At 39.8% G+C, this 72,089-nt stretch overlaps 1 long non-coding RNA gene across 1 annotated transcript; it reads left to right on the top strand.

Moving 5' to 3' along the window:
* Positions 1 to 24,175: 24,175 nt before the first annotated feature.
* On the top strand, positions 24,176 to 51,464 carry LOC140714481 (uncharacterized). Its single transcript, XR_012095880.1, has 3 exons — positions 24,176 to 24,264; positions 44,647 to 44,688; positions 51,306 to 51,464. It is a non-coding gene; the product is annotated as an uncharacterized lncRNA (long non-coding RNA).
* Positions 51,465 to 72,089: the final 20,625 nt, after the last annotated feature.

Raw genomic sequence — 72,089 nt, 5'->3', positions numbered from 1 at the left:
ATCATTTTCAACTTTACAAGAGAGGCTGGTCTTAAAATACTTTATTGGTTCTTTGGTGCTTTGGGATATCCTGAAGTAATGAAAGGTGTTGCAGAAACTAACACCCTAAATCCTTTCAATATTATGAATACTTTTATTTAATGCCACTATTTAATCTTCTGTACATTGCTGAAGAAAGCCCTAATTTCTTTAGGCTCTCATTGGAACACAGTACTCCTATTCTTCATCATTCGATATTTTATTATTCTGTAAAATAATAATTGTCTTCTTAAATATTTGTACTTCTGTGCAACATTATTTCCCTTAGTTTCCCTTTCTGATGTAGCAATAAAGTACATTAATCAGATTGGATTCTGAAAAATATTGCAATTACACAAGATTATCTTAAAAGATTATCAAAATTATAAAAATCTTGAAATGTTTGTATTTGCATTTTTCTTCCAAATATTTCTTCTCTCTCTGGATTCATATTCAGACAAATTGTGGAGATAGCTTCTTGGTCTGAGTTCTATATGAGAGTAAGTTTTTATACATCTTTATGGAGAAGAACCTTGGAATTTTATGTGGAAAGCTACAAAGAATAGTTAACATTCATGGGGTTTATAAATCATATTAGAATACCAGAAAACAGCAGGCAGAGTGGTGTACTTCTCTTGCCACACATCTATAAATACTGGTTTTCAAAGAACATTATGTTATAGGATCTGTTTTTGTTTAACCCTTCTGGGGGCCAAAATTCCAGTTGTGGCAAAAAAGAAGCAAGCATAACTATATCCGACTTGTATTTCTCACAAAAAAAATGCAGACAGGAATTTTAGTCCATTGTTCTTTTATTCTGACCTGTCTTTGATGGAATATGTCTCCTGTCCTAAATCGTACATTTTGTGACCAGGAAAGCAATTTATTTCATATTATTCTTCACAGACTGTACTCCAAACATGCTAAATAAGAAGACATTGAATCTTTATGACAGATTGTCCATTCTTAAGTGTTTAAAGCATTATTAATATTTTAAAAATATATCCTTTGACTATTACTTCTTCATGTTCTGAATCGGTCAATTCTCTTTCTTAATCAAAGCCAAAATTCAAATATTCCTGATCTGCAACCCTGTTAAATCACCAAGATTCCCAGAAAGTATTATCCTATTCTCCTTCCTCTGCTTTAGATATGATTTCAGAGGTTTTGGGTAGTTGTTTGTAATTTCTGGTGCTCTGCTTTAAATTCCTCAATTAAATTAACTTTCCCTATTTTTGAAAGGTGCCCCAAAACCTTCCTCTATGAGACTGTGTTTGTGCTCATGAAGCTTACTCCCTTGTTACTATCTAATTGCTATCCTATAAGTGTAGGAACTGGGACAGAGATGAAGATAAAGATTTATATAAATGAAATACCCAAGACAGTTAAAACGTAGATAAATCATTCAGTAAGGATCTTTGGTGCTGAAATGTTAAACGCCAACAAATGCCTTTGAGAATTGTGCTTTCAAAATAAATTTATGAGAGATATTTAACATTTATATTTAGTTTATTACATGAAACATGCATAATCCCTATCCATGATGTGTCTCTAAAGGAATATTAATATGCAAATAGGACTTTTCATTTATATTACAATGAAACACCTGCATCCCTTTAAAACTGGAAATTAAACCAAGTGTCAGAGAAAAATGTGATGGCCTAGAAATTGATTGCTGTCTAACTACATATTCATGACTTTTAAATTGGCAGCTTCTTTTTGTCTGAAAATGACTATTCAATGCAGGAACAAGCACAAGCAGAGTCTGGTGCTTGTCCCATGATCTTTACAGGGCAGGTAACCAACAGAAAATAATCTAAACATATTACCTGACATATTGAACATTCAGTATACAGCTTCTAGGAAAAGATCTCAGTACTTTTAAACTATTTTTAGAGAATTTTGGAAGTATTTTATGTAATTTATTAAGTAGTTCTTCAACCTGATGTGCCAAATTAGACAATAGGTAAGATGTTCCTCTGGCAGGAATCTAAATTGACAAGCAAGATTTTTGTCATTCTCATCTTCCCGAGCTTGAGCTAAGCAATGGAAAGCCTTTTGAATAAATTATCTTTTTCTTTGTCTATTTCAATCTTCACCCAACATCGACACAGTGGCCACTTTATTAGGTACACCTGTACACCCGCTCCTCAATGCAAATATTTAATTAACATATCAATTGAAGCAACTAAGTGCATAAAAGCATGCTGGCATGGTCAAGAGGTTCAGTTGTTGTTCAGAACAAACATCAGAATGGGGAAGAAATGTAATCTAAGTGGCTTTGACCATGGAATGTTCGTTGGTGCAGACGGAGTGGTTTGAATTTCTCAGAAACTTCTGATCTCCTGGGATTTTAACACATAAGAGGCTTTAGAGTTTACCGAGTTGGTATGAAAACAAAAAAGCACTGAGTAAGCAGCAGATCGGTGGGTGAAAATGTCTTGTTAATGAGAGAGATCATAAGAGAATGGCCAGACTATTTCAAGCTGACAGGAAGGCAACGGGAACTCAAATAATCATGTGTTTCATCAGTGGTGAGCAGAAGAGCATCTCTGAATGCACAACGCATTGAACCTTGAAGTGGATGGGCTACAGCAGCAGAAGATCATGAACATACACTCAGTGGCCACCTTACTAGATACAGGAAGTACCTAATATTTTGGCTACTGAATGTATTCCATATTGTTTATTCTCGATGTAAAGGAATGAAAGCAATTCCACTTTTATTGTCTATGCTTGGCTCTTCTTGAAGCTCTTTTCACAACGTTGTCCACTGCATTTCACTCCTATAAGTTCTTCATTAACATCTTCCAAACCCATACTTTTCTCCATTGAATGAATGGAATCACCATGGTCTCCAAGTCCATTTTGCAGTAATGAACTGTCTAAATTTGGATATATAGAATCAGAATCAGAATCAGGTTTAATATCACTGGCATGTGTCCTGAAATTTGTTAACTTAGCGGCAGCAGTTCAATACAATACATGATAATATCGAAAAAAATCAATCAATCAATCAATTATAGTAAGTATATTAATATATATGAAATAGATTAAAAACAGTGCAAAAAACAGAAATAATATTTTAAAAAGTGAGGTAGTGTTCAGGGGTTCAACATCCATTTAGGAATCGGATGGCAGAGGGAAGAAGCTGTTTCTGAATCATTGAGTGTGTGCCTTCAGGCTTCTACATCTCCTTCCTGATGGTAACAATGAGAAGGGGGTATGTCCTGGGTGATGGAAGTCCTTAATAATGAATGCCACCTTTCTGAGGCACCAGTGCTTGAAGATGTCTTGGATACTATGGAGGCCAGTACCCACGACGGAACTGACTAATTTTACAACTTTCTGATGCTACTTTCGATCCTGTGCAGTAGCTAACCCGACCGTCCCTCCCCCCCAGCCAGACAGTGGTGCAGCCAGTCAGAATGCTTTCCGCGGTACATCTGTAGAATTTTTTGAGTGTTTTAGGTGACAAACCAAACCTCCTCAAACTCCTAATGAAACATAGCCGCTATCTTGCTGCCTTTATAGCTGCATCAATATGTTGGAACCAGGTTATATCCTGAGATATTGACACCCAGGAACTTGAAATAGCTCACTCTCAACTTCTGATCCCTCTATGAGGATTGGTTTATGTTCCCTCTTCTTATCCTTCCTGGAGTCCACAATTAGCTCTTTGGTCTTACTGATTTTGAGCGCAAGGTTGTTGCTGCAACACCATTCAACTAGCTGGTATATCTCACCCCTGTATGCCCTTTTGTCACCATCTGAAATGCTGCCAACAATGGTTGTATCATCAGCAAGTTTATAGATGCTTTTTGAGGTTATGCCTGGCCACACAGTCATGGGTGTAGAGAGAGTAGAGCAGTGGGCTAAGCACACATCCCTGTGGAGCGCTAGTGTTAATTGTCAGCGAGGTGGAGATGTGATTTTCAATCTGCACAGGTTGTAGTCTTCAAGTTAGGAAGTCGAGGATCCAGTTGCAGAGGGAGGTACAGAGGCCCAGGTTCTGTAGCTTTTCAATCAGGACCGTAGGAATATTGGTGTTAAATGCTGAGCTAGAGTCAATAATAATTGAGCTATAATTGTTACCTTTAAGCACTGGTATAATTGTTGTCTTTTTGAAGCAGTTGGGAACTTCTGACTGTGGCAGTGAGAGATTGAAAATGTCTTTGAATACTCCTGCCAGTTGGTTGGTACAGGTTTTCAAAGCCTTACCAGATAGTCAATTGGGGCCTGATGCCTTGCGAGAGTTCACCCTCCTGAAAGACAGCCTGATGTCGGCCTCTGTGACAGAGATCACATGGTCACCGGGTGTAACTGTAGTTATATTCTCCCTTTCAAAAAGGGCATGAAAGGCATTGAGCACATTTGGCAGTGAAACATCACTGCCATTTATGATACTGGGTTTCGCTTTGTCAGAAGTAATGTCCTGCAAACCCTGCCAGTGTTGATGTGCATCTGATGTCCTCTCGAACCTCTCTCAGATATAAATTTATCTATTTCTCTTCGCTAAGGGACAATGCCCAAATTGATTTTCTAACCACATTACAGGACACCTTCCCCACACCAACTACCATACCACCACTATTTTCACAGGGATAGTTGGAGATAAATGATAAATGCTCGCTTTGCCAGTGACATTCTTGAATGAAGGAGTGAATTTAAAAAGACCATTGATGAGTTATGTGTAGGAAGCATACATGATTTTATGTTAGAGGTTAAGGTGATAACCTGAGAGTCAGTCATCATTCACTGACTTAACTATATTACATAGAACATAGAAATTTACAGCACATTACAGGCCCTTCGGCTCACAATGTTGTGGTCTTGTAACCTACACTAGAGACTGCCTAGAATTTCCCTAGTGCATAGCCCTCTATTTTTCTAAGCTCTATGTACCTACCTACGAGGCTCTTAAAAGACCCTGTTGTATCCGCTTCCACCGCCGCCGCCAGCTGTGCATTCCGTGCACCCACTACTCTCTGTGTGAAAAACTTACCCCGAAATCCCTTTGGTACCTATTTCCAAGCACCTTAAAACTATGCCCCCTCATGTTAGCCCTGGGAAAAAGCCTCTGACTATCCACACAATCAATGCTCCTCATCACCTTATACACCTCTATCAGGTCACCTCTCGTCCTTCGTCGCTCCAAGGAGAGAAGGTCAAGTACACTCAACCTGCTCTCATAAAGTACGCCCTCCAATCCAGGCAACATCCTTGTAAATCTCCTCTGCACTCTCTCTATAGTATCCACATCCTTCTATAGTGAGGTGACCAAAACTGAGCACAGTACTCCAAGTGGGGTCTGACCAAAGTCTTATATAGCTGTAACATTACCTCACAGCTCTTGAATTCAATTTCACGGATGATGAATTCCAACACAACATACACCTTCTTAACAACACTGTCAACCTGTGCAGCGGCTTTGAGTGTCCTATTGACACTCTCAGATCCTCCATACTGCCAAGAGTCTTATCATTTATGTTATATTCTGTCTTTAAATTGGACCTACCAAAATGAACCACTTCACACTCATTTGGATTGAAGTCCATCTGCCACTTCTCAGCCCAGTTCTGCATCCTATCGCTGTCCTGCTATAACCTCTGACAAGCCTCCAGACTATTCACAACACCCCCAACCATTGTGTCATCAGCAAATTTACCAACCCACCTTTCTACTTCTTCATCCAGGTCATTTATAAACATCACAAAGATGAGGGGTCCCAGAACAAATCCCTACAGAACACTACTGGTCACCGACCTCCATGCAGAATACGAACCATCTACAACTACCCTTTGCCTTCTGTGGGCAAGTCAATTCTGTATCCACAAAGCAAGATCTCCTTGGATCCCATGCCTTCTTACTTTCTGAAGGAGCCTTGCATGGGGTACCTTATCAAATGCCTTACTGAAATCTATATACACTTCATCCACTGCTCTATCTTCATCAATGCCTTGTGAAGCATGATCTGCCCTTGACAAAGTTATGCTGACTATCTCTAATCAGATTACGTCTCTCCAGATGCTCATAAATCCTGCCTCTAAGGATCTTTTCCTACAACTTGCCCACCACTGAAGTCAGACTCACTGGTCTATAATTTCCTGTGTTATCTTTACTCCCTTTCTTGAACAAGGGAACAATGTTTTCAACCCTCCCATCCCTATTGATGATCATCATCACAAGAGGCCCAGAAATTTCCTCCCTAGCTTCCCACAGTAACCTGGGGTATATCTCATCTGGTCCCGGTGACTTATCTAACTTAATGCTTTTCAAAAGCTCCACCACATCCTCTTTCTTAATGTCTATATGCTCCAGCATTTCAGTCCACTGTAAGTCATTCCCACAATTTCCAAGGTCTTTTCTTCTAGTGAATACTGAAGCAAAGTATTCAGTAAGTACCTCTGCTACCTCCTCCGACTCCATGCACACTTTTCCACTATCACACCTGATTTGACCTATTCTGCCATGCATTTCTCTGCGAACATTTGCTCCCAATTTATGCTCATAAATTCCTGCCTAATAGCATCATATTTCTCCCTATCCCAATTAAATGTTTTCCTAAATTGATGCATTTTGTTATGTTTGTACTGACCGAGACAAAATTTCATTCATTCATATATAACTGTATGTTAACTATAACAATATGTAACTATGTGGTTTTGTGTAGGTCTTGTAGCTTTAGTTTTTGGTTTGCTGGGTGGTAGAGTTGGTCTCCTGACTTGGTGTGTCTGGGTAGTCTTGTTTTGTCTGGTGGATTTGGAGCTCCTTTCCGGAGAAAGTGCTAAGATGGTAGTGTGATATTAATATGCAGACTCTGGATTTGGGGATTGCCAAACATTATGTGGATTTTCTGGTGTAGTCTGTTTTATCGTGTGCTTTTGTGATATCATTCTGGGGAAACGTTGTTTCATTTTTTAACTGCATTGCAGTTGTGGTTTCTAAATGACAATAAACCAAAATTCAATTCAATTCAATTCATTTCATAAACCTCCATATAATAACCTTTTGGCCTTCACTCCAAAGAACACGTTCTTGGCAACATTCTTGTTCATTCAATAGCATAGTCGTTGTTCAGGTTTCCAGAACTGCACACAATATTCCTGATGTAGTCTTTCCAAGTCCTATAATCACAATGCTTGTACTCTATCTTCATACACCATATGTCAACACCAATACACCATTCATCTTCTTCACCATATATGGAAACCATTATAAATTGAGACCAGTAAACTGACACCATGAATTCAATTTGCATTTAATATCAATTAAGCTAATAGGAATAAATCTAATAAATTTCCAGTGGTGAGTTATGATGATCAGCTCAAGTTTCAGGGATAATAATTAAAAGAAGTGACCACAGCAGAGAGATACTTCAGCAGCCATTTTTCCATAAGGAACATTAAGAATACGTTGTTTCATTATCACACTTTATTAATTATAGAGAGTAATTTTTAAATATATTCTCCCATTAATTTCACCTGATTTTCTAATGTAGTCACAAATATTCATCTGAAATGGTGAAGAAATGCTCATCCCGGGAAAAGTGTTACATTTGCAGCAAGTACAGGGAAAGGATTCTTGCAAGGTTGGTTCTGAGAGAATCTGTGTCCTTTCTGACAAGCAAAGAGGGAATATCAGAACAAATCAGTCCATGACACTCTTCAAACGCTTGGATATCCTGTGAACAGTGGAATCAGCAGTAGGTCTCAGCGTGGGAATGTGACAAAGGCAGACATTAAAGAAGGGGAAGAAAATTAAAAACAAACAAAAAATGTGACTGGTTACTAAGTAGATCTCTGGTCACAGTAGGTTAGTAATGATTGCTGGTATGTGGTAATGACTTTTATAGAGAAAACAGTATACCCTGTAAAGGATAAGACTTGAAACATTAAATCCTTTTGAGAACAGAGCTGTCTTTGGTATATCTATGTAATCTGCCTTGCCTCCAGTTTTATTTCCTAACCAACATGTGGACACCAACCACAACAGCTGTGAACAGCTGGCCTCTATCAGGAGATTTTAGAGCTTCATGAATAGTCAAAGATCTGCTGAGAATTAGATGAGGTGACTGATACAGGCAGATGATCAAAAGGTAACCTTTGTGACAGGTCAGACTGCGTGCTTTTCAAGAATGATATAGGGATTCACTAAAAACAAAGGACAAGCACATACCTTACAGTTGAAAAAGCTTATTTACAGTGAAGCTTGTATCACAACAAACCCTTTGCCTTCATTTACAGAATGCCACAATTTATACTTTGATGCAGGTAATTCCCCAATTCCTGACAAAGTAGCTATTTTTATATGAGCCTGGACTGTAAAATGCTGAGAGCAAGAGGGCATCACAGTCCAATTACTGCCTGAGATATTTTGAAGAGGGTAAATGAATGCAAAACTAGAATCGGAACTAATTTAACACATTCCATCCACTAAGCCCAATTGTTCTGTTTCACAATACTCATCATTAACACAAACTGTATGGGAACTAGAACTGATTTTGGGAGCTCCCTGGTACTTAATACTCAAAACCACAACCCATAGTGCAATTACCAATGAATCAGAACAATGTATCAAAATAATTTTTCTCAAAGTTTAGAATAAAATGTACTTTCAAGATTCTTGCATCATTCAGGATATAATAATCTCTATTAACCCATGGTTATGAATGCACTAGTAGGAGATCAGTTCATCCGATTCTGATTGGTTAAGACTTTAAGGTGAACAGTATTTATTCTTTACAATTGTTTGGGTTTCACTGTTACATGTCAAAAACTGTAACAGTGAGGCTCAAACAATTTATTAGTATTCAGTATTGGTTACCTTACAATAGGAAAGATGTTGTTAAACTGCCAAGAGTGCCAAAAAGACTTACAAGGATGCTAACAGGACTTGAAGAACTGAGTTAAAGAGAGAGGTTGAACAGGCTAGTACTTTATTCCTAAGAGCATAGGACACTGAGGCTGATCTTGTAGAGGTGTATAAAACCATGAAAACAGAGATGGTGAATGCACACGGTCTTTTTCCCAGAATTAGAATATCAAGAACCACAGGGCATAGGCTTAAGGTGAGAGCAGAAAGACTTAGGAGTAACTTGAAGGACAACTTTTTGCACTGGGGTGGTGCCTATGTGTGTTCAGCTGCCAGGGAAAGAAGCTGAGGTAATTAGAGTAACAACTTTTAAGACAGTTGGACAGGTACATGGATTGGAAAGGTTTCAAAGGTTATGGGCCAGATGCTGTCAAATGGAACTACCGTAACTTGGATGGGGCATCCCGGATGGCATGGACCAGTTGGATTGAAGGGTCCCTTACTGTGATGTAGAACTCTGTGACTCCACCATTTTGTTCAAACTACAGGATTTGAATTACTGTAGAATATGTTTTCTGTGGCATATTATATAGCTTTTAAGATTAGATTTGAGAAATGTGGGTGATTAAAATGTATAATTATAGGTAGAACCCTATAACTGCATACATCATATTTGTTGCCCTTCGTTCAATACCCATGATGCTTGTTTTTATTGAGGAGAAATGGACTGAATTTGATTTGTTTGAAGAGATGTTTGCAGCTTCATCTATGTCATATATGTATTTTTCAATCATCTCTAATAAAGACTGTGTGTTGCTAAGTTTCTGGCTATTGATAACCAGTTACTTAAAGGCATTTCTATATCACGTAAGGTTCATGCTCTATTTTCATGCAGTACCTGCCATACAATAATGACCCTTTTCATGACGTGAAATCAAATGGTGGCATCAAAACAAAAGAGCTGGTCAGTGAGTTCAGGAAGGGGAAACTTTTACAAAGTCTATTTACATCGGCAGTGCTGAGGTTGAGTGGGTTGAGCACTTTAAGTTGCCAATACTGAACATCACCAAAAGCCTGTCCTGGTCCACATCACAACAAGAAAACTCACCAGCACCTCTACTTCCTTAGGAGGCTAAATAAATGTGGCACATCCCCTTTGATCCTCACCAATCTTTATCAATGCACCACAGAAAGCATTTTACTTAGGTGCATCATGGTTTGGTATGGCAACTGCTTTGCCTGTGACTGCAAGAAACTCATTAGATCACAGAAACCAGTCTCCACTCCACGGACTCTATACTTTTTACTTGCTAGGTAAAGCAGCCAACATAATCAAAGATTCTATCCATTCGGGCATTCTCTCTTTTTGAGCAAAGATATATAAACCTGAAAGCACATACCACTAGGACAGCTTCTATTAGATAGTCCCCTAGTATGATCAGATGGACTCTTGATCTCACAGTCTAGCTCGTTATGACCTTGCACTTTATTGTTTAGCTGCACTGTACTTTCTCTGGAACTGTAACCCCTTATTCTGCTCACTATTATTGTTTTACCTTGTACAACCTCAATGCACTGTTGCTATCAATTGAATGCTATGAAAAACCTGTTTTTCACTGTACTGCAGTACATGTGACAAAAGTAAGCCTATTTACCAACTTAAATATGATTCAGTGTAGAATGGAAGAACTGCCAGCTACAGTGTTATTTTGGATTGAATGTCAAATCTCAGTAGGAACACTGACTAATAGACTGTCTTATCTAACAGGCATACAGTAGACACAATGGCCGCTCTATAAGATACACCTTATACCTTATCATTAATGCAAATCAGCCAACAACATAGCAGCAAGTTGATGTTTCAATTATTTCACAAGCGAGTAAAAGTAGTTCCAAACATTGTCAGGTAGGCTGATTTTATTATGAACTTTAAGAAGAATTGCAGTGCCATTCATATTTGAGTGCAACATTTCATTGACTTTTGCTTAATGGGCATGTCGTTCATGAAATCAACATCTCCATTGTACATTCTCAATATCATGCTTTTTCCTGAGGGCAAGGAGACAGAAGGGCTGGCCAGCACATTAGATAATATAACAAAATCGGATTGGGATAATCTGGAGGCATAATCATGGAGAACCGTGGTGCCCTTGATTTCCATTTATGGTACGGTGCCTATGGGATAGATAGGTTTCAGATGCCCTGGCAGTAGATTGCAGACATCTATGAATGATAATGTTCCAGCAATGTAACTTTTTTTTAAATTACGCTGACTTTTCCTCACCAATTTATGAAAATGGAAAGAACCAGAATAACATCATATATTTCAGCAGCAAACTGAAAGGAAAGGAATAAAGGAAAGTAGAAGGCACATGATAAATAAATATATTATTTATATTGAGAGATACAGCACAATAGCGGGCCCTGCCAATCCAATGAGCCCATGTTGCCCAATTACACCCATGTGACCAATTAATTTACTGATCTGTATGTCTTTGGAATGTCAGAGAAAATGGGAACACTCGGAGTTAATCCACATAGTCATGGGGAGGATGTACAATCTCCTTACAGGTGGCTGTGGAACTGAGATGGGTCACCGGCAATGTAATAGTGTTACACTTTTCTTTTGTATTAATTTATGTAGAAGCATGGAGATTCACAAATTTTCAGATTAAGTCTTTGTCAGTGTCTATGCATTACAGGAGGGAATAGAGCATGCTAGGGAAAAATGGGAATCAATGCCATATTATGCAGAGCTACATACAAAAAACACTGGAGGAACTCAAATGTCTGGCAGCATCTATGGAAATGAATGGATAGTTGACGGTTCAGGCCAAGACCCTTCATCAGGACCTTTATCAGGCATATTGATAGATAGATAGATACTTTATTCATCCCCATGGGGAAATTCAACATTTTTTTTCCAATGTCCCATACACTTGTTGTAGCAAAACTAATTACATACAATACTTAACTCAGTAAAAATATGATATGCATCTAAATCACTCTCTCCAAAAGCATTAATAATAGCTTTTAAAAAGTTCTTAAGTAGTTTACTTAAATACATTAAATACAATCAACCCCGGCATATTAACATATCTTACTCCTGGCGGTTGAATTGTAAAGCCTAATGGCATTGGGGAGTATTGATCTCTTCATCCTGTCTGAGGAGCATTGCATCGATAGCAGCCTGTCGCTGAAACTGCTTCTCTGTCTCTGGATGGTGCTATGTAGAGGGTGTTCAGGGTTTTCCATAATTGACCGTAGCCTACTCAGCGCCCTTCGCTCAGCTACCGATGTTATACTCTCCAGTACTTTGCCCACGACAGAGCCCACCTTCCTTACCAGCTTATTAAGACGTGAGGCGTCCCTCTTCTCAATGCTGCCTCCCCAACACGCCACCACAAAGAAGAGGGCGCTCTCCACAACTGACCTATAGAACATCTTCAGCATCTCACTGCAGACATTGAATGACGCCAACCTTCTAAGGAAGTACAGTCGATAGCATCTTCCACTCCCACCTTCTCCTTATACGCAAACTGAAGAGGATCCCGGGGGTGCCTGGTTTGTGGCCTCAGATTCTGTATTATCAGCCGCTCCATGGTCTTCATCACGTGCGACGTCAAGGCAACAGGTCTGAAGTCATTCAACTCCTTTGGTTGTGGTTTCTTCGGTACCGGGACAATACAGGATGTTTTCCACTGTCTGGGTACTCTTCTCTGCTCCAGGCTCATGTTGAAGACTTTGTGCAGAGTTTTTATATCATTGATCATATCTGCAGGCATCAGCATCTCATTAAACAATCACTGGGAAGTTATTCGTAGAACTTTGCGGCCTACCAATCAGTAGGGATTGCATGAACAAGGTTATTACTGCTCTCAATATTAAAGCATCACTATCATTACAATAATATATGTCCAATGTGATACCCAGCTCTTCAGAAAAGCAATGGGACTTCACCTGCACCATTTTCAGTGTGTTCATTTTGCATCTATTAGCAATACAAATTATGACAATAGACAATAGACAATGGGTGCAGAAGTAGACCATTCGGCCCTTCGAGCCTGCACCGCCATTTTGAGATCATGGCTGATCAACTACTATCAATACCCGGTTCCTGCCTTGTCCCCATATCCCTTGATTCCCCTATCCATAAGATACCTATCTAGCTCCTTCTTGAAAGCATCCAGAGAATTGGCCTCCACTACCTTCTGAGGCAGTGCATTCCAGACCCCCACAACTCTCTGGGAGAAGAAGTTTTTCCTTAACTCTGTCCTAAATGTCCTACCCCTTATTCTCAAACCATGCCCTCTGGTACTGGACTCTCCCAGCATCTGGAACATATTTCCTGCCTCTATCTTGTCCAATCCCTTAATAATCTTATATGTTTCAATCAGATCCCCTCTCAATCTCCTTAATTCCAGCGTGTACAAGCCCAGTCTCTCTAACCTCTCTGCGTAAGGCAGTCCAGACATCCCAGGAATTAACCTCATGAATCTACGCTGCACTTCCTCTACAGCCAGGATGTCCTTCCTTAACCCTGGAGACCAAAACTGTACACAATACTCCAGGTGTGGTCTCACCAGAGCTCTGTAAATGACATCTACAAAAAGCCAGAACAAGGGTTTCAAGCAGCAGAGAACTCCACCATCTGCAAAACAATAACCTAGAAAATGCTTGTGCCTTTCAAAGCCTGTTTAACTTCCATCTTCTACAGCAGATGAGAGCCTACCACTGGGCAATTCAGTATTAGTAAATTAGTTTATTATTGTCACATGTACTGAAGTATAGGGAAGACTGTTTTGCATGCTATCCATTCACATCATTTCATGACATGAGCACATTGAGGTAGTAGAAGAGAAAACAATAGCAGAATAAAGTATTAGAATTACAGCAAATGTGTGGTGCAGGTATGCAATAAAGTGCAAGGCCATTATGAGGTCGATTGTGAGGTAAAGAATCCACCATATTGTAATAGAGGAGCATTCAGTAGTCTTATAAGACTGTCCTCGAACCTGTGGAATGTGTTTTCAGGCTTCCGTATCTTCTGCCCAATGGGAGGGAGGAGAGGAGAGGATCTCTAGAGTGGATAGAGCCTTTGATAATATTGGTTGCCTTACCGAGGCAACAAGTACTGAGCAAGCCTTGCATACTCTGTACATGCAAGGGAAGTCAGTTGTCCATGGTGTGAGTGGCGAGAGCCTGAGGTGAAAGGGCAGGTCAGTGGTGGGGTTTGGCCAAGTTGCCTCTTGAGGAGATCCCCATGGGTGGGATCAGCAGAATGTTTAGATTGGTGATTGGATGGTTAATTTGAGTTTTAAGGGTGTAAGACTGTTTGTCAGAGAGTAAGTTTAGAAGTTAAAGTGGTACGGTTGTTGCTGAGATGATGAGTTAACTTATTGGTGCATAAACCTTAGAATTAAGTTAACTCAATGTACTCAGATGAGTTTTGATCCCTTTAGTAAAATATATAATGAAACTGGCCTTGTGTTAAATCTATGAAAGATAAAATCCTTTTCCAAATTGCCCCTGCAACACACAACAAAACTTCCCTTGAATCTACATCCATGACAAGACCCTATACCATGGGGATTTCTCTCTTTATCTTTGGAACCACCTCCCAGCGAGGGCAGATGTCAATGAAATCCATCACTGCATTCGGTATGCCATATCAGCCTTCTTATCTCCTGAGGTGATTGGTAACTGACCTTCAAAATCTGTAGACGTATTTCTTTTTGTTGGGGTTAATTCTTACCATTAGTAAGTTTGAGTTTACAATGGGTCCTTGATGCCAAACACAAGTCAAATCTGGCATGGATGGAAAGCATAGTTGCTGTTACCTCACCTCTGGACCAAGGCTGTGATGACATCTAGAGTCAAGTGGTGTTGGAAAAGTACAAAGTGGATATCAGTGACAAATTAAGTGCTGCCTGACCTCACTGTCAATGACAGCTTCCATTATTTTGCCAGTGAGCAAAATTGGGCAGATTGGCCAGTGTTTAGGGAGATAAGATTTGTCTGCTGTTTGTGGACAGAATGCATATGAACAATTTTCCACTTAGTTCTGTGGGTGTATTGCAAATGTTCTGTAACACCTTAGCCGGAGGTGCAGTTAATTCTGGAATGTAAGCCCTCCATACTATAACTGGGATGTTGTTTGGCTCCATAACCTGCTGTGTCAAGTTACCTCAGCTGTTTCTTGATATCATACGAAACAAACTGAGCACACTAAGGACTTGCTTCTGTGATGGCAGTGATCTCAAGCCAGAGTGCATCATTTTCTTGGCACTTCTGGATGAATGTGTTGGCACTCACATATTGGAATCTGCCATTGCAACATTTTCAAGTGGTAATATTTGTTAATTACAGGTACCAGTCCATTTGGACATTTGTCAACTGAAGACTGGGGAAAATTAGGCAGAAGACATTTTTATGTCTCTCCCACTTCATTTCCATTCCTCTTGAAAATTCCATCTAAGACCAAATATCCCAAACCCCAGTGATGGAAAGTCTGGAACTCAAAGAAAAATCGGCAATTGCCTGACTTTGTCACTTCCCCTCTTGCCTTGATCTTAAAGAATAACTGCTTGATGGGAGCACAGGGGTGGAATACCTTCCTGCATTGTTGCCTTCCAAATTACAAATCAGTTAGTCAAGCATGAATCAGTAACGTGATTGACCGCTAGGACAATATTGCTGTTTACTAACTGTGTAAATATATTTCAATAGAAAAGAACGACATTGAAATTCAGATGTGGTGAGAGGGTTGCGGTAGATAGTGATAGTAGTGAGTTGCAAGCCATCATGTCAACTTTTACTCTTTTCCATAGATGCTGCCTGGCCTGCTGAGTTCCTCCAGCATTTTGTGTGTGTTACAAACCATCAATTCAATTGTAGAATGTAGTTGCAAACCAGTTTCATGGATCCTTATTGGAAAATATATAGCCGCTAATCTATTCACTGGCTACATTCGGGATTATGGGGAAGCGGTGAGGGGCATTTGGAGTATGACAGCTTTAGGTGGGCTAAGAGTACTGTGCTCTGATGGTTGTGGAGAGAGCCATTGGCTCTTTGTTGAGGAATGCACCATTGCGCTTTGATGTGAATGTGGAGGGGCGGGAGGTGATACCCCCACAAGTCTCCAAAGATTGCAATATAGGTGAAGGATTTACCTGATATGGTTCCTAGTCTAGTGGTATGTTAGGTTGGGGAACATCAACAGTCTTCACATGTGAAACAGTGTTGTCCATGATTCCTTTCATTGTTATAAATGGAGCATACGACATGAAGTAACATTCTACCCTGCATCTCGAGGGGCTCAAGAAAGTGTCACAGCAACAAGTGTGTCGTTACAATTTCTCGAGCGATGGAAATAATTTCAAGGGTTGCTTTAACACATCACTCCAGCAAAGAAAATTTGATTTTCATTTGTGTAACTTCATGCCATGGAATTTCTAGACAATACCCTGGTGACCTTACGTTACAGCAGGAGTTCTTCTGCATATTCAGCTCGATCAATGAAGTGAGTATCTCATTTGTTAATAAAAGGGACTCTAAAGTAAACCATCCATGAAATACTTCACAACCTCTGATGATCAGTAATGCAGAAAGCTCTGCTTTCACAAGGATAAGCCATCGTTCAGTCTAACACAGCTGGAGAAGATAAAGTTGTCACTCCTGTTTATCTTACAAACCACACTAGTTTATATGCGCTGCCTATAGCAAGAATCTTAATTAATCCAAAGTGAAACTCCAGGAACTATTGACCACCCAAAATAACCTGGACCACACTAGGAAGAACTTACAAAGTTCTTGTCACACATCTTTGGGCTGCCTTGAGGGGCTGTGTAAATAAAATGTTACCTTCAATATTGCCATATAGGAAAACATGGGGCCAATGTCACCTTTAGTAACTCCAGCAAACTCCATTATCAACATTGGAGTTTCCCAGATTCTTATTTTTGCAGAATAGTATGGAGAGTTTTATTCTTTTCTGAATTCCACCAGCTGTGTTCCCTATGCTAGTTCTTTGGTGTCAAGGGTAATTCCATGTCAATTCTGTGTGTTTTATAGGGGATAAGTTCCATTCAGACATTCTGGGGCAGGGCATATGGAACTTGATGGGTCTGGTGATTGGATTTTTTAGTCTTTTGACCATTGTTTCCTTATTGGAGGATTTGGTGCTTGCTACCCTTCTAAATTTCCCTCTCACAGGTTGAGTGTTCTTGGATCAGGGATTCCCAGAAATCAGTGTGCATGTTTTTTGTCAAGGAGGTTATGAGATAGTTTTTGAAATAGTTTATCATCCCTCCAGGAAAAAGCTTGTAGATGATCTGGCTTGCTGATTGTGAGCAGAGCCTCCATGCTGGGAATGCCAGTCTAGCAGTAGCTTTATAGAGTTCTGCATGGGCACCTTTAGCAGAACTCGCTGGGAGGGGGTTCCAGAGATATAGGAAGAAATCTTCATGGACTAGGATCTTGTTTTGATTTTGATTCAGCGGAAGCTATGTAAGTGCGGAAGGGGCAGGTTGGTAAACGACCTTCACTCTCCATAGATTTATTTTAAGAACCATCTTACTGAAGGGGTCAAAACTCATCCGAGTACTGGAATTATCTTATTTCTGAAGTCAAAGCAATGAAAACCTCTAATAAGTTAACTTCATGGGAGAATTGTTGGCAGGAAGATAAAGTATTGAAACAAGGAAGTTTGAAAGTGATATTTCATAGTCAACTCAGAAAATGCAATTGAAAGCTATCATGAAGCTAAAACAGTTCAGATTCAGTACTCAATGTTGTCCAAGAATTTTTCTGGGAATTTTTACAGAGTGAAGATTATGTCCATTGTGACTTTTGATGAGGAGAATCCATAATGCAATTCTGGAGGAGTCCATTGACCACTGAAAGGAGGCAATTGAAACATTCCCTGTGATATTTTTGTAAGCTATAATGGATTGTTAATACTAGGGATTGGTCCTTCTCATGATGCTGAGCATGACTGTTCCTTCAATAGCTGGATTCTTATCCAGAATTCCCCGACATAATACTAGTCTGGGTTTGATAGATTTGGTCAATGAAGAGCATTGGTCAAATTAAAGTGAGAGATACCAGTGAAACTAAACATCTCAGCAGATAAAAATACCAAAAGTAAGAGAGGCAATTACCTCTCTGCTTGCAATCTTACATTTTAGCCCTTTGGTTGGGAGGGTGGGATGACGGGAGGTGGTAGTATCACGTAGTGTCTCCAGTTTCGAAAACCAGTGGTCTTGCTTGCAAAATTTCTTCCGTGCTGTGGGATTTCCCATAAGAACAAAGTGAAAATTATTTGGGTTTGTTCTTATGAATACTATACCCAGCATTCCAGGAACACTTAGTAGCAATTGCACTGAACCTAGAGTCACTGCCTATGTGTAACGTAATTATTCTAATCCTAATCTATCTGTAAATGAAGACAATCTTCCATTATGGATTACTTGAAGAATATATGCTCAGTGGGCACTTTATTAGGTACAGGAGGTCTGCTGCTGTAGCTCATCCACTTCAAGGTTCAAGGTGTTGTGCATTCAGAGATGCTCTTCTGCACACCACTGTTGTAATGCATGGTTATTGGAGATACTCCGCCTTCCTGTCAGCTTGAACCAGCCTGGCCATTCTCCTCTGACCTCTCTCATTTAACACATTTTCACCCACAGAACTGCTGCTCACTGCTGTTGTAGACGTTGATGTGCCTGAAGTTTCCAGGAGATCAGCAGTTTCTGAGATACTCAAACCACCCCATCTGACACCAACAATCATTTCACAGTCAAAATCACTTAGATCCCATTTTCTTCCCATTCTGATGTTTGGTCTGACCAACAACTGAACCTCTTGACCATGTCTGCATGATTATATGCGTTAAATTGCTGCCACGTGTTTGGCTGATTAGATATTTACATTAACGAGCAGCTGTACAAGTGCATCTAATAAAGCAGCCACTGAGTGTAAATGATCAATTCTTAGAATTGAGGCACAAATTTAATTTTGAGCATGTTCAGGGAAATGAAACAATTTCTCTAAATATCTTGAATCCACATCAGTTGGACTGATTAGAAGGACGTTCCACACCCAAGTACCTAAAGTAAAGTCTGTACTTAGATAGGAAGCAAAAGCATAAAGAGAAAGATGGAAATCTTGGTCATATTTATTTGTGAAATATATTTTAAATAGGAATGTATTCACTTTATGAATCTTAGCAATTTGCAGTGTGTTAGATCTTTATACCTTTAATAAAGGTAAACCAGATTAATGACCCATGGCCAAATGGAATACCTTTAAAATGGGATTTTATTGTAATGTGATGCCAAGATCTTGCTTATTTGTCTGAGTTGAAAACTCTCTCTGCACTACATTCGTCCTGCAGCCCTTGTACTTGGTGACTTTAGTTAATATTTTGCTTTTGTAAGAGAATCGTTTTTATTATATCTCATAGGTATAACAATGGGTTTCCTGCTGTCTCCAGTTTATAAGGACAAGCACACAGTGTATTATTAAATGCTTTCAATTTCTGACTCCTTTGACATTCAGGATGACAGAAATCACACAGGAAAATGAAGCCGGTTTCCTCTATTATGTTGCCCTTATTGGAAGTCCTTTTGAAAGGAAATAAAACTTAAGTAACAACAAACTGACAAATATTAAACGTGACTTGGCTATAATTCTAGCCTCTGGAGTAGCATAGAGAGGCATTTTCTCTGTGCACCACATGTATTACCAAGAGAATGTTATTGACTGAGTATCTAATAGGCAATATTTACAATATTAATGCATTGACATTCTGAAGGAAATTGCTATGAATTTTTTGAATAAAAAAAGATGAAATCAATGAAGTTCAAATCAATTTGCACAAAACTGCTCCTTAGTTAGGGGATCTTGTTTTCTTCAAGGTTTCAGTCGACTGATTTATATACAACGTTTGGTGGTAACTGAGGAGAGATCTTATTGAGGGTTATAAGATTATGAGAAGCATAGATAGAGAAGACACAATACTTTTTCTCCAAAGTTGAAATGTCAAATACTAGAGGGCATGCACTTAAGGTGAGAGAGGGTAAGTTCAAAGAAGATGTGAGGGGCAAGTTTTTTACGGAGTGATGGGTTTCTGGAACACACTGCCTGGGGTGGTGGTAGAGGCAGATATATTAAAGATTTTTAAGAGGCATTTAGACAGGAACATGAATTTGAGGGAATGGAAGGATATGGACATTGTGTAGACAGAAGGGGTATATTGAATTAGTCATTTAATTAGTAATTCAATTGTTGGGCTGAAGGGCTTGTTCCTGTGCTGTTCTGTTCTATGATCTATATTCTATTTTCTATTTAGTCAAGACACCCAGACGCTCTCGTGTCACAGATTGTTTTGGCTAGAGGCATAATAAAGGTCTCTTTTTGGTGTTTCAAGAAATGTGCCTACTGGACCTTTACAGCATTTCCATTGTGTACTTAAGGCACTCTTATAACCTTTGTCTGTTAGATTTTCTGTTTTGTGCCAAGTTATTTGCAGCACTCTGCTACAGATTTGTGGTAATAATTGACTTGAGTCAGGCTAAAAACAATTTACTTAGGAGCCTAACATCTGTCAGGAAGTATTCAACCCAAAACTCAAGGGTGGTTTCAAACATTTCCCCACTAAACTCTCACCTTTCCTAAACAAAAAACCTAATGAAATTCATAATTTGGAACAAGTATTGTACAAGTTTATCATTCTTTTAGTATTATGTATTTGAAAATGCATTTTGAAGAACACCATTCAGAATAGAGTAATTGGTTTTATTGACACCTTTTTATCATAATTAATTCTCTCCTTCACCGGCAAAGAGTGGAGTGGGTACCTTCTACAAAATGCTCTGCAGTTACTTGCCTGGGGACTTTGGCAACACCTCCCAATCTCTCTAATAAACCAGAACAGCGTTTTCAAGCATCTGGGAGCACTACTATTCGTAAGCACCTCTCCACCATCCTGAAATGGAAATCTATATAATTTTAACAGGATTTAAATCCCGCAACTCCATATCAAACAACTTTTAGTGGGAGCATCTTCACCAGAAGAGTTGCAGCAATTTGAGAAGATGTTTCACCATTGCCTTCTCAAGGGCAATAAGGAATGGGCAACAAAGCTTGACTTTGATAGTGTTACCCGGTCCCAGAGAATAAATAAATATTATAAAACATATTTTTATTTTAGAACGTCAATTTCTTTAACTTCTGGTATTCCCTTCCTTTTCTTCCCCCTTCCCACTCTTCCCTCAAGTCCTCCTCCTGTTTCCCCACCTTCATTCCTTTATTCCATGTCTTCAGATTTCTTCTACTTTAGTCTTGTAGCTCTTCCACCTATCACCTCCCCTCTTCCCACCTACCTTCCCTTTACCTGGTCTCACCTATCACCTGTTAGCTTGTACTCTTCTTCCTTCCCTACCTACTTATTCTGGCTTCTGCCCCATTCCTTTCCAGTCCTGATGAAAAGCCTCAGCCAAAAGCATAATCTGTTTATGTCCCTCTGTAGATGATCCCCGGCTTGCTGAGTTCCTCCTGGATTTTGTGTGTGCTGCTCAAGTTTGCCAGCATTTGAGGAATCTCCTGTATAAATACTTTTTAAACTAATTTCTCCCTTCAAAATGATCTGATGACCTCTGTCTGTGCCACCACCTCCTGATAAGCTTTTTATTCTGTTTACATGGGTGAAAGGAATATCTAGTTTGACCTCTGGACTGAGATGCATAGTAATGTAGACTTGTCCTTTCTGGATTTCTTATCGGGACTTTGCTTCTCGGGGCACTTGGAAAAGAAATGCAGCTTAGTGAATTTAATGCCACACCTACAAATTCATCAGAAAGCAGTGGAGTTCTACTAGATATTTGTCCAGGGATCTCCATTCCTCATATTTAATATTAAACCTTAAAAACATATTCTCATATGACATTTCAATAGTAATGTGTCAAAAAAGATTTGGCCCTGAGAATTACATTGCGCAAAAATGTGGTAATAATAAGCGGAAAAGGCTGAGGACTCGAACATCAGTGCAAGTTAAAGTGCATGAAGCAAGATTATTTTTAACCTCTTGCTGGAAGCATTTCCGCATTATGAGACTTCAGTTACTGCCATGGAGTCATAGCGTGAAGCCATGTTCACCTACCGAGTCCCTGCCAACTATCAAGAAACCATTCACACTAATCCTATTTTATTCTCCCCACATTCCCATTAATCTCTCTGGATTCTAATACTCTCCTACACACTATGAGCAGTTTGTAGCAGCAAATCAGCTGACGGAACCCGATCAATTTTGGGATGTGGGAGGAAAGCAGAGCACATGAAGAAACCCAGGTGGTCCCGGGGAGAACTTTCAATCTCTACATGACAGAACCTGAGGTCAGCATCAAACCCAAGACACTATAGCTGGGAGGCAGCAGTTCTGTGAGTCAAGTTACAATGCTGCTCTGTTTTCTCAATATCCTAATTAATTAATAATGGATAAAACTGATGAGCAGAGAACAAATACGAGGATGTACTACTAGTGTAGCAGAGGCTTCTCTTCTGCATTCTGTTCAAAGAAATAGTAAATGAGTTCATACAGAAGTCAGTCTTTCTTACATGTTGCAAACAGGAAACCTTTCCTTTCAGTATCTTGAGGGGAAACTTCTTCACTCAGAGGGTTGTGAGAATGTAGAATGAACTGCCAGCACAAATGGGGCATGCAAGCTGGATTTCAATGTTTAAGAGAAGTTTGGATAGGTATGTGGATAGGAAGAGTATGGAGGGTTATGGTCCGGGTGCAGGTCGATGGAAGTAGGCAGTTTAAATGGTTCAGCATGGACTAGATGGGCCAAAGGCCTCATTCCTCTGCTGTACTCTTCTATGACTCTGTGAGTATCAGCACACACTGGTATTGTAACCATAATTATGTGAAAGACATGAAAAGAGTGAAAAAAAAGAGATAAAAATTGTCTGATATCATAGGATAATTTTAAGACCTTGGTTGTTTGTCATCAACAAAACAAGTTAGAAAAATATCATTTTAGTATAATAGTTGGATAATAAATTTTTGTGTAATCCTTGTAATAATGACAGAGAGGACCTGACTAACTCTTCAGGAAGTAACAAGGTAGACATAACAAAGGTCAGCGTTATTTTCCACTTGGATTGTAAAATCATCTACAGCAATGAAAAAAACAGAACAAGATCCAGTTAAGAAGAGTTAAGTTTCAGGTTTGATGGGGGAGTGAGATGGAATCAGAAGAGCAACATTTCAGAATGAGGCTTCAGCTTAATCAAACTGGCAAGTGAAAAGGCCTTTTCATGAACTAGTCTCGTGATTGTATCTAGAAACAACAATAGTTTAGATTTATAGAACATATTTAATGCAAAAAAATCTTCCAAGGAGCTTAACAAGATGTTTTGTCAATAGAAAAGTGATATTATCTGTATTTTGAATGGAACTTGACAAATGTTTATTTAATATTCCAATTAATTATTAATTGATATCATATTTGTGAGGAAAATTGAAAACATTCGGCCAGAATGTGATGCCATCTATGTGCCAATCCTGCTCACCACTAGGTTGCGGAATGACATAGGACTTGCCTTTCGCAGATCTGCAAATGTGAATTTGCTACGAGAATTGTCTCAGTTCAACAGGGTCTGCATCTTGTAAATCATATCCAACATCACTGGCATTTGCCTTTCATAAACTAGTACATACTAACACAGAAAAGGAACATAGTGCTGTGCAGCTGAGTTCAACACCTTAAAGCAGGGCCTTCCAACCTTTTTTATGCCATGGACCTCTACCATTAACCAAGGGGCCTGCGGACCCCAAGTTGGGAAACCCAGACTTAAAGAGATCTGCAAGATATGTAGCCACCATTGCTGTAACTTGTAAAAGTTATTCTTGCTGAGAAAACAGCAAACAGAGAGGCAGAAGTGCAGAGGGAGTATATTTACAAGTCTAACAATAAGGATTTCAAAGTAACTATGGAAGGATCAACTGCTGGCATAAGGTCCTTTGTGCCAGAAGCATAAAGGGCACCTTGGCAGGGGCCTGGCAGGAGGAGAAACTTTATGATAGTCAAGAGCAAAATCTCAAGAAGTAAGGGCAGTAAAAGAAGAAATATTATGATCTCATGACATATTTCTGTTAGAAAAATGACTCCCTTAGCATGATGTGTTGTCTACACATACGCATTGCTCTCTCTCACTGCAAAGTAAATACACCAATTAAAGCCATCTCCTGCATATGTGCTTTTATTTCATTGATATGTAGTTGCACAGACACAACAAATTGGCGACGAGTACAAGCCTGATTGTCGGAGAGTATCAGCATCTACACCAACAGTTAAGGGATGAAACTGCAAGATGAAAGAATCAAACAGTACAGAGAAGGCCATCACGGACGCTAACAAAGGATGCGTGAGTAAAAATGCATAGTACACAATGAAAGACGCAACTAGTAAAGTTAAAGTGAAAATAATGTGGTGATAACTTCATTTAGGAAACTTGACGAATTCGATAGCTCTAATAAAGGTTGGGAGTCGTATATTGAGAGGATTGAACTGTATTGTGAAGCAAACGATGTGGATGAGCCTAAGAAAGCCCCTAGACTTCTTAGCATAGTGGGTTCTAGGATGTATAATGTCTTACACAACATGGTAACCCCTGAAAAGCCACCAAGCAAGAATTTTACAAAATCATGTGAATTCTAAATCACTGTAAATAGCTGAGAGATTTAGATTTTACAAAAGAAACCAGTCAAAGGATGAAAGCAGTTCTGAGTATATTGAAGAACAGTGCAAACTTTCCTAGTACTGTGACTTTATAGATGGACCTTCTAATGCATTAAGGGATAGGCATGTATGTGGCATGCATAGTCAAAGCACTCAGAAGAGTCTACTATCAGAAAGAGACCTAACCTTAGAATTGGTGTTGACCATTGTAATATTGTTAGAGACTACAGCAAAGGATACAGCAGAACTACAGAAAAATAAATTAGAATGTGAGATCCACAAAATGTCCCTGAATGATAAAAAAAAGTCAAAAATGTTATCGATGTGGGAAATATTCCCATTATGCAAATGACTGTGGTTCAACAAAAAAGTTTGCAATAAGTGTCACAGGCAAGGTCACATAGAGAGAGTGTGCAAGGTAGACGAAAAGCACAACCAAGTGAAAAGTTTCAAACACAGAAAGAAGCAAGTGCATAAAGCGACTGAATGGGAAACTGTATTGGACAATACAGACTCTGGCAAAGGTGAGCTGTCATGCCTAGAACTATTATACTATTATACTGAAGCAGATCACAAAATCATATGGATCACCATATGAGTGTCTGGTGTAAAACTGAAAATGGAGCTGGATACAGGGTCAGCTTTGTCCATAATTCTAGAGACTGACTACAACAGACTGTTTTCTAAGCCGCCATTAGAGAAGACCTCAGTGATGCCAAAGACCTACAGAGGTGAAAAAGTGTCTGCCAAAGGGAAATTGAAAGTGAATGTGATGTATAGAGGCCAAACACAGCAGTTAGAGCTTTATTGTATTGAAAAGTGGAGGGCCAGCACTTTTCGGAGGTGAATGGTTGAGAAATATCCAACTAGAATGGCACACAGACAAAGCTCTCAATGTGACATCAACAGGCAATTGCAGCCCAAATGGCAGCACTAACCAGAGACTGGTACATCTGCGAAATGCTAATGAGAAGTTGTTTGAGAAGGGGATTGGTAAACTCAAAGGCATGAGCCAGATTTGAACTGGATGAAGCAGCAACAGCAAGATTCCATATAGCGTGTCCAGTGCTTCACACACTACGACCTAAAGTGGATACTAAACCTCAGAACTTGGAAGCATTTGGAATTCCCTCCAAGGTTCAGTGGAACAATTGGGCCAAACCCATTGTCCTGGTCAGAGCTGTTCGCGCGTAGGGATGTCAAAGTGAGCATCAACTCGGTGCTGCATACTATGCATAAACTAAAGTGGGAGGAAGTGGAATGCATGGATATATTTCTTTTAGAGCAATGACTCCCTTTGGCACTAAGTACGATCTGTTGTCTACACATGTACATTGCTCTCTCCCTCTCGCTGCAATGTGAATACATCAGTTAAAGCCATCTCTCGTGTGCATACTTTTATTTAATTGCTAAGTAGTTCCGCAGACACAACAAGGGTAAGAATTCCGTGCTCTTTAATTACTACTGACATATCAGCTGTCATTATTTCTGCCTATGGCCAACACACTCTTTCCAACATTCACTAATCACGATCATAATGATAATGATCATAGGAAATAGTATTTTCCATGGAAAGGAAACATAAAAAAGGGAATACAGAATTGAACATCTCAGTGCTGGAGAGGTCAGTTTTAACAGACTGAGGTATTAATTCTCTGAACTGCATTAATAGCAGCTACTTTAAGAGAAATCAATGAAAATTTTTAAAAAAGCAGCAGAATCTAAAATGCCATCAGGTTGGAGACTACCTAGACAGAATAAGAGGTGTTGTTCCTCCATCCTGAGAACGTTGCATCGTGGCAAGAGGAGGCCATGGAGCGACACGTTGGAATGGGAATGCAGATAGGAATTAAAAATGGCTGGCCACTGGTAAATTCCACTTTCGATGGATGGTGCGGAGGTACTCAACAAAGTTGGCCCCCAACTTATGTCAGGTGCCACCAAAGTAGAGAAGTTTAAGTCAAGATCTCCAGATACAATACACGTCCCCAACAGATTTGCAGGTGAAGTGTTGCCTCACCTGGAAGGAAGGGTTGGGCCCTGAGTGGAGGTAAGGGAGGCTGTGTGCCAGGAAGGAGATTAGTGGGGAGGGACAAATGACCAAGGGAATCATGGAGAGAGTGATCCCTGTGGAACGCAGAGTGGGGAGGTGAAAAGTAAAGATGCATTTAGTGGCTGAATCCTGTTGGAGATGGCAGAAGTTGTAGAGAATAATGTATAGGACGTGGAGGCTCATGGGGTGGTAGATTAGGACTAAAGGAGCACTTTTCCCTGTTAAGGTGACAGAAAGGTGGTTGATCGTGGATGTCCGGGAAATGGAGGAGATGCAGGTATGGCCACTATCAATGGTGGAGCAAATGAATCCCTCATTCTTTGAAGGAAAAGGACAGTTCTGAGGTTCTGATAAGGAATGCCTTAACCTGAGAACAGGTGCTATGGAGACAAAGCAGCTAAGAAAAGGGAATAGCATTTTTACAGGAGACAGTGTGGGAAGAGATATAATCAAGAATTATATTTCTTCCTGTCATAGGAATCAGTAGGTTTATAAAAGAAGTTGGTAAACAGTTTGTCTCCAGAGATGGAGACAGAGAGATCGAGAAAGAGGAGGAGTGTGTCAGAAATGGACCAAGTGAATTTAAGGGCAGGATGGAAGTTGGAAGCAAAGATGATAACATTGACAAGCTCAGCATGGGTGCATGAAACAGCACCAATGCAGTTATCAATGTAGCTCTGGAAGAGCGGGAGAGCAATACTGGGGAAGGCTTGGAACATGGATTATTCTACGTAGCCAATGAAAGGGCAGGCATAGCAGGGGCCCATTCCTAAAATAAGACTTCAGATTAGCTTTATTTCTCAAATGCACATCAAAACAGGCAACGAAGTACGTTTTTGTGTCAAATCAAATCAGTGTAGATTGTGTGGGAGGCAGTCCGTGCTGAATCAGTATAGTATGCGCACATCTTACTAAGCCTAACTGTACACCTTTGGAATGTGGGAGGAAATCAGAGCACCCAGAGGAAACCCATACGGTCACAGGGAGAATGTACAAACTCCTTACAGACAGCGGCAGGAATCAAACACTGATCAGTGATCGTTGGCCCTGTAAAGCCATCGTGCTTACTGCTATGTTACTGCGCTATTCCAGATAACACAGAAAAAATGCCTTCAGGGTCTCAGCCCAAAACATCCATTATTTATTCCTCTCCATAGATGCTGCCTGATCTGCTGAGTTCCTTCAACATTTTGTGTGTGTTACTCACGATTTCCAGAAGCTCTTGTGCTTACACTTCCTATATCTGCACATTTGATAACCACTACAATGTAGGTTCTTAAATAATGCAACTGTTAAACTGTTAAGAACTGTTAACATTGGATGTTATTGCTGCCCAGATATTTCTTGAAAGAGGAATTCAAGTGCTTTTGAGTCCTTCTCTCTCCTGATGGTTTTAAGTGTGTATTGGCTCCAAACACGGCACTTTCTGGTGAAGAGTTTCGGCCCAAAATGTTGGCTGTTTACTCTTTTTCATAGATGCAGCCTGGCCTGCTGAGCTCCTCCAGCAGTTTGTTTGTGCGTTGTTTGTATTGGCCCCTTTTGCTTTCTGTGGAAATGAATGCAGCGTCAATGTCAGGTCAACAATCTTTAAATGTATTTTGATGTCTGAGTATGTTCTCCTCTGAATGTGTATAAAAGTAAATACATGTAATTGTGGTCCTGATTGGACTCGATATTGTTTGGGAGTTCAAAAGAGGTGAGGTAACGTTTCAGCTCTATAAATCCATAGTTAGACCACACTTGGAATATTGTCTTCGGTTCTGGTCACCTTATTATAGGAAGGATGTGTAAGCTTTATGGATAGTGCGGAGGAGATTTACCAGTATGCTGCCTGGACTAGAGAACAAGTCTAATGGGGATAGGTTGAGTGAACTAGGGCTTTTCTTTTTGGAGCAGAGGAGGATGAGAGGTGGCTTGATAGAGGTGTACAAGATGATAAGAGGCATACATTGAGTGGACAGCAGAGACTTCTTCCCATGGTGAAATTGGCTAATATGAGGGAGCATAATTTTAAAGTGTTTGGAGGAAAACATAGCGTGAATATCTGAGGTAAAATTTTTACACAGAGAGTGGTCGGTGTATGGAACGCCCTGCCAGTGGTGGTGTAGATGCAGTTACATTAGGGGAACTTAAGAAAATCTTAGGTAAGTTCAAAGATGATAGTAAAATGGGGACCTATGTAGGAGGGAAGGGTTAGATTGATCTTAGAGCAGGTTTAAAGGTCAGCACAATTTGTGAGCTGAAAGACCTGCACTGTGCTGTAGTGGTCTATATTCTATGTTGTATGGACAAAAAAATTGTGTAATGTAACAATTGTCAGACTGGAAAATTTCAGTTGCATCAATAGGTCGGAGACTCATTATGTAAATAGTTCCTGCGCTGCCTTGTAAGTAACTTCCTATTTCTCTGGAGGATACGTATACATTAAGTTTTAATGTAGCCATGAAGCAATTACAAGGGTGCATGACAAAATATTAATAGGTCAAATTAAGGGAAAGCTAAGATATTTAACAGTAAGTGGAACTTAAAGGGTCCAATTGGAGGTCAACCCAGTAGCTTGTGAGCAGAGCCAGAATGGATATGTACCATTATAAGCTGTTATACGTTTCGAAAGTTCTTGCACCATGTTTTATTGGGCTATTTAACCAGTGGGAATTTTCACCAAGTGTGCGCTTTATTGCTGTGTTCAATAGAATGACCAGTGACAAAGTGCAAGTGTGAAATCACCAGCAGGTCTTCTGCATTTTTGCAAAACTTCCAAGATTCCTGATACCTCATGAAGTAAGTGCCAAGCATTCGGTAAGGCACTACAGGAATTTCCTAGCAAGTTCTTCCAGTTAATTCTTCAGGATTTCCTCTATTAGTTGGCTCCCTTTTTAACCTACTTTTCAGATCTCACTTAGTGCAAAGAGTTGCTGAGTTAAGTTGTACCTGAGCAGATAGCTTCAGATTTTGGGTTACAACAGCATGATCCCTCAAAGCAGCATTGAGCACAAAGAATGAAATCTGGCCAGATTTTTCCAGCAGTTTATCTGTAATTCAGAAATACATAGACCACATTTCAGTTTATAAACAACGTGAAAAATGATAAGCCATGACAATTTCTTGACACGGTGCAGATCTACAAATGTCAATCTAAGTGGGTTAAATGTCAGTAGTTATCAGATTAACATTCAGGAGGCCTGTCTGCATTCCTCAGCCTGAAATGTGCAGACTTTGTTACGGAGCTGTCGGAAATCAAAAAAGGCAAAGGAATAGTAGAAGACAGAGTACAGACAGTGAAATAATATTATTGCATGTATTACAGCAAAACTATGGGGAGACCATTGTTACTTCCTTCAATAAGCAAAGAAATCTGTACTTGACTTAATACAAGTTTCCTATTGAAATGTTATACAGTGTAGACAGATACTAAGCAATTTCTCATTCATTGGTCTATATTAAAATACTACTGTCCTTAATAAACGTCATTTCTTTATTTCCAAAGAGTATCAGTTCTGTTTACATTGGCTGCATTTCTCAAAACACATTAAAAAAAACAATGCCAATTTCCTTCCGCTGATGTAGTCATTTTGCAGAATAAAATGTAAAGATATTTGACAATTTTGTTAAAAAAGAACATTTATAGTATAATAATAGAAATGATTTATAAGGTAACAATTCCTTTCTTGGCTATTTTTGGCAGTGATGTATTGCAGTCATAACTTTAATTGAATCCCATGGAGGCGGGGTGGGGGGGGGGGGGGGGAAGCAATGGCCGCGAAATAATTTACTGCAGAAAGACTGGTGTCAAATAAATCTACATAAGCCTGTATGTTCTATGCATGTACATTGTGCTTTAAATCAATGTTGGAAAGCAAAATACTCACAGTTTAAAACTGCAGGATTCTGAGAATGCTGAAAATCTAATAAAAGGTCAACGACCTTAGTTGCTAAATCTGATTTTTCTCTCTGCTTTCGCTGCCTGAACCATTGAATGTTTTTGCACACAGATCTAATTATGATAGTTCAAACTTCCTATATAGGTGCTTCTGAAATGTCTTCCCACTTCTTGAACCCATCACTTTGCTTCTACCATTGTTAACAAAGCCCTTGAATGCATCTCATCTATTCTCATGCCTCTGCTACCGGTCCCTCATATCTGGATTGATAAGAACAAGGACAAAGCTCTCCTGGTCCTCCCCCACCCCCCACCTTATTACTCTCTGCATTTTACAGATCATTCTGTCACCTCTAAAGACATTTTAACTCCAGACATGGTCTGCCCATTTCCCTTCCAGTCCTGATGGAAGGTCTTGGCCAGAAACGTTGTCTATTGATTCCCCTCCATAGACGCTGCCTGACTGGCTGAGTTCCTTCAGCATTTGTATACATAGCTCAAGGTTTCCTGCATCTCCAGAATCTCTTGTGTCCAGACATGTCTTGCTCTCTGTTCCCATTCCAGCAGGGATCGTTCACTTTTCGGCTCCCAGGTCCACCCTTCTGTTCCCGCCAACTTGCGTGTGCCTGTTTCTCTGTCTATTGCCTAGTCACAATGGCCTTTGTCAAGCCTGTGTATTCTTCCCACTCAGCTTTCATCTTTTTACTGTACCAGACTATTCTGTTGGCCCATTTGCAGAAGGCACAAAGATACTCCTCATTCAGTGGTTTCAGGCCATATAAAATGTTCAGGAGAGATTGCAACTGGCCAGAGATTTAAATGTGATAAATCCATCAAAACTTTCAGAACAATGACATTTATTGGCTCAGGATATAGATGATGTGTTCTGCCAATTGATACCAGGTGCCAAACACTTCCCAGTGCAAAGATATGTAGGGAATCTGCCTGCTTGGTGTGAAGCATTGTTCAATCTGGTGCCCAATATGATCCTGCTTGTTGAAGCACCTGCTAACAATTCTGTTTTGCAGATCTTCCATTTTCTCATATTTCTTACAATATCAAGTTTTGTCAGCCCTTGGACCAATCCCGTCAGTCACTTATTTCCCCGCTTATTTCCCTGTATCCGTGTATTCAATCACATCACCACTGTTCGCTCTGAGCTGCATGGGTGCACAGCCACACAGTGATTGAAAAACTAAAATTAAAATTCCAGCCCGTGCACCTAGCCTTTGTTGCCAAGCAGCTGGCATTTTCTTTTATGCAATGTTAATATAGTTCTGAAATTAACATTATATAAATATTAGGAGATGGTCACTGTGCTCTCCACCACACTGCTGTGCTCCGTGCCCGCTAATATGATGAACTGATAAGCAAGGCTTTGGGCCCACTCTGGGCTGCTCCATGGTTCGGATCTGAGGACTCAGTTTGGTTCGGAATGTTGTTGTTCACTTCGATTGTTTGCATGGTTTGTTCCCCCCCCCCCCCCCTTTCTCTTATGCATTGGGTGTTGGCTTATTGTTTTTAATTGGGTTCTTTTGGGTTTCTTGCTTTGTGGCTGCCTGTAAGCAAAAAAAATCTCAATGTTGGGTAATTTAGACACTTGTTTGATAATAAATGTAGCTTGAATCTTTGAAATCATGTTAATATAATTTTGAAATCTGTGTTAATATAATCGTGAAATACCCTGGAATTAATAATGATAATAATCCATAAATTTTCTAAATAATAAACATACCGCAACCTTTACTTTGAAACATTTTAGAGCTTCAATGGATTTACATTGTCAATGATTCAAATTACAACTCTGTCACAAATTGCAACAATAAACACTGAATGGAAGTCGGTAGATCATGATTAATAAATTGCAAGTATTGTGCAGTTTTAAGGCCATGTTAAAATACTTGCTCAGAGCAATGGTTGGTCCAAAGAGCTGTAAGAAAAACTAGAGGGAACGATGCCCATCGCCCAGACTCCGTTATTCATCCACCTATACTAGGGGTAATTTATGGTAGTCATTTAAGCTAACATTCAGCATATCCTCAGGATGTGGAAGGAAACATAAGCTCCTTGGGAACATGCATGCAGTTACAGCAGAACATGTAAACACTACACAGACAGCATCAAGATCAGGATTAAACTTGGATCACCGGTGCTGTGAAACCACTGTACTATGTACTGTGGCACTGTATATAAGTTAAGCTAAGTTTATATTAACTTCTGTTCATCTTGTTTGTACTGTACTCTGCTGCTGCTGCAAAAAATCTAACTTTCATGTCACTTATACTCTGTGTATGTATGCTGTTGAAATTGGGCCAGTGTCTTGCATAGTTTTTTACAAAGTAACAGAAGCAGGATCAGTAAAAATGATTCTAAAATTTCATTTTCCAGTCAGTTTAATAAATGCATTAAAAGCATTTCTACTGTAATACTGGCAGATCTTGAGTGGATGTGATTCTGTCACTTTATCAGTATGTAGGAATCTGCCAAATACCCCAGGTTTTGAGAGTGTTGAATGAAGCAGTAGAGAAAAGGCCCCTTGGCACACCTTGTCTGTTTTGACTTTTTGAAAGAGCTATCTAATCAGTTCCATTTTACTGTTCTTCTCCCAAAGCCATATTCCTTCTTTTCCTTCAAATATTTACATGATTCCCTCCTAAAAGTTATTTTGGGTTCTCTTCCATCATGCCTTTAGGGAGAACATTGGATAACAACTAGCTGATTAAACATTGGTGCCTTGTGTCATATTTGGTTCTTTGCTAAAACTCTTAAGTCGACATCCTCTGATTAATGACGCTGCTGCCAGCAGAAAGCTTCTCATTACTTATTCTTTCAAACCTGGTGATGATTTTGAAAGTTTTTTGAAAAATCCTCTTAGCCTTCTGTGCTCTACAGGAAACCAGCTCTGTTCCTTCCATCTCTCCACAAAACTGTAACGTCTCACCTTGGCACCAATCTTTTGAAGAACGTGACATCCTTCCTAAAATGCAGTAGTTCCTAGAATTGAACAGAATCATCCATCATTGGCCTAACTGTGGTTTTATAAAGGACTAGCTGAAATTCTTTTCTTCGGTAGGTTATACCTCTGGTATTGGAGATTAGAATCTTTATGCTGCTTCAACAGCCTGTTCAATATGTAGTACACATTCCTCAGTTTATAAAATATAGAATACTATAGCACACTGCAGACCCTTTGGCCCATGATGTTGAGCAGATCCTATGTCCTATTCAAAATCAATCTAACCATTCCCCCTACATACCACTCCATTTTCCTATCATACATGTATGTGCTTATCTAAGAGTTTTATTACATGTTGCTAATGTATCTGCTTTTACCACCACCCTTGGCAGGGCATTCCATGCACCCACCATTCTCTGTAAAAAAAACTTACCTCTACCATTTCCCTTATGCTTTTCTCTAATCACCTTAAAATTATATCCTTTGGTATTAGTCACTTTTGTCTTGTGAAAAAATCTCTGGCTATCCACTTGATCCATGCCTCATCATCTTGTATACCTCTGTTACATAGAAACATAGAAAATAGGTGCAGGAGTAGGCCATTCGGTCCTTCGAGCCTGCACCGCCATTCAGTATGATCATGGCTGATCATCCAACTCAGAACCCTATACCTGCTTTCTCTCCATACCCCCTGATCCCTTTAGCCACAAGGGCCATATCTAACTTCCTCTTAAATATAGCCAATGAAGTGGCCTCAACTGTTTCCTGTGGCAGAGAATTCCACAGATTCACCACTCTCTGTGTGAAGAAGGTTTTCCTCATCTCAGTCCTAAAAGGCTTCCCCTTTATCCTTAAACTGTGACCCCTCGTTCTGGACTTTCCCAACATCGGAAACAATCTTCCTGCATCTAGCCTGTCCAATCCCTTTAGAATTTTATACGTTTCAATAAGATCCCCCCTTAATCTTCCAAATTCCAGTGAGTATAAGCCTAGTCGATCCAGTCTTTCTTCATATGAAAGTCCTGTCAACCCAGGAATCAATCTGGTGAACCTTCTCTGTACTCCCTCTATGGCAAGAATGTCTTTCCTTAGATTAGGGGACCAAAACTGCACACAATATTCTAGGTGCGGTCTCACCAAGGCCTTGTACAACTGCAGTAGAACCTCCCTGCTCCTGTACTCAAATCCTTTTGCTAAATCACCTTTGTTAAATCACCTCTCATCTCCTTCACTCCAAAGAGAAAGGTCCAAGCTCACTCATCCTATCCTCATAAAGACATGGTCTCTAATCAAGGCAGCATCCTGGTAAATCTCCTCTGCACCCTCTCTAAAACTTCCTATAATGAGGTGACCAGAACTGAAGATAATATTCCAATGGTGATCTAACCAGGGCTTTATCGAACTGTAACATTACCTCATCACTCAATCTCCATTGTTTCAATAAGCCTGCTTCAAAACTGTGCAGTTTTTCACTTTTCCTTCTTTTAATCCCCCTCCAATCTCAGATTCAGAATCAGAATTAGGTTTGTTATAATTGATACACAGTATGTCATGAACTTTGTTGCTTTGCAGTAGCATACAATGCAATGTACAAAAATTGTTATAAGTTTAAAAAGAAATAAATAAGGCAAAAGAGGTATTACGAGGCAGTGTTCATGGACCATTCAGAAATTTGATGGTGGAGGGGAAGAAGCTGTTCCTAAAATGTTCGGTGTGGGTCTTCAGGTTCGTGTACCTCCTCTCTGATGGTAGTAATGAGAGAAACGCTGCCTTCTTGAGGCACCGCCTCTTGAAGATGTTCTCAATGATGGTGGGGGGTGGGGGGGATTGTGCCCATGTTAGAGCTGGCTGAGTCAACATCATTCTGCAATCTATGTTACTTTAGACTTTCTCTCATCATTCTCTCATCAATCACGTGTCTCCACATATTTCTCTAGATCCTGCTGAAATAAATTATTACTCACATTGTTTACTAGATTTCCCAGGTTTGTATTACAGTATCTGCAGATATGTTGTATCTTTGCATACGCAAGTCTAATGCACTCCTATATTTTTCAAGTTTCAAAGTAAAACTCCCTTTCTCATTTTAAAATCTGTAACCCTAGGCATTAAATAATTGTTCATCCCATCTGTGGAATTACAATGAAACGAAGTTTTGCAACGGTTTATGAGATGTTTCAGTCACTAGCAAATCATTTTTGCGAGTTATTCCAGAGAGGGTCACAAGTTGAAATTCTTTTTAAAGATATTTCTTTTGATAACAATATAAAAAGATACAAGGACAGCAGGCGGTCGTGAAGTCTTTCATGTTCCTTGTCTTTTGCTTGTTTTTCCATCTTAATATGGTAGTGCAGCAGGTCACTAGATTGTCTCGTTCTCTGAAAAATAACAAAGATGACCCACCTCATATAGAGGAAGCTCTAGGTTTTTCAACCAACTGTAAAAACACTTCCAGTGGCACACAACTCTCCCTAACTTACTCCTATTTAATAAAAAATCACCCTATGGGATTAATTTGTTGATATTGAAGTACTAGAGATTTATTAAATCTACATTTATAGGGACACAGAAAAAAACAAGGACAACATGCAAAGCACGCAAAAATGTTTTACTTGATGAAATTGAGGGCATGGGAGTAGATTTGTATTGTAGTTTGCTCAGAGAAAAAAAAGGCTCAAAATGTAGCTTCCAAACAAACTTAGGGATCCATGCAGAGCTCGGTAAAGCATAGCAGTTAGGTAAGAAACGGAATGAACAATCTGTCTAATGAAATGTTGTGTTTTTATAACTGGACAGTTTTATAGCAGGAGCTTTTCCTAGAATAGTCAAAGGGTGGTTAGACCACATCTGCAGCATTGCATTGAGTTTTGAATACAACTTCTTAGAAAAGATATATTGGTTTTAGAAGTATTCAAAAATGTGACAAAATCAAAGGCAGACCATTCAGGAGGGATCTATGAAGTTTTTCCTTATACAAGTATGATAAAATTATTGAACTCTTTCTCAAAAAATGCTAGATGTTCAAGATCAATTATTAATTGAAATAATTTGAAATAATCATTTTTTGATAAATAGGGTTATATCCAACAAAACCCTTTTCCTTAACTATATGTTCCTCCATAGAGATGTCTCACTATTTGCCAGCTGCTTTTTCCTCTTGCTGTGCCTGGTCTTTAGATTCTGGCTTCCCTTCCAATCAGTTACCCTCTGTTCTACATTCCTTGAGACAATATCTGACTGGATCCATGGTACTCTCTGAAACTCAATCTCTAGAACTGTTGACCTCTAGATTTCTCCACATTTTTCTAGAACCTTTCTTATAGAATCATAGAGCATGGAAATAGGTCTTTTATCCCACCAAGTCCACACTGACAAGTAAAAACCCAATTACATCCATTCTATTTTATTCCTCATCAATTCCTTCTGGATTTTTCCACTCAGCTACACAACAGGAACAATTTACAGGGGTTTACAGCCTACTAACCTGCACATTTTTGTCATTTTGATCTGTGTGCAAGACAAGCTTTTCACAGTACTCCAGTATTTGTGACAATCCTGAAACAACTTACCGATTTACCAACGTGGTCGGGACCTAGACCACCTGGAAGAAATCTCTGTGATCACAGGGGGAACGTGTAAACTCCACACAAGTCAAGATTGAAGATGGAGACATGAGCCAGCGTCTCTACTGCCTGTATCATTATACCACTTGGAATGTTTCAATCATTTCTATTTCTTCCAAAGCCTTGAGATTTTCTTCTCCATTTTCACTCTCCTTAATAACTGTATAGATGTTTAGTGCTGTCAGCACTGAAAAGACCAGAAAATATTTTAATCTATTAATTTTAATGCTCATCCACAGTGTGTTTCTTGTTACCATTGCAAAACAATAGTTACTGAATCATGCTCTGTTTAAAGTTCAAAGTACATTTATTATCAAAGTATGTTTATATTATACAGCCTTAAGATTCATCTCCTTCACTCAGCCAAGAAACAAAGAAGCCCAAAAGATATAAAGTGATGATTAAACACTCCAATGTGCAGAGAAAAGAGAAAAAACAAAATAAATCATTACAAACAATAACGGCAAGCAAATAGCATTTTGAACTGAGGTCCACAAAGAGAGTCTGAGACTCTTAGTTCAACACAGAGCTGAGTAAACTTCGTGGAGCAGTGAGCCGCACCAACCCTTCCCTCATCTAGGCCCTGACACCTTGATCTTTTCAATCTCGCCAGGAGCCTAAATTGTCGTTCAAACATCAGGTTAAGTTCTTTCGATACGCTCTGGGGACCGGATCCCACTGTCTCGATTCCGCCAGTACCTGACCTTTCCAGTTCAGCCCAGCACCTAAATCGTCATCCAAAAATCAGATTTAGTCACTTTGATACATTCTGGGACTTGCACCCCACTGCCTCAATTTGACCTGATGCTTAACGTGATCAACCTCAGGTCTTCTTTGCTCTCGGCAACAGGCCCTCTGCTTCGCCTTTCCTCAGTTCTGCCCCATTAAGTTGTCTCCAAGTTCAAAGGGAAGTTAGAGATCATTACATTCACCAGAAAAAGAATAATTAACAAAGTATTTAGTTGTTTTCCTTGTTTCATCTGCCACCAGCCAGAAGTCGCTGAGATTCACCAGTGCCATCTTGAACTGGAAGACATGATGAGCATAAATTGGATAAATAGAAGATTAAGTAACACCAAAAACACTAAAAGAAACCTTCTTAATCTGTTATTAATCAGCATGTGGAAGCTGTAAAAGGTCATCGAGTCTATTCCACCATTTAATACTTTACTGTTGATCTAAATGATTGAATTGGTATCCTTAACATTATTAGCATTACATTCTAAACAAATGACCCAGCTATTCCAGTGTAATCTTTAAATGGTAAGTTTTCAAATAATTGGTTTCCTTTTCTTATTGTCTTATCATTTTGGGGACTTAAATGGCCAGGCCTATTTTGTTCAGTTTCTCAAACCTAAATAATAACATGCACAGTCTGTATTGATACAGCAATTACCACTGTTGCCTCATAGTCGTGGGATCAAGGATCAAATATGACCAAGTGTACTGAGTGCGTGAAGTTTGCGTGTACTTCTGTGATCATGTGGATGAGCTCTGATGTCCCATGTATCAAAAAGTTGTGCTGGCATGTTGATCATCGTAAATTATCCCATACTCAAGGCTAATAGCCAAAAGAATCAAAGGGGAATTGATGGGCAAGTATGAGGGGGAATGTTTTATTTAATTTAAATTTTATTTTACTTAGAGATACAACATAGTAACAGATCCTACTGGCCCAAAGATGCTATGCCATCCAATTACTTTCATGTGTCCAATTAACCTACTAAACTATATGACTTTGGAACATGGGAGGAAGCTGGAATACCTGGGGGAAACCAACATAGTAATGGGGAAAATGTACTCCTAACGAACTTTGGTGGAAATTGTATCCAGGTTGTTGGCGATGTAATTGCTAACCGCTGCATTATGGTATCAGAAGCAGGGGAGTCAGGATTCCAGGAAATAAGGAAAGCGGGATAGAACCAATGGGACTACTCTCTTGGAAATTGTAATGGGATGATGACCACTTTCCACAGAATATTGTAATGTAAAAAAACTCAATATTCCTCCAATAATTATATATTACAATTTCTTGCAGAAGATCTAGTGCCTGTGAGTTTGAGAAACTGGGGCAAGGACTGAAGGCCCAAGGGAGTCTGTCGTGGGGTTGGGGACAGAGTCCTTCATGTATGAGGAGTTGGGTGGGTGGGGAAGGGACTTGTTTTGCTGTTGTTGTCTTGTCTTGTTTGCTGTCACTGATTTTGTTGTTCACTGTTGTGGTTTGTGATGTGTTGTGCTGTTATATTGAACATTTTGGGCTTGCTTTGTAGGTGCTGGAATCTGTGGTGACACTTGCCAATAGCCCCCAGCACATCTTTGGTTGTGTTGGCTGTTAATGCGAACAATTCATTTCACTGTATGCCTCAATGTTCATGTGATCAATAAATCTGAATCTGAATGCAAGTATTGCTGCTAGACACACCCTCAACTAAACAATTCTCACTTTATATTGTGCTGTTTTGTTTTGTGGCTGCGACAAGAAGATGAATCTCAGGGTTGTATGTTGTATACATACTTTGACAATAAATGTACTTGAACTTTAATGTACCTTGCTTTCTCCTCTGTAGAATTGGAAGCAACTGCGCAAATTTTGGTAACATTTGTACTGACTTGGTCCGGAAATATAATTTTAAAAGCAGCTGTTATTTTATGAAGCTCTTTAAACATTGTGTCTAATTAAATAGACGACTCCTATGCTAAAACCAGCTTAGAATGACTCATATAGCACTCCAATGTATCCTTTGGTTCTGACATGAGAAATACTACCCTTGAAATTATTCCAAAATAGGTTAACAGCATTGCTGAAGTACTAAAGGAAGGAAAGTATTTTCAATTGCCCTTAGTTTTATACAGAACTACTTTCTCATATTAAAAATTCTACATGATTGACATTGTACTTAAGCCAAACTCTGTTGCATTCTACAAGACCCAATCTCACTGCAGGTTCTTTGACACATAATTGTCTTGGAATTCATCTGGTTATTATTTGGTTGCCATATATATCCTTTAACTTTTGATCAAGACATATAAAAGTTAAATGACTGCCAGGTTGTAGTATGTGCACCTTGGGTATTTCACCAACCTTTCAACAGCCAAACTGTACGAGGGTAACCCAAACAATGTATTTGATAAAATATGCTACACATTAAGTTGACCAGTGGGAATAAAAGGTAAAAATTGCTCTTGGGGAATCACTCACATTCAATCTGTTGTTCACTGTAACCTTGAATGGCCCGAGTGACTCATGTATATTTGATTTAAAATGTTAAGGGTTAGCATGGCCGGATGGCTTGTTTTTAACACAGTTGCAGACTATTATGAACAACTGCAGACAAACATAGAGGAATTAATATCAGTGAATGCATGGTCTTTTTGCGCTGTGTGCACAGATAGATAATGCACACTCTATTGATTTAAAAGCACCTCATTTGAACGTCATCTCTCATCATAAATTCACAGGATGTTTGATTGAATGTTGTAATTGACATTGAGTTTTGATTTATATGTTCAAATACCAAAGCCATTTTATTAGGTACCTCGTTAGTGCATGTTTGTGGTCTTCTGCTGCTGTAGTCCATCCACTTCAAGGTTTGACTTGCTGTGCATTCACAGATGCTCTTCTGCACACACTGTTGTAACACGTGGCTACTTGAGTTACTGTCACCCTCCCGTCAGCTTGAACAAGTCTGGCTATTCTTCTCAGTCCTCTCTTTTTAACAAGGCATTTTACCCACAGAACCACCGCTCACTAAATGTTTGTTGTTTCTTGCACCATTCTCTGTAAATCTGAGAGACTGTTTCCATGAAAGTCCCAGAGAATCGGCAGTTTCTGAGAAACTCAAACTACGGTGTCAGGCACCAACAATCATTCCACAGTCAAAGTCACTTACCGAACAACAGTGGAATTTCTCAATTTTATGCATTGAGATGCTGCCACACGATTGGCCGATTAGATATTTGCATTAACAAACAGGTATACAGGTGTACCAAATAAAGTAGCTGTTGAGTGGAGATTTCACTACAGTAGAGATTGGGAGAATCTTCACCAATCTCAACTCATCCTGTTGGTTTTGAAATGCTGGCAAAGTGATCAATGATCAATTAAAGGTACATTCTTCTGAATCTCCCTTCCAGATTTCAAAGAACAGTAAAGGAGAGGAAGAATTATGTTATTGTGGAGACTTTAAGCATTTTTTGAGCAAGGAAGAATTGTGATGAAGGAATGTGCATTGTACATAGGCGAGTGCATCTACTTAATAGTTGAGAATGGGAAGTGATTTAGTGCATTGGGATTTTGTGCTTGGAATGTATCTAACTGCTGGGTTTGGAAAAGCGTCATGTCAGTGTACTTTGTGTGTCATGTTTTTGCAAAATGTCAGGTTTATATTTTGTGCAAAGCTTTGGAGGAGGAGACGAGGGCTCACTGTACAGTGAGTAAAACCACTCCTTTGTTCATATCCAAGGGGATCAGGAAGAGCTCATTATTATTATTAGAAACATCTGTAGCAGTAGGTTTTGTACAAGAAACCCAGCAAAGTCAGGAATAAGATCTGAGCTTCTTGAACAGAAATGAGAACCACAGATGGATCAGCTGTGTCTGGTTGTGATGGGATAGAGAGATAGTGAATTATTCAAAATCCTTTTAAATAGTTCTCTTTATTTGGGTAATGTTCCCCTCATTCACAGAACTATCATTAGGATTACCTCCAAAACCAACATCCTCAGTCTCCCTAATCTTGCAAATTATGACTTGTCCAATTATTTTCCCTTGCCAACATTCTTGCTTCACCAATCTAATCCCACATTTCCTGTAGTTTAAATCTTATAATTTTCTGATGTAGTTTCTTAAAGGAGGTAAAGAGGTTTCTGGATGGAATTCCAAAACCCAGGATGTAGGCTGCTGATGGCACCTACATAGTTGTTCCTTTCAGCTGGGACGAGGAAGATGTTTAAATCTGTAGGTCTATCCCTTCACTCGGTGAGATTGCGATCATATGTGACCAAATTCTATTTACTCATCTTTTCACCCACTGCTCTCGAGCTTCTTTATCAAAAATAAAGATAATTCTCATCATAAAATGAGATTAATATTTATTTGTCATATTAATTGACCTCATTACTTTCTTAATCTTGAAACTTTGATGAATTAGCATATAAGATCTAGCAGGCAATTGAGCAATTGGAAGATAAGAGCCTGAACTAAAATGCAAATGGAAATGTAAACAAAGCTAAGTTTTATATTTCAGATTAATTTTGTGGGAATATGTTCAATGTCGTAACTTACTCTTAAGTTTTCCCATGTACAGTGCTCAGGATTCACTTGAGAGCATCCAAATTGCCTCATGTGAATTTGAAATTTGAAATCCACTTCTGGCCATTGTTTATTCTCAGAAGTAAATAATAAAACTAATAACAGGAGCAGCTGTTATGCATTCCAAGAGCGGTAACATCATGTATCCGTGTTTTTGAGCAGTCAGTATCGGGGTGAGGGACAGGGAGGAGACGGTGTTTGAAGTTTTGAAGGGTTGGGATGGAAAGGAGCAACAACCTAGAGATGACCTCTGGCCCAGATAATGGACAGTGACAATGAGAAATTGCCATCCTAGAGCAGATCAGGATACTGTAGATCTTGCAAAGTTAGTCCTCCAAATGTTACCAATTCATGATTGTATGCTTGGAATGTCTATAGAGGCTGTAGGCTAGATATAAAAATTTACTGATTGGGGTAGACAGATTGGCTGAAGGTGGTAGGAATAGTCTGTGGATGTAAACAGTTACAAATCAAGGCAGGAACAGACTTCGTACTCCTACTTGCATATTCAGGTAATTTCAAAAACATTTATAATTTACTAGTACAAAATTAAAATTTCTGAAGCTGTGTCAGGCACCTTCACATTGTCCACCACAAGGAAACGGGATTTTTCTGGTGGCCACACATTTTAATTCTACTTTCCATTTGCATTCTGACATGTTGGACAGTGGCCTCCACTGTGGTCATGATGAGGGCGCTCTCAGGTTGGAGGAGCAATATCTCATGTTCTGCTTGGGGTGCTTCCAGCCTTATGGCATGAACATTGATTTCTCTAACTTCCGCTAATTTCTCCCTCCTCCCCCTTCGGCCTTTCTCCATTCCCCATTCTGCCTCTCCTTTTACTTCTTCTTCTCCTCTTCCTCTGGTGTCCTTCCTCATCCATTTTCTCCCATATTATACTGCCTTTTCCTATCAGATTCTGCTTTATTCAATCCTTTAACTCTTCCACCTATCAGCACCTAGCTTCTCAATTCAGTACCCCTCCCCTCCCTTACCCACCCACCTTCTCCCTCACCTTCACTTGCCAGCTTATACCCCTTACCCCCCCCCCCCCCCCCCACACCACTGTACTCTGGCTTCTTCACCCTTTCATTTGAGACCTCATGAAGTGACTTGGACTGAAACATCGACTGTTCATTCCTCTCCATAGATGCTGCCTGACCTGCTGAGTTCCCCCAGCATTTTCTATGTGTTGCTTTGGAAATTGCTGGGCTATGTAACAGCTGAGACAGCGTCTGTGCAGAGGGAAATAGGGATAACATTGTTGGTGAATGACTTAACAGACAGAACAATGAAAGGTCCAGGTGAAAGGTTATTGAAACACTATTTTTTCCTTTTATCTTGAGTAATGTTTTTAGCACTTCACCTTTTATCTCTGTTTTGCAGCATCTGCAGTATTTTATTTTCAGACTATGGATTACATGTTCAGAGATAACATCCAGCAAGTCTAGCTTGTGATGACACCAGGACTTAACCTGAGAATAGCCACCACACTATGCAACAGGGTTCCCTTAATAAATCCTGGCAACATGATGGAAAAATCAAGAAAATGCAGATGCTGAAAATCTGAAATAAAAACAAAATGTACTGGAAAAGGTCTGTTTCTATGCTGTATCACTCTGCATAATATTACTATGTTGAATTAATATTACACAATAACAGTATAGAAATAGGCCTTTTGGTTCAGTGTCCATGTTGACCATCGGCTATGCATTACAACAATCCTACATTTTTATTACTCATGTCCAGAACTCTCCCCATATTCTCCCCAGACACTCAAGGAAATTTACCTTGACCAATTAACCAACCACCCCACACATCTTTGGGATATGGAAAGAAAGCAGAGCAGCCGGAGGAAGTCTATATGATTATAGGGAGAGTGTGCAAACTCCACACAGACAGGACTCGAGATCAGGAGCAAAACTGGCAGCAGCTCTTCTATCTGTACCTCAGTGCCACCTTACCGCAGAGCACTGTTCTGCCAGCATGATGGACATGCTACGTTGGCACCAGAATGGGTGACAATACCTGTGGGATATCCCCAGCACATCCCTTGGTATGTTGGTTGTTAACGCAATTGAGACATTTCACAATATGTTTCAATTTCCATGTCATAAATAAATCTGAATCACTGATATAATCAGAAAAAAAGTTATCTGAAGTTATTGAGTGTGATAAGGAGACACAAGGACAACTACATGCCCACAGAGAAGATAATGTTCTTCAACATGATTCCTGCTTACAGATGCAAAGTCGTGTTGCTGTGGCTCCCTTGGGAACACATCTGGTGAGTTCATAATCCCAGTCTGTTTTTGTTGCCATCCATTTATGTAAGTGAAATGCATTGTGTTCATTCTAGATTCTACTGCCATACTTCAAGTTGGTCAGACCTGTAACTATTTCAGCTTCTTACCTCACAAGGGGAAAATTGATCCATTTATTTTCTATTAAACAATTGCGCTTCAGTGGATGATATTACTTGCAGGAATCCTGTCCTACCGACTTCATTTTTTCATCTACTGTTATCATTAGCGAACCATTCCCATGTAATTGGATGACCACATGTTCTACATAGTTGCTGTGTTCTTGGGCGCTTCCTCACAGACCAGAACAAAGAAAAAGTCTGCAGGAAGTCTGGTCTGCAAAGGGTATCCTTTCAGTTTAAACATAAATATATCTTGTTCTTCGCGCAGAGCAGGAGTAAGCCAACCGAGAAACTAGACAAATGATTGGCGTGAAAAAGAGCTCCTGAATTTAAATCCATTTAGATGTACCTCATGACCTTAACCTCCATCGTACTTATCAATTCCTTTGAAATAATATCCACATTTCATATAAAATTTATGTTGATTATTAAAACACACACCCTTAGATTGGGATCAAATGTTAATAGTTGGAGCTCTTCACAATCTCAAATTTAGCAAGCATGACAATTAAATTTGCTATCTTTCACATGGGCCAGTACATGTAACTATGACATCGTGGCTATCACGGAGACTGGGCTGTCACAAAGGCAGGAATGTCTGCTGAATGTTCTAGGGACAGGAAGAGAGGTGAAAGAGGTGTGGGAGTGGCATTGCTAATCCAGGAAGAGAAGACATAGCAGAGGGATCGTCGACTGAGTCAGTGTGGGTGGAAATCAGAAACATAAAGGGAGTGATCACTCTATTGGGAGTATTCTATAGGCCCCCTCCCCTCTCTGATAGCAAAAGACAACCAGGAACAGATAAGGAGGCAGTTTTTGGAAAGGTGCAAAAATAACAGGGTTGTTGTCATTGGTGACTTCAACTTCCCTAATACTGATTGGCATCTCCTTAGTTCAAATGCTTAAGATGAGGTGGAATTTATTAAGTGTGTCCAGGAAGGATTCCTGACACAATATGTAGACAGGTTGACCAGAAGAGAGACCATACTGGATCGGGTGTCAGATAATGAACCAGGTCAGGTATCAGATCTCCTGGTGGGTGACCTCAACTCCCTGACTTTACTGTTGCCCTGGAGAAGGACAGGAGCAGAAAGTATGGGAAAGGATTTAACTGGGGGAGGGGAAATCATAGTGCTACTAGGCAGGACTTGGGAGCATATATTGGGAACAGATGTGCCCAGGGAAATGCACAAAAGAAATGTGGGGGTTGGTGAGGGAGCACTTGCATGGGGTTCTGGATAGGTTTGTCTCACTGAGGCACAGAAAGGATTGTAGAGTGAAGGAACCATAATTGACAAGAGATATGAAGCATCTTGTCAAGAGGAAGAAAGAAGCTTACTTAAGGAAGCAAGGAACAGGCAGGGCTCTAGACAGTTAAAGGTAGCCAGGAAGGAATGGTCTTAGGAGAGCTGAAAGGGGGAATGAGAAGACTTTGGCGAGTAGGATTAAGGAAAACCACAAGGAGTTGTACATGTATGTTAAGAACTGGAGGATGACTAGAGTGAGGGTGGGACCAATCAATGATAGAAGAAACATATGCTTGGAGGATGAGGTAGGAGAGGTGCTTAATGAGTACTTTGCTTCAGTATTCACCAGTAAGAGTGAACTTGGTGTTTATGAGGACAACATAAAACAACATAATATACTAGAACATGTTGTGGTTAAGAAAGAGGTTGCACTGGAACTTCTGAAAAACATTAGGATAGATAAGTCCCTGGGGCCAGACAGGATAAACCCCAGGTTACTATGGGAAGTGCCTTAGGCAATAATCTTTGTGTCTTCACTGGCCACAGAAGTAGTACCAGATGACTGAAGGGTAGCAAATATTATTCCTTTGTTCAAAGAAGAGAATAGGGATAATCCTGGGAATTATAGACCAGTGAATTTTACTTCATTGGTGGGCAAAGCATTGGAGAAGATACTTAGAGACAGGATTTATAAACATTGGGAGAAAAATAGTCTGATTAGAGATAGTCAGCATGGCTTTTTGAGGGGCAGGTAATGCCTTAGGATCAAAGATCAAAGGTCCAATTTAATGTCAGAGAAATATATACAATATACATCCTGAAATGCTTTTTCTTTGCAAGCATCCACGAAAACAGAGAAGTGCCCCAAAGAATGAACGACAGTTAAACGCGAGAACCCCGAAGTCCCCCCAGCTCTCCCTCCCACACATAAGCAGCAGCAAGGCAAAAATCCCCCTCCCCCCAGCAAAAAAAGTGCACCCGCTACCTTACAACCTTGATTGAAATGTTTGAGGATGTGACAAAGCATATTGTTAGAACAGTGGATGTGTTGATTTTTATGAATAATAGCAAGGCATTTGATAAGATTCCCCATGGTAGGCTCATTTAAAAAGTTGGAAGGCATCGGATTCAGCAGAATTTAGCTGTGTGGATTCAGAATTGGCATTCGTATAGAAGGCTGAGGGTGGCTGTAGATGGAATATGTTCTGCCTGGAGTTCAGTGACTAGTGTTGTTCCACAAATATCTGTTCTGGGACCCCTGCTATTTGTGATTTTTATAAATGGCTTGGATGAGGAAGTGGAAGGGTGATTTAGTAAGTTTGCAATGACACAATCTTTGGTGGAGTTGTGAATAGTGTAGAAAGTTCGTAGGTTACGATGGAACATTGACAGGATGCAAAACTCGCCTGAGAAATGGCATGTGGAGTTCAGACTGGAAGTGTGAAGTGATATATTTTGGAAGGCCACACCTAAAGGCAGAGTACAGGGTCAATAGCAGGACTCTTATTAGCTCTCGGGGAACAGAGGGATCTTGGGGTCCACATCCATAGATCCCTCAAAGTTGCTATGTAAGTTGATAGGATGGTTATAGAAGATGTATATAGTGTGTTGATCTTCTTTAGTTGGGTTCAAGAACCCTGAGGCAATGTTGCTGATCTATAAAACCCTGGTTAGTCCACACTTGGAATATTAAATTCAGTTCTGGTCACTTCATTAAATGAAGGATGTGGGAGCTTTAAAGAGTCACCAGATTTCCTCGTCACATTTATTATTCCAGGTCCTGTTCACGGAGAAGCCAACAAATTCTTTACAATTTCTAATTATGGTCACATTCAGACCAGTCCATTCGCTGTGAACACTCTGGAGCTGTTCTTGGTTAGGAGTCAGTAAAGTTATCTTTAAGCTTCTGTCTGAGGAGACCCTAGAAAACATGGACCTCTTCTCATACTTTCAGATACTACTATCAGTGAAGGTCGATATTGGTTTCATCATGCCCAAGGATCAGTACAACCTTTGTCCATCTGAGAAAGGCCAGCAGAAAGCACATGGTCTACCAGGCGGCAGTGATCTCTACCTCACTCGATGCTCTGAGACAAACTATGGAAGCAAACTCAAAGCACTGCAGGAATACAGTAGTGGTATCTCTATTAGATCCTCTAAATTTACTGGTAGGGTAAGAGACCATCATCAATGTTGGCTCCCAGACCATCCTCCCCAGAGTTGAGTTTGAAGTAAAAATCACAGGCTATGATGGGCAGACTACTTTTCTGAGATACTCAACACCAAAGTCCAGAAACAGATGTTATGCTCTGAGGTCCATCATGGCAAGCAATTACCAGGCAGATGGAAATGTTCTCAAAGTTCCTTGGAGGAGTCTTTTGGATGGTATTGAGAACATTGAATCTATTTTTCAAGAATAGGTAGAAGCCCAGCATTAATTGCAGAAGAAGCATGCCACCATCAAAAAACACAACTCTCCATGTCGTCAAGTATCTTTGATCCCACAGCAGAATTTGTGAAACTCCCACTTAATTCATTAGCTACTTCAGAACCCTCTGAATTAGAGTGGACCTGCAGGAATGGTCTGACAAGAAGAGACTCCACTTTGCACAATTTCTCCCCTATGAATACTGATATCATTTTGGTAAGTCAGTATTCTATCCTCTCCAAGACTATTGTATCCCTCTTGGAATTCAGTGTACAGAATTGAACGCCATACACTGGTGGAGTCTAACTAAATATCAATTTAACTTCTTCTCTTTTGTAATTAGCTCTCCTTAAATTGGACTGATCATCCATTTACCTTCTTGATTTGTTTTGACTGTATTTACATTCTCTGAAATATTTGTTTAAATGCCACTCAGACATATTGTATTTGGATTGAAGTCCATGACCTGACACAAATCTTACCTGCAATTGCTTGGGCCATAGTCTATCATTATTCCTTTGCATCATTTGCTCCTATAAGAACTATTTAATGTTACTTCCAATTTAGGGTAATTTGCTGTGCAATTACATCATTCCTTCACCCAAGTCATTAAAAATATAGAGAGATGTTAAAACTATAAAATAAATCCTTTAGGATTATAGACCTTGAAATGCTTAGTTTTTGCATGAATAGTGCATTGGATTTTAACCATGTTAGATTTCTTATTTTAAATAGATGCATTCATTTTAATAACATAAACGAGTTAAAGTTTTGGTACTACCTGGAAAGAGAAATTTCATTTCTCAGCATGACATTTTGGAATGCTTAGAAACATAGAAACATAGAAAACCTACAGCACAATACAGGCCCTTCGGCCCACAAAACTGTGCCGAACATATACTTACCTTAGAACTACCTAGGCTTACCCATAGCCCTCTATTTTGCTAAGCTCCATGTATCCATCCAGGAGTCTCTTAAAAGACCCTATTGTTTCAGCCTCCACTACTGCCACCAGCAGCCCATTCCACACACTCACTATTCTCTGTGTAAAAAACTTACCCCTGACATCTCCTCTGTACCTACTTCCAAGAACCTTAAAACTATGCCCTCTTGTGACAACCATTTCAGCCTTGGGAAAAAGTCTCTGACTATCCACATGATCAATGCCTCTCATTATCTTGTACACCTCTATCAGGTCACCTCTCACCCTCTGTCGCTCTAAGGAGAAAAAGCCGAGTTCACTCAATCTATTCACAAAAGGCAAGCTCCCCAATCCAAGAAACATCCTTGTAAATCTCCTCTGCACTCTTTCTACGGTTTCCAAGTCCTTCCTGTAGTGAGGTGACCAGAACTGAGCACAGTACTCCAAGTGGAGTCTGACCAGGGTCCTATATAGCTGCAACATTACAATATAGCTGCTTATTAAAACCATTTCTGCCTGGATAGTAGATATTTCAAAATAATATTTTTGTTCCATATATAACTTCAGGAAATTGAATAATTGCATGTTGAAATACAAAAACATTCAAGTGTTTAGAGATTAAAGAACATTTGCAAGGAATTTTAAGGTTGTCTTTAAATAGGTTGGAATATTCTATGGGAGGCTGTATTTGCAGACTTGATTGGAAACATATAATTAGGGGTTAACTAGCTACCCCCTAAAGATATTTACAGGCCAGGACACTAATGTATATCTAGTCAGACATTTTCATGATTGTTTTAACAAACCTCTGGCTCCTGCAGGAGTATTGCTTGCCTGACAAGACCTGCTGACATGTTATCAGCAAAGAAAAAAGAGTAACAGATTTACCAGAATATTTTAAAGTCATTTAATATTAAAACAATTACTTTAATAACATAATGTTCAATCATTAGAACATAGAACTGAACAACACAGGAACAGGCCCTTCATCCCACCATGTATGTGCTGACCATGATGTTAATTCAACATGTGGTCTATATCCCTCTCTTCTGTGTCTCTTCATGCGTCTGTCTAAGTGCCTCTTAATGGTTGCTGCTGTTCTGCTTCTACCTCCTTCCCTGGCAGCAATTCCAAGTACCTACAGTTCACACTGCTGTCTGTAAGAAGTTGATATGTTCTCCCCATGATCACATGACTTTCCTCCAGGTGCTCTGGCTTATTCCCACAGTCCAAAGACATTTGGTAGGTTAATTGGTCATTGTAAATTCTCACATGAATTGGCCAGGATTAAGTTGGGGGATTGCTGAGCAGCGTGGCTCAAAGGGCTGAAAGACACTATTCAGCACTATATCCAGGATTGAATCGTTTGTCATTTGAAGAGTGTCTGTTGACTCTGGGTCTGTATTCACTAGAATTCAGAAGGATGAGTGGTGACCTCATTGAAATATACTGAATGGTGAAAAGGCCTTGATAGAGTGGATGTGGACAGGATGTTTCCTATGGTGGTAGAGTCTAAGACCAGAGTACGCAGCTTCAGAATAGAGGGCATCCTTTTAGAATGGAAATACGGGGAAATTTCTTCAGCCAGGGAGTGGTGAATCTGAGAAATTCTTTGCCCCAGACAGCTTTGGAGGCCAAGCCTTTATGTATATTTAAGGCAGAGGTTGATGGATTCTTGATTGTTCAGGGCATGAAAGGATATGCAGAGGAAGCAGGAGATTGGGGCTGAGAGGAAAATTGAATCAGCCATGATGAATTAATTGTTGAAAGTTGGATCAGCCATGAGGCAGAGTTAACTTGGCACTCCATGGCGACTGCTTTGTGTTTTATCTATGAAAACAGCTTAATTTCTCCCTTCGATGTCTCTCTTTTTCCTTTTCAGGTTGTTGAAGACCCTGACCTGGAGTTACACTCGGACTTTGGTTCTTTGCGGTTGTAGGACCCGTTCCTGGAAGCACACGACCGGCTGCTTTTCGAAACCCAAGGTTGTAGCCTAGAAGACAAGCACCCTTTTGGGGTTTTGAGGTTTCATGGCCCTGTGGACAAGTTGATATTAAATACTCTGATTACCTAGCATATTTCTACTTCTCATAATTTTATATATTTCTATCATAACTCCGGTATAAAATGGCATTATTACAAACTTTATTATTGAAACAAATGTCATTCTTACTTTTACAAGCCTAATATAATTGTGAAGCAGCAGCAACAAACATATAAAATTTTTATTGATCTTTCGATATAAACTAATAAATTAAACCGGACGCAGGGGTTTTTAGAATATACTGGAGCTGCTATATTAAAACACAATGGCTGAAGAAAAGACACTAGGGAAATACATAATGACCATTCAACAGCATGGAAATATACGCCCTGCCCTTCATGATAAGGCATGTTTCATCACTATGTAGATGAATAAATCTGAGGAATTATATTACCTTCCCAACATTACTTGAAGCTTGTAGAATTTAGTCAAATAAAAAAAAACATATCGAGGTAGACTTCTGGACTAGAACATAATAGCCAGAAGTGAAGATACTGTACATGCCAATATGATACATTGGTGAATAATCATCCAATGTAAATGATTACATTGGCAATATTAGGATAATACATTTTGCTTATCTCCATTCCTGGAGACCTCCTTCTATGGCATCTGAGGTTACGGGGAGAAGGCCAGGAACTGGGGTTGAGGAGGAGATAGAAAAAAAGGATCAGTCATGATTGAATGGCAGAGCAGACTTGATGGGCCAGATGGCTTAGTTCTGCTCCTATGTCTTATGGTTTTATGGTCTAAGCCAGAGCAAACGGAGGAAACCCATGCATTCACTGGGGAATGTACAAACTCCTTACAGACTGCTCCAGAACGGAACTCCGAACTCCGATGACCCAAGCTGAAACAGCATTGCACTAACCACTACACATTGCTGTGGTGCTCATTTTGTATGACAAATTCCTAAACAATGATGTAGGATTCTGGAGGGCCAAAGATTATGTTGGGATGATTCTCTTTGTGATTTTCCTCCCTCTTCTGTCATTTTCTTGTTCCAGTCCTCTTGTTCCCTTCCCCCTTTCTGAAGTCACCCGGGTAAGGATAACAGAGAGCTATGCAGTAGGGAAACTCTAGGCAGTTTCTAGAGTGGGTTACATGGTCAGTACAACATTGTGGGCTGAAGGGCCTGTAATGTGCTGTATATTTCTATGTTCTATGTCCTTCTCACCCTCAGACAACACTTCCTATAGAAATTGGCAAATATAAAACCTTCAACTGCGACTGCGTCTTTGATTCCATCCTGCAGCGAACTACCTGCTCAACTTTGCCTCTAGTCCAGAGAAACAAGTTAAAGATCTGAGGTCTTGAATGGAAAAGGACAAGGCCTCAGGAACAGATGTTCTGAAGCTAGACAGTGCAAATCATCCGGCACCAATTCACATCCTCCCAATCCACAAATGGGAAGGGGAGGATATGTCAGAGGTCCTGAGAGAGTTGTGATAATATCTTCAGTAAGAGAGATAAATTTAATTGTATTAACTACAGAGGGATCTCCCTGCTGTCTACCCCAGAACAGTCATTGCCAGAGACTTGCTAAACCACCTCCTCCCATTGGCTGATCTCTAGCCTCTCCCTGACCATGCATACGCAGCATTCTTGATATCTTTTGGAAGCTGCTGATACCAAAATTGATGGATTTCCTTCATGGTATTTACAGCCATAAGCAGGATAGAGAGTGAGAAAAGAGAATGAAAAGGGAAATACCACAGAAAGTAAAAGGGATAAGGCAGAGGCTGAGGGTAATGAAGTGTTTGGATGATAAAAACTTATGAGCGATTCTTCACCAGCTTGTAGATGGACTGCTTCAGGGATAAAAATAACTAAAATATTGCCAATTTAACCATTTGCATTGGATATTTTATGACTTCTGACTATTACGGGCCTAGCTTAAATGGAAATTTGTCAAGAATGAGTTGGGCCGAAGGACTAGCTTCCATACTGCACGACTGTGTTGCCTTCAAACCCAGAATAAATACATCAGATTGTTTCATTACATGTGCAATGTCTACCACCTTCAGCAATGTTGGGAAGATAAAACTATTGCTTTAGATTTATTAATCTACACCATGACCAGGAAACGTATCTTATCATGAAGGTGAGAGCGGAAGGTGAGTGGGTGCTCAGCACCGTCTACCAGCGTCGTGCTCACTGCGGTCAGAGGACGGTGTCTGCACGTGATGATCTCTCACTCGCTACTCCTGAAGGAAGGTCCCTGTGTTCGAATGGTCACTCTTTCACTCGATGCTGCAGGACGATTGTGCAGGAGTCCTGGGTCTTGGGCAAGGATAATTGACACAGACTGTGGATTGGACTCCGTAGTTTGGATTCTGGTTTCTGGTCGCTCCTTATTTTGTAGCTATTTTGGGTGTTTTTTGATTGAGATGGCTTGCAGATAAGGCATGACACAAGACTAGATTGAATTGAACTGAGATGAACTGAGAATGTCCGGACTTTCGATTTTGTCTTTTAAATTCTGTGGTTTTTCACTCGATTTTCTGTTTGCCATTTGCAGGATTTGTTTTGTTTTTTTGCACATCAAGGGGGTAGTTTGATGTTTTTCTTTGAACAGATTTCATGGTTTTCTTTGTTTCGTGGCTGTCTATGGGAAGACAAATCTCAGGGCTGTCTACTGCATACATACTTTGGTAATAAATGCACTTTGAATCTACACATTTGTCTACACCAACTGCTCTGTAATTAACACTTGAAATGGCTCAATTTCTTTCATACAGCACAAAGTAGGCTCGTCTGGCCAGCTCACTCTTAGAAAGATTTAGAATTCCCTGATGGACTAGTTGATCATTGTGGGGTAGAAGCTGTGGTCAATGAAGAGTCTTAAATACATGTGGAGATAGGAAGGCAGCAGTGCTCACAGGAGCTGAGATACTGTAGTTCTGTAGGATTCAGAACAGTAGGAGAAAATAATGCAAACCTGAGCATTGCAAAATGCAACAGAAGCTCACCTGATGCTTTCCGAGTGCTGGATCTGGCCACATCTAAACTTATGCCACTTTGTGGTTTGTGGATCAGTAAACAAATAATGTGGATCAAGGAGGAATTTATACCAGATCTTCCAATAATATTAATTTAATAACTGTTTATAGTCCACTTTAATGGGAATGATAACAATGCAAAAATAATGAAAAAGGTAATGCCCAGCAGAAAGGTGATATTTTCTTTCTTTCTCCAAGTCATTGGAAATAGGAATCAATTTTATACTCAAACCCAAATCTGAGCCTTTTCCAATCATGCATACAAAAATACTGGAGAGAAAATCCGAAACACAGTCGATGTTGGAAATCTAATATAAAATCAAACAAAAAAATACTGGAAATACTCAGCAGTTCAGACAGCATCTCCTCCAAGAGGACCATGATCTTGTCATAAAGTTTGGAGGCTTGCGTGCCTCTATGACATGGAGAGCCATGTTGGCGGGAGTTATAGCTTTGTGCTTTGGTTTATAGTAGGGTCACCCATGCCAAACAGGTCAAAGGGTAGAGGCCAGACTAAGAGAGGCCCACTGGTCCTCCAGGTTCCATTGTTCAATTCAGGGCTGACAACCCTGACTGGTCAAAAAAAGTTGTTACAGAAATAGCAATGAAGATGGAGGACCTTCATTGCTGCCCTAAGCCCCAGTGGCATAACGGACAGTAAGTAAGTCAGATAACATCTGCGGGAAAAGAACCAGATAAAAGTGACCTGACACATCGGCTCTGTTACTCTTCCCACAGGTGTGACCTGCCCTGCTGAGTATTTCTATCATTTTCTGTTTTTATATTTGATGCAGGCATATGGTTGTAGAGTAAACAGAAAATTGAAGTGGAAGTTATTGGGAACTCTGTGTTTTTGGCACTAGATTGTCTTTATTCAGTTTTTCTCATTGACTGAGTTTACCAATTGCTCAGTACAGTTATATACTCATGTGAATACATCACTAGAATCCCATTGTTAACACCATGTGGAATGACTAGAGCTGGAATTACAACACAGATATCTGCTGTACCTGGTGTTTAACCCTGAATTGAGCTGACTCATGGATTCTGAGCTGATATCTACCTCATTGTTTCGAGGGATTGAATAATTTGATGCAACAGATTTGGTATCCAGTTCATCATGTCCTTCATATCACTGAAACATGATTGATTGACTCATGACTTTATTATTTTCTTGTTGAACTTATCAGATCACCTGCATATCTTCTTCCATTTTGTAGCATTTCATAAAAGGTGATCAAGTTCAAGGCAGTAACAGGAAGAATGGACATAACACCAGGGATTGACCTGTGTAGGAGTAACTGACATGGGCATATCGAGAGCAACATCTGCCAGATTTTGGCATCCATATTAGGGACACAGAAGAAATTCTGTGCTGCTCATGATGGAGATCAAGATAAACAAGACAGGTGGACAATAATGTAATGTGCTGCACAAGAAAATGAACAATTTTACTTCTATAGGCATATTATGCACTCATCAACACTGCAGCTTGGAATCACAAGTTACCTGTTCAAACTGGCCATTATTTTGCTATGGTTGCATTTTCATTCTTCTTCCTACCGGGGCATAGGCTGCCAATAGCAACTCACCAGAGTCCTTTGTCCTGAGCCAGTCCTTCAAATTGTCCCCAGGTGTAGCCTATCTTTGAAGATCCTTCCTCTCCCAGGGATGAGGTATTTGGAGCTTCTGTTGGCATTTCTGTAGCACTGGGCTATTTCAGGATGGGATTGCTAGCCCCATGCCCACCCCTCCTCCTTTCGCAGCCGCGATTGGGATAGTTCACGGCAGAGTTTGCACTTCCATTGGAAAAGTTGAAATGTTTTCTCTTTGAATCTTGGTCATGTGGACTCAATATTCAAAAATGTTTTGAAGTATTTTCCACAAAGCTAAATAGAAAGTTTTATTTTGTTGCTTCCAGAGGCATTAAAAGAAATTTCTTGATGTAATTGCAAGATCAATTGAAGATAAATTTGGAAGGAACCAGTCAATAAAACCCCATGGCAAAAAGGAGCAGAGAGTAGAAAATAAATGTATATTTTTATAGATGGCCTTTGTGCTCTTGTGCACGAATTGCACAAAGTTAGAAGGCAGGTGCAGCAAATAGTCAGGAAGGCTTTTGTTACAAGAGGGTAAGAATTTAAAATAAAGAAAGATGAGAAAATCATTCTGAGGTCACCTACCATCCCAGTAGCCTTTGTGTCCAGTACATAATTCTTCATAAATTCAGCCATCTCTAACAGCATCCCACAAACAAGCACATCATTCCCTCCCCTCCCCCCTGAATATTTTCAGCTTTCTATAGGGATCACTCCCTACGTGACTCCCTTGTTCATTCATCCCTCCCCACTGATCTTCCTCCTGGAAGTTATCCTTGCAAGTGGAACAACTGTCATACCTGTCCCTAACCTCCTACTTCACTGTCATTCAGGACCCTGAACAATCCTCCTTGGTGAGGTGACATTTCACCCGTGAGCCTGTTGGGGCCGTCTATTGTTTTTGTTGCTCCCAGTGTGGCCTCCTGTACATTAGTGAGACCCAGCATTGATTAGGAGACTGCATCGCCAAACACCTACGCTCCATCTGCCAGAAGAAATAGGATCTCCCTGTGGCCACCCACTTCAGTTCTACTTCCCATTCCCATTCCGACATGTCACTCCATGGCCTCCTCTACTGCCACGATGAGGCCATACTCAGGTTGGAGGAACAACGTCTTATATTCTGTCTGAGAAGCCTCCAACCAGATGGTGTGAACATTGATTTCTCAAACATCTGGTAATTGCCCCCCTGCCTCACCAATCCCATTCCCATTTCCCTCTCTCACCTTATATCCTTACTTGCCCATCACCTCCCTCTGCTGTTCTTCCCCCTTCCCTTTCTTCCATGGTCTTCTACCCTCTCCTATCAGATTCCCCCTTCTCCAGCTGTTTATCTTTTTCACCTATCAGTTTCCCTGCTCTTTGGTTCACCCCTGCCCCTCTCCTGGTTTCACCTATCACCTATCACCCTGTACCTTATTCCTCCCCTCCTCTTCTTGCTCCTTTTTTTCCAGTCCTGATGAAGCATCTCAACCCAAACTGTCAACTCTTTTCCATAGATGCTACCTGTCCTGCTGAGTTCCACCAGCATTTTGTGTGTGTTGCTTAAAATAAGGAAATATTGTTACTGGTACAGGTGAGGCCACACCTAGATTATTGTGCGCACTTTTAGGTCTTCTTAGTTAAGAAAGCATGTACAGCATTTGAAATTTGAAATTTGAGATTTATTAAAACGGTTTGTGGGATGAGAGGATTGCCTCATCATGAGTGGGATTAAGAAAGCAGGATTGTTATTGTTAGAATAAGGGTAATTTTACTGAAACCTAAGTTCCTGAGGGGACATGACTGCGTAGATGGGAGAATTGAGTTACAAATCTGGAGGAGGTCATTTAACACAGATGTGTGAAAACTTCTTACAGAGAGGAGCAAATCTCTAGAATTCTATGTCATGCAAGGCTGTGGATCGAGATCATTGAGGCTACTTAATGAGGAAGAAAATACATGTTTTTGAATGATTAGGGAACTAAGGGCTATGGACAACTGCACAAAGATCATTGGCTTGCTGCAGATCAGCCAAGAATATATTGAATGTTCGCAGTAATCAGATTGAAAGGGTAGGCTTAAGGAGCCAATCAGCCAACTCCGAACCCTACTCTTACTTTCTTTCGTCCCTGTGCTTCTTTTGTAGCTCATTGAGACGAGCATCAAAGCAAAAATATTTTACCTGCAAAATGAGAATACATTGATTAAGAAAGTCATTGTAATAACCAAAGCTTTGAAAGAGTAACATCAGTGATCAAGATCTTATTGTAACTTTGTTAAAATAGTATTCAGATGTTAAGAGTTTCACAATCTCTTATTTCTTGAGAAGGAAATAGACAAAATCAAAATATAAGAATGAATTATTTATTTATTACTCCTTTGAAACACAATGCCATCTGAAGTACTGGCACATTCATAAAAAACAGAAGAAATAGGAGCGAGGGTAAGACATACAAACCAAGCCTGTTCCACCATTCATAAGATCACAACTGATCTCAACATAAATTTCCTGTGTGGTTCAAACACCTGTTAATCTTCACCTTGAATATATTATTCAAAGAATCTGTTTCCATGGCTCTCAGTAGTAGAGAATTCCAAAGGTTCATAACACTCAGTGTGAAAAAATCGCTCCATATCTCCATATGAGGAGAACCACTCCTTATTCTAAAACTTTGCCCCTTAGTTTTAGATGGACTTTCTGTAGGAAGTGTTCTCTCACTATTCAGCCTGTCAATCATGTTTCAGTAAGATCACCTGATGATCTTTTATATGCCAATGGATACGAGTCTATCTTGTATGATTTTTGTACATCAATTCTTTTATTCCTGGAATTATCCTAATGAACATTCACTTCACTGCCTCCATTGCAAGCAAATCCTGCCTTAAACATGGAGTCCAAAACAGTATAAGGCACTCCAGTCTCACCAATGTTCTGTATAGTAGCATGAAAACTTTTATACTGCACATCCCTTACATTAATAGCCAATATTTCTTCTGCCTTCCTAATTACTCATTGTAGCTGCACACTAACCATCTGTATTTCATGCTTCCATTTTCTCTGTATGACTTTGTTTCGTAATCTCACTCCATCTACGGTAATAATTTTATTCTTCATTCTTCCTTCCAAAGTGAATAACATCATTCTTTGCCACATGATACTCCACCTGATAACTTTATGCCCATTCATTTAACTTATCTGCATCTCTCTTGGTGTCCTCCTCCTAACCTACTAACTCACCTAACTTTGTTAGATACAGTCCATAACAATATCCATTAGTATAGGTTGTTAAAAAAGCCATTATGTATATTTAAAGCAGAGGTTGATAGGCTATTGATTAGTAAGGGCATCAAAGGTTACAGGGATAATGCAGCAGAATGGGATTGAGAAGGATAATAAAATCAACCATGATTGGAATGGTAGAACTGACTTAATGGACAGAATGGCCTAATTCTGCTCCTATTCTTATGGTAACTAGTTGAGTTCCACTAGTTACTGGTTGCTGATCCAATTTGGTGAAAGTTGATGTAATCTTCAAATCTTGATTTATTTTACTGTGTTTACATTTCCAGCTAAATACTTCCTTAGGAGTCTGTATTAATCCAGAACATAAGGCTAGCTGGCATTCTTACAAGTCATCTTAAGTGAATGACATAAGTTGATCAAACTGATAACCTATAGAGTAGTGGTGTTGTACAATTAATCATGAGAGCTTTCTATAGTGCACAGATATTAATTCACTTTTTCCATGGAACAGAAATTGATTTGGAATGCTCCCATTGAGCAGTGAGAGTAAAGGAATGCATCCTATCATCTGTAATTAGCGTGTATGATCTTCAGTGATATATGCAATGAAGCAAGAACAAATATCACTGTGGTTGGAATTATTTGGTGAAAAGGCTCCTAACTTTAAAGCAAATTATCTTATTTCATAAACATGCCATGTGTATCTGTGGTTGCAACTTTTGATCCAGCAGAAAATGCAACCTATATCATCTGCAAAAATGTTGATAAACAGAGTCGGGAACAGTGATACATTACTATGGCCAAGATGTTTCCAGTTTAAGTATAAATATGCAGCAGTGACTGTCTTGGGTTGAAACTTGGAAACCTTCCAGTATTGTCCAAGAATGGCCAGGAATTAAAAGTTATTTCCCCCCCAGAAAAAATCATTAGGGTATTAAGTAAAATAGTATATTAAAAAAAAACTTGGCTGCAGGAAATATTGTTCAAGGACCCATCATGGGTTGCAGATGAATTAAAATGTATGGTGGGAGAGGTAGATGGATAACAGGAGATTGCCCCAGCAACTCAATTGCTGATCTTCTGTCCAATCCTCTAACAACTGCATATACCCAATGGGACTAAAAATAGAGCTTTGAAACTCTCAAGGAAAGCTGGCAATTAGGTTAAATGTGGCTAAGATAAATTGATGTTAACCAAGGTTTGGAAACTTGCCACTTGGAAATCACCATTTAAGGAGGAACCTGATATTTTCGAATAATAGCAAATTGAAAGTGGACTTTGTCCATATATTGTGGTTAAATATATTTTTAGTTGTCATGTTCTTACGTCCTCTTTTAGAAGATTTTAGCTGAGGGTTTGGCTGCCTGTAGTCAGTTTTAAGTAGCATAAAACACTGTTGCTTTTGTTTATTGAAGCAAAAACCATGAGGAAAGCTTTCATCTGGCACAGTGGTGTAGTTATGCCTCTACAGACATTACTTCCATCCTTGAGGATATTCTGTCAAATATCCAACTGACCTATCTACTTCATATTCCCACGTACTGAACCTGTCATATAGTCCTTGTTAGCATGCTAATCCAGAAGGTATTAAAATACATAAGCTATTTTGCCTGGCTGCAGATCTAGCAGGCAATTCTTTCCAAGTCCTTAGCTTTGGTTATTTGCTGCATGATGTCTGCTTTAAAAAGTCGAATACCAATTGAATGCTACAGGAATCTTGTCGAGATCTTCAAGAACTAAAGGAGATCACGACTATCGCATTAGGTACAATTGTACAAACAATGGAGGAAAGATTCTCACAGTCGTGACATATCAAGAGTCAACTGTAATGAGAATCCCAAAAGGAGTGCTTGAACTTATGTGGAGTATTTCTTACAAATGATCAACTATAAAGTACCCAGACTCCAAACTCCATGAAACTGTCTTGCTTCAATACATCAGGAATTGGATGGAAGCCACTTTTATACAAACTTTGATATCTTGGTTAATATTTGGATGGTTTTCATGTGGATAATTGATTTCAAGATAAACATTGGTCATGCAGTCACCTTCTGTGTGGATGAATGCCCGTGCACCTGGAGATGAATCAAGTGGTGATTTTGTTATGACTAAGAGACCGTATTTCCATCTTGAAGTGCTAACTTGAGCAATGCTTACAGGCTTTGCTTAAGACTTGGAAACCTTCTGTTAGTCAAGAATAAATTTTCTGCAGAAAAATCTTGGTTACATTAAGCAAAATATTTGAGTTTTAACATACACTTTTGCTTATTTATTATATTAAAAACAACTGGATTTTGGAAATCAGCTGCTCAATTTCTTCAAGTCAAGGTGGAGAGTCTGTATCACAATTCAGGTACATGAGCATCCAAGAGTTGTGGATTTATTTGAAACTCAAAGTTCCACCTGAATTTAAAGTGTTTGTTTTATCAGCTACTTCTTTTCAAATGGTTTAATATATTTCTTTACACAACTTGGTGTTCAGAAAGGCAAAATGTTCAAATTCTTCTCGCCAAATTTATCAGAGATTTTGCTATGTATGGATCTATTTCTTTTAGAGCAATGACCACCCCCCGCTTGACAATGCATATTGATCTGTTGTCTGCTCATGTGCTGTTGCCTATGCATGTGCATTATTCTCTCGAACTGCCATGTAATTACACCAGTTAAAGCCATCACCCGTGTGCACGCTTTTATTCAATTGATATATTGTTGTGCACAGATACAACTATTTGGCAATGAGAAGGGCATGAGTATCACCAACTGCACCGACAGTTACGAGCAATGTTCCCTCTAATTTTTAGTAGTCAGTGTGCGCAAAAATTTTATGTTGTGCAAATTTTTTTCCTGTGACAAATGTATGTGTGCACTGAATGCACACATGGCACAGTTTATGTAAGTTTACAAAATATTTGACATAAAACTGCACAGAATAACAACAAAATAACATACAGTCACTCAGTTATTTTTTTCTCTCTCTTGTCTTTGGCATTTACCCATTCTTTGTAAACTCTATCTAGACTAATGGAACTTCCATCCAATTGATAACTTTTGATTCTCATTAACATATCCAAATAACATTCACCTAAATGATTTCTCAGCTTGTTTTTGAGTTGATTCATTAGGCTAAAACCTCATGCACAGTCTGCACTAGACGCAAGAAAGGTTCCCCCAATGTCCATCAACTGTGTAAGGTCGCAAAACTGTTCATTTTGAAGTACAAATGTCACTGTTTGAGCAAGGTTTGAAATCAGTTTGGATTTAAATTTTTCTTGCACAGAAAATTTGAAATCATGAAACTGTCTAACTATTACAGTATTTTCAGCTAGAAAATAATGATATTTTAGACATAAAGCATTAACTTGTTCATTGCCAAATGTGGTCACAATCTGCAATTGCAGAGAAATCAAAAGCTGACCATTCTTGTAACTCATCTTTAAGAAACCTTTCTTCTAAATGAACACAAAGACTATTTATAAAAGTCAACAGCAAACTTGTATCTACTGTGACGTTTTCTTCATGTTGTTGGCTTAACAAAACTTTAAACAAATTTGCAGTTCTTTTGCGCTTCACGCCCTTCGCTTCTTTTGAATTCGATATAATGAATCAATTTATTTTTCAATAAAAGCTTAGTAAGCTATCTACAGGATTTGAAACAGATCTTTGTAAACTTTACAATATGAACACTGTCCGCCAAAGATGGCTGCCGCCATGATGCACCTGTACAAACCGGAAAAGGAAAGGTGAGGTGACGTAAATTAGTGATGTGAATTGTGGTATTTGAAAAATGGACTAACTAGTTAACAGAAATATTTTGCTAAAAGAAAATTTTCAATAAGTATAATTATTAATTACTACATTATTTTAGGTATCTAACCTTTTGTGCGCACGTTAATTTCCTTTGTGTGCTGGTTGAAAAACTTGTGTGTGCTTGGACACGCACACAGCTTAGAAGGAACATAGGTTACAAGACGAAACAGGGAGAGCTAAACAGCACGAGAAGACCATCACAGATACTAACAAGGAACGTGTGAGTAACATTGAAAGACGTGCAGAATTTGAAGTGAAAATAGTGTGGTGATGGCTTCAGTTCGGAAAGTTGACAAATTTGATAATGCTAATGAAAGCTGGGAATTGTATATTGAGAGTGTTGAGCTGTATTGTAACACAACCATTAAGGAGCAAAAGAAAGCCGCTACACTTAGCTTAATGGGCCCAAGAATGTACGGTCTCTTATGCAACTTAGTAACCCCAGCAAAGCCAGCAAGCAAGATGTACGATGAAATTGTTACAATTTTACAAAATCACTTGAGCCCTAAACTGCTGGTAATAGCTGGGAGATTTAGATTTTACAAAAGGAACCAGTCAAAAAATGCCTTTCTGAATACTTTGCAGAACTGTGCAAACTTTCCCAGTAGAAATGGATTTCTGATGCATTAAGGGACAGACTTATATGCAGTCAAAGCACTCAGAAGAGTCTACTGTCAGAAAGAGACCTAACCTTAGAACAGACATTGATCATTGTAATATTGTTAGAGACTGTAGCAAAGGATGCAGTAGAACTACAGAAAGAGAGGTTAGAATGTGAAATACACAAAACATCCCTGAATGGTACAAAAGCCAAAAATGTTATCAATGTGGCAAATGACTGTTGGTTCAAGGATAAGTCTGCAGAAAGTGTCACAGACAAGGTCACATAGAGAGGGTGTGCAAGTCAGACAAAAAGCACAACCAAAGAGAAAAAAATCAGAAGAGTTCCACACACAAAAATAAGCAAATGCGTAAAGTGATGGAATATGAACCAGACAACACAGAGTCGTGCGAAGGTGAGTTGTCATGCCTAGAATTGCATAGTATTACTGAAGCAGATCACAAAATCATATCGACCACAATAGATGTGTCCAGTGTAAAACTGAAAATAGATCTGGACCAGGGTCAGCTTTGTCTATAATTTCTGAGGCTGACTACAACAGACTGTTTTCTAAGATCCGATTAGAGAAGACCGCAGGCGAAAGACCTACACAGGCGGAGAAGTGTTTCTCAAAGGCAAACTGAAGATAAATGTGATATATAGAGGCCAAACACAGCAGTCAGAGTTTTATGTATTGAAAAGTGGAGGGCCAGCATATTTTGGACATGAATAGCTGACAAAAATTCAACCAAACTGGCACTCAATCAAAGCTCTGAGTGTGACAACAACAGGCAACTGCAGCCCAAATGGTAGCACAAACCAGAGACTGCTTAATGCTAATGAGAAGCTGTTTGAGAAGGGGATTGGTAAACTCAAAGGCAAGAAGACGACAATTTAATTGAATGAAGCAGCAACACCAAGATTCCATAAAGTGCATCCAGTGCCTTATGCCCTATGTCCTAAAGTGGATCCTGAACTTCAGAGCTTCAAGGAGTCTGGAATACTCTCCAAGGTTGAGTGGAGTGATAGGGCCATACCCATTGTCCTGGTGGTCAGGAAAGGGAAGGCTGGAGCTATTTGTATATGCGGGGATTTTAAGGTGATCATCAACCCGGTGTTGCGTACTGTGCAGTACCCCCTGTCACGAATAGACATTGTTGCATCATTTGTAGGCAAGAAGAGGTTTTCAAAGATTGGCTTATCACAAGCCTATCTGCAACAGGAGACTGAGGAGTGAAGCAGGAAGTTCCTCACAATCAACACAAGGGACTGCTCCAGTTTTTGGTGGCCCATCAGCTTCAGCAATTTGGCAAAGAGCTCCAAGGTATCCCAGCAACACAATGTTACCTTGACGACATTGTACTGGCAAGAATGATGGAGAACACCTCCAGAGCCTTGGTAAAGTGCTTACCAGGCTGAGTGAGTATGGTCTGGGTGCAAAGAGAGTGAAATGTGAGTTTTTCCAAGAATGAAATCCCATATTGTGGACATGTCATTGACAAGCACGGCTTACCTAAGTCACAAGAAAACACTGAAGCAGTGCTACAGGCAGCCAAACCGGAAAATGTTTCACAACTCAGGTCATACTTGGACCTTGTAAACTACTACCACCAGTTTCTCCCAAACATTGCTACAGTGCTGCACCCACTAAATGCACTGTTGTAGACAGGATCAAAGGAGGAATTGTCAGAAAGATGTGAAAAAGCATTACAGGAAACAAATGGACTAATAACATCAGATGAACTGCTCACCCATTATGACCCCATTGCTGCCCATCAGACTGGCATGTGATGCATCCCCTTTGGCATTTGAGCTGTTTTGTCACATATTGTGAAAGATGCAACCGAACGTCCAATTGCTTTTGCTTCAAGATCACTGACGAGCGTAGAACGCAACCATGCACAGATCAACCGAGAGACCCTTAGTCTACTGTGGGGAATAAAGGAGTTCCACCACTATCTCTATGGACAAAGGTTTACGCTAGTGACAGATCACCAGCCCCTTGTGTCCATTTTCAATCCCAGGAAGGGAAGTCCAGTGATGACTGCTACCCAGTTACAACGTTGGGCACTGTTCCTAGGAGCCCATTCTGATGACATAGGGTACCGAATAACACAGCAATGCTGATGGCTTGTCACGTCTTCCACTATTGGCAAATGAAGAAGAAAAATCTTCATACCATGACCCAGAAGAGGTGTTCCACACCACATTGTTGGACCAGTTGCTGGTAACAAATTACAACATACAAAGAGAAACAAGGAATAACCTGACATTGTCAAAAGTCTATGAAATCAGAATGCAAGGATAGCCAGCTCATGGTAACCCTATGTTTCCAGAGGCCTCAGTGAGAGGAGGCCAACTGTTGGTATGTCAAAGAAAGCTGATGTGTGGATCTTCTGTTGAGGTTCCCTCTAAACTGTGCCCCAGATTGTTAGAAAGTGAAGCACATCTGGGTACATGAAGCACATCTGGGTACAGTCAAGATGAAGAGTATCACCTGGAGCTACGTGTAGTGGCCGGGAATAGAAAAAAAGATTGAAAACTTGGTCAAAAGCTGTTTAGGATGCCAAAAAGTTCAAAATGTACTCCCACAGGGACTGTTACACCCGTGGGAGTGGCTATTGTCACCATGGCAACGAGTGCATGTTGACTTTGCTGGGCCATTCATGGACTCCATGTTTCTGATTGCTGCGGATGCTCATTCGAAGTAGTCGGAGGTTATACCAATGAAGTCATTGATGACATCACCGACAGCAACATGGCATCGTAAACCGAGAATGTTGTCTTAGACAAAACATCGACCAAACCTGATGCCACTCCACAGGTCCAGAGGTGCTATCCTGAAAGAAACACAGTATCACCCAAAAGACTGAACCGTTAGAACCCTGAAGTTAATTATGAACAGCTATTGTGAAAGCATGCTTATTTGGAATATGGGTTTGTGAAAAGATAATTGAATGTTTTGTACATATACAGTTTTATGTTGCATTAATCTAAAGGGGGAGGAAGTGTAATGTATGGCTCTATTTCTTTTAGAGCAATGACAACCCCCACCACTTTCCACTACATATTGATCTGTTGTCTGTGCATGCACTACTGTCACACAGGCACATTGTTCTCTCTCACTCTCTCGCTGCAATGTAAATACACCAGTTAAAGCCACCTCCCACATAGTGCTTTTATTTAATTGATATGTAGTTGTGCACAGATGCAACAGTTAACATAAAACTTTTGCCAAATATCAGACACTTTTCTCCTTGCCATGACTATTTCTGCTCTTGAGCATTGAAACTGAAACTGCTGTTTTCGGGTAGAAATTGTGGTTCATCCTCTTCGGCTGAGTACCACGTTCCACTAGGCCATTTGTCCTTTAATTTATTGTGGGATTTAGCAGGCTCAAGGCAACTGCTTACAAAAGGTAAAGTGATAGCAACAGCTTCACATCCATTTCACCACGAACTTAATAATTAAGTTGCATTGTTTCTCCCACATCCTCATAAAGCCTTTTTTCATTCTGTTTTTATACAAAACTTTTCCAATGTGAAGCATCAGGACATCGAACCTGAACTGGATGGCATATGGCACAACTAGTTTCCAATCATCAGGGTCAGATCATTGCTTTACCAGGCAAAAAGTCAACTCTGATAGGATTCTCACATATTACCCAAGGATGTATGGGTTCAAAGTTCAAGTTCAAAGTATGTACATGTCACCATATGCATTCTTGAAATTCATTTTCTTCCAGATATTCACAGTACAACAACGAAATGTAATAGTATCAATGAAACATTACAAAGATCAACAAACAACCAACATGCAAAAGGAGACAAACTGTACATAAATAAATAATAGATAGATGAAACTGAGAACATGAGTTGTAGAGTCCTTGAAAGTGAGTCCATAGGTTGTGAAATCAGTTCAAAGTTGAGGCAACTGAAGTTATCCATGCTAATTCAGGAGTCTAATGGATGAAAGGTAATAACTGGTACTGAACCTGGTGGTTTGGAACCTCAGGCTCCTGTACCTCTTTCCCAATGGCAGCAGCACGAAGACAGCGCCTGCTAGATGGTGGGGTTCCTTGACAATGGATGCTGCTTTCTTGTGGCAGTGCTCCTTTAGATGTGCACAATGGTGGGGAGAGCTTTGCCTATGGTAGTTGATAGGTTGAATACACATTCTAAATTGACCCTAGTATGTAGGAAGTGGTAGAATGTGGAAGAGTCAACAGGACTGTGGAGAGTAAACACGAAGTACATTGCAGACAGCACTTCTCCCTATAGCCTGGCCTGCTGTGTTCCACCAGCATTTTGTGTGTGTTGCTGTACATTGCAGATGCTGGGGTCAAAGCAACATGCACAACACGCTGGAGAAACTCAACAGGTCGGGCAGCATCTGTGGAAACAAACAGTCAACGTTTCGGGCCGACGCTCTTCATCAGGACTGAAGAGGGAGGGGCAGGGGCCCTATAAAGAAGGTGGGGGGAGGGTGGGAAGGAGAAGGCTGGTAGGTGCTAGGTGAAAAACCAGTAAGGGGAAAGATCAAGGGGTGGGGGATGGGAGGTAGAGAGGGGATAGGCAGGAAAGGTGAAGAAGGAATGTAAGAGGAAAGCACTATGGGTAGTAGAAGGAGGCAGAACCATGAGGGGGGTGATAGGCAGCTGGAGGAGGAGGCAGAGTGAAACTGGGATAGGGGAAGGGAGCAGGAGGGAATTACCGGAAGTTGGAGAATTCAATGTTCATGTTGGAGGCTACCCAGACGGTATATGAGGTGTTGCTCCTCCAACCTGAGTTTGGCCTCATCATGGCAGTAGAGGAGGCCATGTATGGACATATCCGAATGGGAATGTGAAGCAGAGTTGAAGTGGATGGCAACCGGGAGATCCTGTCTGTTGTGGCGGATGGAGCGGAGGTGCAGCCCCCCAATCTGCGTCGGGTCTCACTGATGTAGAGCAGGCTGCACTGGGAGCACCGGATGCAATAGATGACCCCAACAGACTCACAAGTGAAGTGTTGCCTCACCAGGAAGGACTGTTGGGGGCCCTGAATGGTGGTAAGAGAGGACTATGGAGAGAATAGACTACAGGAAATATTAGTCTGTAAATAGTATTGCTCTGTGAGCCAGCATAGAATTGATGGACTACAATGGATTCCTCTGACACTAAAAGGAATCATGGAAGTACAATTCCATTTATCTGAAACCTATAATGGGGTGAGGGATCTAGATGTAAAATGGAACATTCATTCCATTTAGTCCGCAGGACTATGAGTCCCATAGAGGCAATACACGATACTTATGGTAAATTTCACCAAGAATAATTGCATGGAGTTTCCACTGTAGGCTGGTCTTTGGTGTACCATAAGTTGTATGTGTTATACAGTTCTGTTTATATTCTTGTATTGGTTGTTGGTTCAGCTGTAATTTATAAAATATTAACTGTAGAATGAAAATTAATTAAGAAGAACCAAACAGAAGCAAATATTTATTAGTCCACTGACTAAATTTTCAACAAAGATATTTTGGTCAATTTATAGACTTATAAAGAAAAATAAACAAAAAATGTCTTCTTTAAAAAAACTTTGCCATTTGACAACAGATGTTGTGGTCAGAAAAGCATTGCATTCCCTATAAAAATGCAAATTTGTTATTGTTAGTAGGGTAACCAATACATGCAAAGGACATGTCCAAGACCACACAGGACCTTTCTACTGAAACAAAAGATGTGGTGTTATCATATCATAATGACTCTTTTCCAACTGATAGATCAAAGACCGCATCAGTACCAATACAATGTAACTGAGATCTTTACTGAAATCAATCTGCTGATTGGATCTTATCAGTCACAGGTAGCAAGTCTGTTTCCCGAGTATTCCCAAGCACTGACCAGGCCTGTTTCTGTTTGGGCTGCAAGCAGAGGAAAGCATGATGATAATAGTGATCCATTGTTCGCCAATGTCTAAGTGTACCAACATAATGAAAATGAGTTATAAATGTCAGGGGGAAAAACACGTCTTTAACCATTCCTTTCCACTGAGCATATTTTCTTTACCAATACCATCCAGTGATACCTCATGACATGAGGCTGGTGTCCTTTTGAATTTGATTCATTCCTCAAATAGCTCATGTTTATTGCCCTTCATTATCTGTCCTTAGGAAGATAGCATTGAGTTTTCATTTTCAATCAACCAGTTGAAGGTGCTGTTCTCAGGAGTTCTGTTACTTAGAAGGTCTAACACAATGATATTGAAGAAAAAGCAACATTTGTTCACAATTCAGTAGGTGCAGTCAAATAAACATGGATGGGGGCTACAGTTTTTCTGTGGATTGCATGCACCACAGAATCTTGGGCCTTCTGTAGATCAAAGTTCAAAGTTCAAAGTAAATTTATTATCAAAGTGTATACCATCTGCTCCTACCTCTATCCAAGGCCAAAGAGTTGTGCTCACTTACTGTATCTCCCACAACTCTTGATGCAACTTTCAACAAAATTCTCTGAAGCTCCTACAAAAGGTCACAGACCTGGAATATTATCCCTACTCTCCTCTCAGGGCTGAATCTTACAGTTCAGTCATATGATGTAAACCAAACTGCAGTGACCATGTAAAGCAATTTAGGTTCATTGTACACAGGTGGTTTTATGAGCATTTATGTTCTAGAGATTAGATTTTGTATCTGTTGGTGCACTAAACGTGTTCTGTATTTACTGTGAAAGTCCAACTGAATCCTGTCAGAAAGCAGTAAGTCCGGGCAAAAGCAAGTTAGAAACAGCACTCTGATGGATCACACACTAAAACAGGAGCAGTGTACTTACATTCAGGAGCTGCTTAGAAAGCTTCCTTCTGACATTTTGTAGCTGTGTTGTTCTCTGTGAATAAGATGTTAAGGAAACTTTCTCCCTGACTATCAAAGAACTCCTGAAGAAGAGGTGAAGGAAAATGGAAGGGCAGGGGCACATCACTCTCCTGTGCATGTTGACAATGCTCCCCTATCAGATGTTTTGCCCTTTTGGGTCCCTGGCACATGGTAGTGATTGGACAGAAATTCTATAGGTACAGTATATGTCAACATACACTCATTTTCTTGCACAATAAATACAAAGAAACCAAAGAGAATCAGTGAAAAGCCACACACAAAAAGAATGGACAGACAATTAATGTGCAAAGGACAGCAAACTGTGTAAATACAAAAAAGTAATAAAAATAAATAAATCGATAAATAAATATCAAGAACATTAGCTTGGTCTTTAACAGTGAGTTCATAGGTAACAGAATCACTTCAGTCTTGGGATAAGTGAAGTTATGCCCTCTGCTTCTAGAGCTGATGGTTGAGGGCTACTAACTGTCCCTGAACCTGGTGTTGTAAAATTTGATAATCCCAAATTGTAACCTCTATCACATGGAACAGGAAACCATTAGGACTTGAGCTTAGTGGATTTTCAAGCCAAAGCAGAAAGCAATGCATACAATGCGTTTCCATTATTTCTTATGCATCAGGCCAGCATTTATTACCCATCCTTAATTGCCCTGAAGTAGTGAGTACTTGCCTGGAACAGTACTTGGAAGGGATCCAGAGCTTTGAACCAGCAATGATGGAACAAACATATACATCCAAGTCAGTATGTTCAAGGGTATTTCCAAATTATAGCTGTCCTAGGTATCTGTTCTCCCTGTCCCATTACACAATGATCATGGGGTCTGGGGATGTCTTTTAAAGAAACTTTAGCATATTGCTAGAATGCGCTTTATAGTCAGTGCCATATAGTGGCCACAGGGGAATTCACACTTCTGTAGTCATAGTTGGTCAAAAATACTTTTAAGAGTTAGGAGATGAGCTATTTACATAGGAATGTACAGTGCTGGAGGTAAAGTTATAGATAAAGATGTTTTGGCATAGTATAGAGTCTGGGGTAGTGATGAACATATGAGATCAATGTCTGCTTGCTTTCCAGAGAGGAGGACAAATTTTGCTAGAATTATTAAAAAATCATTGAAAACCATCAACTGAGATCTTCCAACCTCTGTTCTTGTAGCTACAGTGAAGATTCTGTTCAAAGACAATATCAGGATCTTGATGGTCCATATTTAACCATCATATTATCCTTGGATGCCAGGATGAGATAATTAATCTTATTCTTGTCAGAGAGAACCTCAAAACTGTGTGACACAAGCTTCACGCACCACTTAATTGTCTCAGGCTTAAGAGTGTCCAGATCCTGCTTCATTAGGTAGTTTCATTATCTGAGGAACTCAATACTGAGCAAACATAAGCAAATATCACCACCTTTGCAACGGGAGGGGAAGAAACTGAAAAGGCTGTGATTCAGAATCAGAATCAGGTTTATTACCATCAGATGTGTCATGAAATTTGTTACCACACATACTACCTGCCACT

The sequence above is a fragment of the Hemitrygon akajei genome, chromosome 21 (assembly GCF_048418815.1).
Source record: "Hemitrygon akajei chromosome 21, sHemAka1.3, whole genome shotgun sequence".
NCBI classification, from domain to species: Eukaryota; Metazoa; Chordata; class Chondrichthyes; order Myliobatiformes; family Dasyatidae; genus Hemitrygon; species Hemitrygon akajei.
This window is presented reverse-complemented; position numbering and strand designations above follow the sequence as displayed.